The 64,864-nt window shown below is 37.2% G+C and overlaps 2 protein-coding genes across 2 annotated transcripts; one reads left to right on the top strand and one right to left on the bottom strand.

Annotated features, from left to right (window-relative positions):
- Window positions 1-4,572: 4,572 nt before the first annotated feature.
- Window positions 4,573-28,938, bottom strand: LOC140166380 (1-acyl-sn-glycerol-3-phosphate acyltransferase epsilon-like). The gene is made up of 7 exons (XM_072189830.1): window positions 28,580-28,938; window positions 22,259-22,450; window positions 18,789-18,887; window positions 15,377-15,467; window positions 14,508-14,681; window positions 6,452-6,575; window positions 4,573-5,029 (listed from the first exon to the last, which is right to left on the bottom strand). Exons 1-7 carry the CDS (start codon window positions 28,793-28,795, stop codon window positions 4,807-4,809), a joined length of 1,119 nt encoding a protein of 372 aa, XP_072045931.1. The 5' UTR covers window positions 28,796-28,938; the 3' UTR covers window positions 4,573-4,806.
- Window positions 28,939-43,335: 14,397 nt separating this feature from the next.
- LOC140166899 (uncharacterized) lies at window positions 43,336-44,781 on the top strand. The gene has a single exon (XM_072190385.1). The coding sequence runs from the start codon at window positions 43,336-43,338 to the stop codon at window positions 44,779-44,781; it is 1,446 nt and encodes a 481-aa protein (XP_072046486.1).
- Window positions 44,782-64,864: the final 20,083 nt, after the last annotated feature.

The following is a 64,864-nucleotide window of genomic DNA, read 5'->3' as shown; positions in this document are numbered from 1 at the left end:
TTTTGGAAATGATTTCTTGTTTATGGTTAAAATTGCTTGAATATATCACTACTGTTTTAATCAGTTAATTTAAGTTCAGAACAGTGTTTCAATGATTTCTATAGGTTAAGTAATTTAGAAGTTGTGAATTTATTATTTTGTGAATCACATAGGCCTGTATTGGTGATGGACAATTATTATTATTTTATATACGAAAGGTCATTAGTTCAAAACTGCCTCCAGAAGATATGATGCGTGCATAAATCACAAAAGAAATCCCCATATTTATATTTTAGCCCGGTAGGCTTATTTTGATCCACCTAAAGAGTATTATATCAGAGGAGCTGATCTAACACTCCCGACACACCCCTAAACAGGCAAAAATTGTACTGAAATCAGTCTTTTTGAAGGAAACAAACACACTATCTGTGGTCATCTTATGACTCCTACATTTTGGTCAACAAAGATTTTATGACCCCCCCCATTTTTTCTTTCCAAACATTTATGACCCCTCCCCCTCCCGTATATTTGGGACACCTCCCCTCCCCCCCCCCCCTTCTGAAGAAAATGATAGCCTAAAATGGTCCAAAATGGGGTTGATTTTGGGTCTAAAATAGACCAAAATGAAGATTTTGTAACAACATTTCTGAAGACTGAGCAGGAGAGGAGAATGACTTGCCACCCTGCTCCATGGCTAATCTCCATTGGTGCTGATGACGGACGCGGTGCCGAGGGGTAATGGGATTCGCATATATTTTGTCGATCTTGCAAATTCATTAGTTCTTCTTGCACATCACCTCAACGAGCCTGGCCAACATCATTGTAGGCCCAATATACCGCCTAATGGCCTAGGGCCTATATTACTTAACTTCGTGTAGTTTTATCCCCCCTTCTCTCTCTCATGTGATTTGAGAGACACATCTCATACTCTCACCCCTTTTCCACCTCTCCCCATCCTCCATCTCCCTGTTCCTCTCCCCTCTCTCTTCCCCTTCTTTCTCCCTTTCTGTCTTGTTTTTTTCTCTCTTTTCCCTTTCTTAGTGTGTTACCCTTGCGTTTTAAAACATGCAGAATTTCGTGATCGCGATTATCCCCTCGGAAATAAAACATGTCACGATGTAAAATAATTAGAAATAAATAGACCAGGTCTCTGCTTATATTTTATCAAAATAAAATGCTAAAAGTAGCTATATTGATTGAGAAGAACTCCGAGAAGGAAAATCGATTTTTCCTATTGTACTAAATTTGAAAAGAAACCACTTGAAATCACTCCACTCATTCACTCGATGATACCAACCGCCATATGAGCCAGGGTGTGACGACTGACCTCATTACTGTCTATAATTTACAACCGGACGGAACCGCCCGGAACCGGCGGTCGAGCTTTGATTTGATCCCTTATCTCCCACACAGGGGGTGTAAATTTCAAATGGAGTCACCCATTCAGGTAACTCCATTTGAAATTCACACTCCCTGTGTGGAAGATTAAGGTCATGTCTACCATAGGGGTGTATGGATTTCAAATGGAATAGCGCAATTTTGTTATCATGAATTTGATCAGGCAAGCTCAGTTATTTGGCACATAGAATAATTAAACATGTAATACAATTTGCAACATTGAATTAAAGTAACTTGAATTCGCTGTAGAAGTGACTTCATATTAAAGCAGATTAACTACCATAGCAATAGATGAATACAATTTTTGACTATATCGCCATGCACTACAAGCAGGTTGCACTCATCACCTGTGTATGTCTGCAATCATAGATTGAATACAATACCACTCTTTTCAAAAAAGATACTAATCTTACAGGTGCGAGTTATCAGCATGATATGGTTCAATGGATATGTTATCATAGGTACCGCATGAACATTGTAGTGCAGGGTGATATAGTCAAAAATTGTATTCATCTACGTCACTTCTACAGCGTATAGTACTCTTATTACAATTTTATCAAACATTTTCCACTCTATTGCATTTCAGGAAATGGCTGATCCGATACAACACAAGAAACACATGTGTAAGTGTTAATTTTGTAAACCTTTGCTCCAGTCCACCATGTTTAATTCACCTCTCTTTTTTCATCAACATTTCTCGGTCCAATAAAATACAAGGTGTAATTTTTATATCTGAAGGTCATATTTCTCTTCAGTACTACAAATTAGCTCATTGTTACCTGGAGAGATTTGATCATGTCTCACCTCCTTTTTCAACCAAATCAACGGTAATAACTCTTGTAGTTAGGGATCAAAATTAAACCATAAATTGCCTCAGGCAAAACTCACTTCCTGGGAACCAAATACCACATGTCATTTTTATGTAACTCATTGACCCATTTGAGTTATATACTGCCTCTAGCTATAATGACATCCTTGTGATCTGGTCAACTCATTGACATAACCTCAGGAGGGAATTCAATTTTTGATCAATTCTCTCCAGATAGTGAAACGTAATGCCACCTTTGACACTTTGGGCAACCAATCATGAATATGTGGAACCTTGGTTTCTCTATCGGAAGTCAGTTTGACCGAAATTTCTTCATAATCTTCAAGCAATGCAATTTGCGTGGTGTTAACAGCACCTCTGTTAGGACCCTACACATGCAATTAGCCGAGTGTACAGTATGTGTTCCCGTGCAACGTATGCTACAGGTTGTTCCAGGATATGCAATGACAGCAATTTCTGTCAAACTTACTTCCCGTAGGCAGAAACCCAAGACTCGCATATTATAATAATAAAGTTCTTCAAGGCCATATGGGTTGGCCTGCCCATTGATATATACACAGGGAGAATGATTTAAAACACAATTTTTACATTAATTCTGCACACACTTTATAGAGTAAGATACTAGAGAACAGTATATTTTACAGGTATTTATCCTATATTATTACAATATCACGCAAGCCAGATCAAGTTGTTCAGATTTTATAACCAATTTCTTGTTTTGGCCTGCATCATGTCCTAGGTTAATACTAATATTTTTGATAGAAGTGCATAAGAAGTTTAAATTGCATGATTTATGTATAGTATATAATATACCATGCAAAAAAGACAAAGTTGTAAGTCGTTCAAATTTGATATCTATCTAAATACTGTTTTGGCTAACATATCTTACATTGGTATATCTGATAAAATGCATATAAATTTAAAATTGCATGTAGATACTAATATAACATACAGTCTAATCACACCATAAATTGATTATTTAAGGTTGGTCTTAACCCTGAAATTATGGAAACTTTCGGGCCTCATAACCACTAAATTGTTGGTCTAAAGTTTATAAAAGTTACATACCTAGTACCTGTTTTTTGAATTTTTTCGAATTTTGACCAACTGAGAAATTTTCACCACAAATAGTTGAAAAATGCTAAATTTTGCTCAAAAATCATTAAAAAAATAGAAATTGATCAAAATTCAAAACATTACAAAAATGGGTCCAAGATATTTAAATCTAGTTTTTAAAAATTAATAAAAAAATTTTTACTCAAGAATTTTTTTTTACGTTTCCAGAAAAAATTAGGGTTCTCCAAAACTGAGCATTTTTGCCCAAATTTGACCTTACAGATGGATCTGTCAAGTCTTTCCCATTCTAAATATGTATACTTTTATATATTTTAGACCATCGATTTAGCAGTTATGAGGCTCAAAAGTTTCCATAATTCCAAGGTTAAGACCTTAATAGCAAGTAGACTATTAAAACATGTGGCACATATAACCGCATTACACAATCAGAAAAGGCAAAATTTGTGAAGATTGAACATAAAGTAACAAAATACATGAAGTAAAACTTCCAAATCCCCCTGTTATAACAAGTTTTTTAATCCTGAAAAAAAAATTGGGGGAAACAAAAACACCAAATACCCCTCTAAGAGGCTTTCATGGTTCGTAAAAAAAAATATAATAAAAAATTAACATATTTGTTACATGACCTCAAATGACCCATGATTTCCTGAATATCCATACTATTCAGCAAATGATAGTTCCAAGCTTTCGCATGACATACAAATTTTAGCATTTTGGTCACTTGGGAAAAAACATGGGGGAAGGGCATTTATTAGATGGGGCCACTATTATAGACAAAACGGTATACCGTAAACGTTCGCCTAATGGCGCTATGGGCTCCCTTGACATAACTGGAATTTTAGACTCAAGCTAAAAGTGCTCTCCCGTAAAACTTCCACCAGCAAATAAGGGCACATACCCTTAATTCTTGTTGGGATTTTTAGAGAAGGGAGCTCTCTATTTGTACATGAAATTTGCCCCAAGGCAAAGGAACGCAGGTGTGCCATTAGGCGAACGTTTACGGATGTGATCACTTCTCATCTTGTGAGCAGTGCACAAACAAATAAACATAAGGGCCCATACCTATTTACCAGCGTGCAGCCTTCCCCAGCCAAGCTGTAGCTTGCTGCAGCTTATTACTGCAGCCACAATGCTTAAGCTTCCAAATACTGAGGGATTCCCCATCCAAGCTGGGGAAAGCTGCACGCTGGTGTTTCCGTATGGGCCCAACCCTAAACAATTTGGAAATTAACATCACACTTGTATGTTTGGCACGGGACCCATATACCAGTATAGGCCTATATAAAATAAAAACACTGGGAGAAAGGACTTCAAGGATTATCGCCTAAACAACAAATGGCCAGAATTGCACCTATAATAATATTACTATAATAACTTCCACTGTTTGCTACTGTTGCATAAAAATCTTCATATGCCCCTCAAACAGCTCAGGAGAAAGGGTTTCAAGGATTATCGCCTAGACACCACAGCTCTCAAAGCCAGAATTGCACCTATAATAATGTTACTATAACTTGTCACCTCTGTTATGTAACAATCTTCATCCATAATGCCCCACCAACTGCTCCAAGGGCCCAAACCTTCCAGTATAAGCTTCTTCCTGTGCTTGTTAGCAGCCAAGGTGCCGCAAAACCCAATGAGAATAGCAGTGCTGGTACGGTGCTGTATAAGGGTAGTTTGGACCTACATCCTTCTCCTTCAAGACGTCCTTGTTTGTCGGGATCATTGGAATAGAAATCAACTAGCATTCTGGAAATGAAAATATTGAGAAAAACAAATACTATTATCATGGAGAATTTTTGCCACAGGGGTAAGTGCAATAGCTGCCATGTGTAGCTGCTATGTGTAGATGAATACAATATACTGTGTGTTAATTGCCAAATATTGACAGGGCAGCTATTGCACTTACCCACTCCTGGCACTGAGCAGACAACATTACATTACTCAGGGTTTTTGATGACATTGGTTGGTGAACTCGAAATGAGCCAGAGTCTTCAAATCTTCAAGGGCCCATATCAATTTTCATAGGCCCAAGCTCAATTGCATAATTTTAATGATACATTGGTCTATATTCGTGTGACACGCTGTAAGATTTCAGACTAGCAATTATCATCAGGTAATGTCATGGATTGATGATTAAGTCAGCATTGAGCCTGTCTTGCTGATTTTGGTGACACAAATTCATGGGCCGTATGGGCTCCCAGGCAAGCATATCAGTGGGCCTGTAGTGATTCACATAGGCTTTTGTACCAGGGGATTATGGCAAAGGTGTAATGACTTCATATGTAGGTTTTATCTTGCTTATTTGAAGATACTTTGAACAATAGTGACCAAGCTTCAAAATAAGCAGGCACCCAGGAGCCATAGATGACACAGTGGCTAAGTGGTTACGGCCTTGGACTCATAATCTGAGAGCTTGCTCGACGTGCGTGGGTTCGAGTCCCTGTCCCACCAACATGTTGCGCCCTTGGGCAAGGCGCTTTACCTCGCTTGCCTCACCCCACCCAGGTGCAATGGGAAGCTGTTAGGGTTAGTCACAGTCGTTGTACTGATGAACCCTGCGCCATTTGTAGGCTGCAAACGTGGTTCCGGCATAATCTAATGATGGTGGAATAAATATAAAGCGCTTTGAGGCTGTTTACGGCATAAAGCGCTATATAAATGTCTACATTTATTTATTTATTTATTTATTTACCCCATAGTCATAACATTTTGGCTCCTGGTCCACATCAAAATCATATGAACCAGGCTCTACATTTGTACCTTTTGTTAAAAAAATAAAGCCTGGTACTAGTTAAATTAGGTTTTGTATTTAATGTGTACAATTGAAATTTCAATGACTTTTAGCTCTTTGAAAATGGCTCCTGGTACAACAGATAATCACAGGACCAGGAGCTGCTTTTTCCAAATGTGTGGCTCCTGGTCCAGATCTGCTTATTTTGAGGTTTGATAGTGACCCATGTTTGCAGTACATTCCCGTATGGTCATTTGTTCTGAGTACAATATAATATGTTCTTGCAGTAACACAGTGGTATCAATCCTTCTTCCTCATCTTCAATGACTGCATTTTAAAGTAGGAGATCCCAACCAGTTGGTCATAATCCTCGTTACTTATTGGGTTGGGAAACAGAGTCGCAAGGTCAAAACATGACCTAAAAATAAACCATTTACCTTTCTTTTTCTTCAAATCTTTCATGAATCCATCTCTGGCATTCTGTTACATCTAATGGTATGCAGTCTAGTTGTATCCGTCTTAGATGAATGTGCACTTGAGGACAGATGCCTGTCAAGAACTCTGTCAAAAGAACAAATTGATAAGTTCTTCAGTTTAACTTAAAGGACAGTGTGAAGCGATCGATAGTGTCTTCCTCGTTTTATCCCATCAAAATGGAGATTTTAGCATCAGAAGAAAACTCATATTATGTTTCTCGTAGTCCCAGTGAAGTTTTCCGCCTGAAATAATTTCTGTTGTTATGAACTAAAAATAAAAAGTGACAGCCTCATCTCCCATGGTGTTTACCACCCATACTGTTCTCACTTTTAATATCAAAACCGCTGGGGCAATTTAACTTAAAACTTTGGAATCAGATAATTTTGGTACACGCCTATATCGCTCATTCTACAAAATCCGGTGCCAATCCACTAAAAAAATAGAAAAAATAAAAGTTGTTCAAAAAGACCTGCTTTTTGTGTTTTTTAAAAGTAAATGTATCACTACTTTCAGATGTAAAAAATTGCCAACACCACTTGCATATTTTTCTTTCAGGAAGTCATGATGTTTTTTAACACTAAAACTCAATGTAATGTGAGCTACGTTACCGACTATAAAATGGGCTGTTTTTACTCAATCCAAGGTCATAAAAAGCAAATTAAAGATCACTTGAGTGAAATGTAAAACAGATTTCACCATTTCATAGAAGTTTTGAAGATGCGTAAATGAGTGTGTAACGTAGCTCACAGTAACGTAGTTCACTAGTTTTTAATGTTTATAATGTGATTTGCGAGCGTTAGAACGTTATGTCGGTTAATTCTAATATAAATGGGGTTCGACCACTGGTAGCTTTCACATATTATTAGGAAGTACATGATACTATAGAATCCTGGTAACGTAGCTCACCAATCTTAACATGGTCGGTCGAAATTTCAATGTTTACAACATTTCTATGCCAAAAATGCTACAGCATCACGATTTTTACTGTGATTTTTAAAACCTATGAGTGTTTCCTTTCAAAACCGCAAATTACATTGATACCTCTGTTTTACTTCTTTCCAATAACGTGTGTTAAAAAGGGTAACGTAGCTCACAGCGTTTTGGTGGAAAGTGCAATTTATTTTAGAATTACACAAAGACATTTTAATCACTAAAAATAATGTTGATAAAACAATATGATGGTGCGTTATCTAATTAAAAAACAACAAATATGTAAAGAAATCGCATTTATTCAAAGAAAATATTTAGGGTTAGATGTGACACTTGAGCTGTGGAAACGCATTTTTAGCGATTTTTGAGCCTTTGCAAGGGTTAATCAGGCTGAAGAAAGCATTTAAAGTATGGAAAACTATATATGTCCGTGTAGATCTCGTTGAGTTCTACCAGAAAAACAACATATTTGATGCCCTAAATGCTCGACAAAGTTTTTGTGGACCAAAGAATGGAAAAAAGGCTATTGGCACCGGATTTTGTAGAATGAGCGATATGTGAGATACAAAACACAAGGCAAAGAAAAATGACCACCTAACTCTGTACAGTTTTTCTAAGTGTCTGGGGTCCCTCAGGCCTTCATTCCACCACTTTTGACTAACCCAATCCCAAAACTCTACACCAACAGATATGACAGCATCCTTCAAACTCCCTTCACAGAGTCAAACTTGCTTTCAATTTTACAGTACAAACACTGTTATCTATGCCCGTGCAACGGGGCATAGATATTGTATTTGTTGTGTTATCTATGCCCGTGCAACGGGGCATAGATATTGTATTCGTTGCGTTTAGTTTTCTCCTTCTTCTCCTTCTCCTTAAGACCAGTCCTTTGCACCCCTCTAGCTTAAGAACTAAAGTAGCCTCGGGGCCCGTGCTTGGTATAATGATGGCCCATGACCCTAGAAATTTCCTGGGGTAGCCTCGACCCCAGAGGTCAAAGGTCATGGGCTACAGGGGGCAATATGTGTAAAATTTGAAGCATCTCTAGCTCAAGAACTGTAGCGCCCTCAGGGTTCATACTTAGTATAATGATGGCCCATGACCCCTAGAAATTTCCTGGGGTAGCCTCGACCCCAGAGGTCAAAGGTCATGGGCTACAGGGGGCAATATGTGTAAAATTTGAAGCATCTCTAGCTCAAGAACTGTAGCGCCCTCAGGGTTCATACTTGGTACAACGATGGTCCATGACCCTTAGATATTTTCTGCAGTAACATCGACCCCAGAGGTCAAAGGTCATGAGCTACAGGGGGCAATATGTGTAAAATTTCAAATAGCTCTAGCTCTGGAACTACAGCGCCCTCAGGGTTCGTGACTTGGTACAATGATGACCCATGACCCTATATATATTCTATGTTAGCCGCATCCCCAGAGGTCAAAGTCTAAAGGCTTTAAAAAGCAAACTAGGTACGACATATTAACACAGTGTAGCGCAATAGGTAGTATTTTGATAGCTACCTGTGTTTGCAATGATAAAGTTCTGAATCGTACGTCAAGGAAACTCATCACTTGACAAAAACTCAAAGGGAATGTGTAGGCATTTTGATTTTGGTTCCTTGGACCACCTCAAAAGGTTGTCATGATGGGACAAGGGGTGTGGTTGGTTAAGGGGTGGTGGGGTATTAGAGAGAGTGTGGTCCAGGCTGGTGGTGTTTTAGAGAGAGGGTCTGATGGGGTATAAGAGAGAGTGAAGGTTTGGTAGGGTATAAGAGAGAGTTTGTGCTAGTCTGGTGGTGTTTGAGAGAGATTGATGGTCTGATGGGGTACAAGAGAGAGTGAAGGCTTGGTAGGGTATTAGAGAGAGTGTGGGCCAGTCTGGTGGTGTTCTAGAGAGAGAGTGAGTGTATAGTGAGTATAAGAGAGAGTGAAGGCTTGGTGGGGTATTAGAGAGTGTATGGGTCAGCCTGTTGGTGTTTTAGAGCGAGTGAGTGTCTGGTGGAGTATAAGAGAGAGTGATGGCTGGGTGGGGTATTAGAGAGAGTTTGGGTCAGCCTGGTGGTGTTTTAGAGCGAGTGAGTGTCTGGTGGCGTATATGAGAGAGTGAGGGTCTGGTGGGGTATTAGAAAGAGTGTGTGCCAATCTGGTGGTGTTTTAGAGCTATAGTGTCTGGTGGAGTATAAGAGAGAGTGATGGCTTGGTGGGGTATTAGAGAGAGTATGGGTCAGCCTGTTGGTGTTTTAGAGCGTGTGAGTGTCTGGTGGAGTATAAGAGAGAGTGGGAGTCTGGTGGGGCATTAGAGAGAGTATGGGTCAGCCTGATGGTGTTTTAGAGCGAGTGATGTCTGGTGGAGTATAAGAGAGAGTGAGGGTCTGGTGGGGTATTAGAGAGTGTGTGGTCCAGTCTGGTGGTGTTTTAGAGCGAGTGAGTGTCTGGTGGAGTATAAGAGAGTGATGGTCTGGTGGGGTGTTAGAGAGAGTGTGGGCCACGGGCATAGATATTCGTGTTTGGTCAAACACAACTGTAGTTTCTAGTTATCTATGCCCGTGCAACGGGCATAGATATTGTATTTGTTGTGTTTAGTCTTCGGACTCTTCTCCTTCTCCTTCATCTTCTTAAGACCAATTCTTTGCACTCCTCTAACTCAAGAACTAAAGTAGCATCGGGGCCCATACTTTGTACAATGATGGCCCACAAACTCTCAAAATTTCCTTGGGTACCCTCGACCCCAGAGGTCAAAGGTCATGGGCTACAGGGGGCAATATGTGTAAAATTTGAAGCATCTCTAGCCCAAGAACTATAGCGCCCTCAGGGTTCATACTTAGTATAATGATGGCCCATGACTCCTAGAAGTAACTTATGGTAGCCACGACCCCAGAGGTCAAAGGTCACAGGCTACAGGGGGCAATATGTGTAAATTTTTTTAACCACTTTAGCTCAAGAACTATAGCGCCCTCAGGGTTCTTGCTTGGTACAATGATGACCCATGACCCTTAGATATTTCCTGCAGTAACATCGACCCCAGAGGTCAAAGGTCATGGGCTACAGTGAGCAATATGTGTAACATTTCAAACAGCTCTAGCTCAAGAACTACAGCGCCCTCGGGGTTCATAATTGGTACAATGATGACCCATGACCCTTGATGTATTCTATATTAGCAGCATCCCCAGAACTCAAAGTCTAAAGGCTTTAAAAAGCAAAATAGGTAAGACCTATTAACAAAGTGTAGCGCAATAGGTAGTATTTTGTTAGCTCCCTGTGTTTGCAATGATAAAGGTCTGAATCGTACGTCAAGGAAACTAATCACTTGACTTAAAAGGGAATGTGTAGGCATTTTGATTTTTGATTTAGACCACCTCAAAAGGTTGTCATGATGGGACAAGGGGTGTGGTTGGTTAAGGGGTGGGATATTAGAGAGAGTGTGGTCCAGTCTGGTGGTGTTTTAGAGAGAGTGTGTGTATAGTGGAGTATAAGAGAGAGTGAAGGCTTGGTGGGGTATTAGAGAGAGTATGGGTCAGTCTGGTGATGTTTTAGAGCGAGTGAGTGTCTGATGGAGTATAAGAGAAAGTGAAGGCTTGGTGGGGTATTAGAGAGAGTATGGGTCAGTCTGGTGATGTTTTAGAGCGAGTGAATGTCTGATGGAGTATAAGAGAGAGTGAGGGTCTGGTAGAGAGTAAAGGTCTGGTGGGGTATTAGAGAGAGTGTGGTCCAGTCTTGTGGTGCTTCAGATAGAGTGATTTTCTGGTGGAGTATAAGAGAGAGTGAGGGTCTGATGGGGTATAAGAGAGAGTGTGTTCCAGTCTGGTGGTGTTTTAGAGAGTGTGATGGTCTGATGGGGGTATAAAAGAGAGTGAAGGCTTGGTAGGGTATTAGAGAGAGTGTGGGCCAGTCCAGTGTAATGAGCATTACATGTATATCAAATGAAGGCTTAAAACAAGTGCTTTCACATGGTGCTCATCACCAAGTTTTCGTTTGTGAATAGGGGAAGGGGGTTAGGTGTGGTCACGGGCATAGATATTCGTGTTTGGTAAAACACATTACTGTGGCATCTAGTTATCTATGCCCGTGTAACGGGGCATAGATATTGTATTTGTTGTGTTTAGTCTTCTCCTTCGTTTTCGCCTTCTTCTCCTTCTCCTTAAGACCACTTCTTTGCACTCCTCTAGCTCAAGAACTAAAGTAGCCTCGGGGCCCATACTTGGTATAATGATGGCCCATGGCCCCTAGAAATTTCCTGGCGTAGCCTCGACCCCAGAGGTCAAAGGTCATGGGCTACAGGAGGCAATATGTGTAAAATTTGAAGCACCTCTAGCTCAAGAACTATAGCGCCCTCGGGGTTCATACTTAGTATAATGATGGCCCATGACCCCTAAAAGTAACTTATGGTAGCCACGACCCCAGAGGTCAAAGGTCACAGGCTACAGGGAGCAATATGTGTAAATTTTTAAAACCGCTTTAGCTCAAGAACTAAAGCGCCCTCAGGGTTCATGCTTGGTACAATGATGGCCCATGACCCTTAGATATTTTCTGCAGTAACATCGACCCCAGAGGTCAAAGGTCACGGGCTACAGTGAGCAATATGTGTAAAATTTCAAACAGCTCTAGCTAAAGAACTACAGCGCCCTCAGGGTTCATACTTGGTACAATGATGGCCCATGACCCTAGATGTATTCTGTGGTAGCCACAACCCCAGAGGTCAAAGTTCAAAGGCTTTAAAAAGCAAACTAGATACAACCTATTAACACAGTGTAGCGCAATAGGTAGCGTTGTGTTAACTACATGTGTTTTCAATGATAACGGCCCGAATCGTACGTCAAGGAAATTGATCACTTGACAAAGATTCCCTTAAAAGGGAATGTGTAGGCATTTTGATATTGGTGCCTTGGACCGCCTCAAAAGGCTGTCAATGTGGGACATGGCGTGTGGTTGGTTAATGGGTGTGACCAAGGGGGGTGGTCACCAGTTTTTTTATAGATTTGGCGCTCAATTGGGCGCTTTTTTATTTTAAGTGCTATGAGGATGATAGGCCTACTTATATCAATTAAAGCTTATAAAAAGGGCTTCCACATAATGGTCACCAACTTTTGGATTTGGCGCCCAATTGGGCGCTTTTTTATTTAAGGTGCTATGAGGATAATACTTATATCAATTAAAGTTTATAACAAGGGCTTCCACATGGTGGTCACCAACTTTTGGATTTGGCGCCTAATTGGGCGCTTTTTTATTTTAGGTGCTATGAGGATGATACTTATATCAATTAAAGTTTATAACAAGGGCTTTCACATGATGGTCACTAACTTTTGCATTTGGCGCCCAATTGGGTGTTTTATTATTTTAAGTGGTATGATAATGACACTTATATCATTTAAAGCTTATACCACGGGCATAGATATTCGTGTTTGGTCAAACACAACTGTGGTTTCTAGTCTTCGACTTCTCCTTCTCCTTCTTCTTCTCACGCTTTCTTTGCACCCCTCTAGCTCAAGAACCAAAGTAGCCTCGGGGCCCAAACTTGGTATAGTGATGGTCCGTGACCCTAAAAATTTCCTGGGGTAGCCATGACCCCAGAGGTCAAAGGTCATGGGCTACAGGGGCAATATGTGAAAAATTTCAAACAGCTCTAGCTCAGGATATATAGTGCCCTCAGGGTTCATACTTAGTATAATGATGACCCATGACCCCTAAAAGTACCCTATGATAGCCACGACCCCAGAGGTCAAAGGTCATAGGCTACAGGGAGCAATATGTGCAAACTTTTAAAACAGCTTTAGCTCAAGAACTATAGCGCCCTCAGGGTTCATACTTAGTACAATGATGGCCCATGACCTTTAGATATTTACTGCAGCAACATCGACCCCAGAGGTCAAATGTCTTGGGCTACAGTGATTAATATGTGTAAAATTTCAAACAGCTCGAGCGTAAAAACTAGAGCGCCCTCAGGGTTCATACTTGGTACAATGATGGCCCATGACCCTAGATGTATTCTGTGGTAGCCGCAACCCCAGAGGTCAAAGTTCAAAGGCGTTAAAAGCAAAGTAGGTACGACCTATTAACGCAATAGGTAATATTTTGTTAGCTACCTGTTTTTCCAATGATAACGGCCCGAATCGTACGTCAAGGAAACTGATCACTTGACAAAAACTGCCTTAAAAGGGAATAGGGGAAGGGGGTTAGGTGTGGTCACGGGCATAGATATTCGTGTTTGGGCAAACACAACTGTGGTTTCTAGTTTAGTCTTCTCCTTCGTCTTCGCCTTCTTCTCCGTAAGACCACTTCTTTGCACTCCTCTAGCTCAAGAACTAAAGTAGCCTCGGGGCCCATACTTGGTATAATGATGGTCCATGTCCCCTAAAAATTTCCTAGGGTACCCCCGATCCCAGAGGTCAAAGGTCATGGGCTACAGGGGGCAATATGTGTAAAATTTCAAACAGCTCTAGCCCAAGAACTATAGCGCCCTCAGGGTTCATACCTAATATAATGATGACCCATGACCCCTAAATGTAACCTATGGTAGCCACGACCCCAGAGGTCAAAGGTCATAGGCTACAGGGAGCAATGTGTGTAAACTTTTAAAACAGCTTTAGCCCAAGAACTATAGCGCCCTCAGGGTTCATACTTGGTACAACGATGGCCCATGACCCTTAGATATTTTCTGCAGTAACATAGACCCCAGAGGTCAAAGGTCATAGGCTACAGGGGGCAATATGTGTAAAATTTCAAACAGCTCTAGCTCAGGAACTACAAGTGCTTTCACATGGTGCTCACCAAGTTTTCGTTTGTGAATAGGGGAAGGGGGTTAGGTGTGGTCACGGGCATAGATATTCGTGTTTGGTAAAACACATTACTGTGGCATCTAGTTTGTTTTCTATTTCTCTTTTATTTTTACACAGTTTTGCATCCTCTCCTTCCCTTTGAAGAGAATTTTGACTTTTCAAAATTTATTTCTGATATTTATTTCCATGACAATACGCAAAATTCCATAACTTTTGACCATCCTTTGGAATTCCTATTACCAAATCAAATTCCAGGACTATTCCCTGATATTGCCAAATGTTAAATTCCACAACTTTTCCATAAATCCAATTCACTTACCTGGTAGGCTTGGTGCCGAGGTCCTTTGTATTGTGTCTTCATCTGATTTTTCACCAGTATTAGAGTAAGCGATTGTTACATCATAAACTGCATTGACATGGTCTTGGAGACCGACTAAGCACATGTGAAAGGCTCGTATCCTTGGTGTTAGGACTTGGTGTAAAACAGTAAGATCTGCACGTAAGAAGTATAATAAACCAGAAATAACAGTGATTGTATCCAGAGTTAGCAATTTGAGAGTTCTTGACTTTGGATTGGATGGGAATGTGCAACTAGGATTCCGAAAACTTTCCTCAAAAATATATCAACTTTCATAAAAAGAAAATATTGCCAAAACTTGAAATGATTTCTGTTCAAACTTAATTTGCCAAATTCTTGATTTTTTATTATAATTTTGTTTGCAACTTGTGCTATAATAGTGAAATTTTACACTTTGTCCAAGATTTTTATAGAAAATGTAGAAAAAGCCCCCATCTTTCCACTAAGAACACACATCCTTGATTAAAATGCAGAGATTTCGTTCAATATAAGAGTTTACCTACAGTGACAGCAACAGATTATTTTCTGGAGGGCAATATAATTTTATGTGGGGAACAAAAATAAGAAATTTTTTATCATAATTTTTTTGCAAATTGTGCTAAAACAGTGAAATTTTACACTTTTTTCAAGATTTTTATAGAAAATGTTGAAAAAAAACCCACCTTTCCACTAAGAACATACATCCTTGATTATACTGCTGAGATTTCACATCTTTGGCCTTGTGTTCTAATTTTGACTGGGGCGGGGGAAAGTGGGAGAAACTTGGGGGGGTAACTGCATGGTGCATATATTCATTCATTCATATGCATCAGCCTGATCAACCTACTTACTTTGTTGATATGCATATCCTTGGCTATGTTTAATCATTCCTTCCCTATTTGGGTCAAATCGTGTACCTTCTGGAAACACTACCATCCACACCTAGAAATAAAAAAAAAATGTCAAAGGAATCAGTATGATGCACAGATTTCAAGACAGCTATGGAAGACATAAACCTTTGAAAAGCCTTTGTAGGTTCAGGACACCACCCACAAAACACTCTAATAGCATTTGGGCTTTTATTTGCTTTTATTTGAATCAAATCGGACGTTTGGTTCAGCGCTATGAGTAATCAGAGGGAACAAAGTGGCGCTAATTGGATTTTGTCCTATACTGATACACATGTTTTTCATATTGTATTGATTTCTAGGGGTGATATTTCAGGCTAAAATAATAAAATGTATAATGTTTATTGCATATAAAAAGTGTGAAGTGACACAGAGATGCATGCAGCATAAATGTAAATTCAGCTGTTATCATTCATCACTGCTCACACTTTCACTCAGGGTTCTACATTTGTAGAAATTTGGCACTGGCCAAAACAAAAAGTTTCCTGACACATAAAAAAATGGGATCTTTTGGTGAAACAAATTCTTCCGAGTAACATTTGATTTAAACTATGACTTCTCAACATGTACTTTACTCTATACAATGTTTACCCATGCAAACTACTAGTCATGTACCACACAATTACAGTTATTCTATGTCGCTGCATACATGGGCATCAATCCCGAGGGGACAGGGGGGATGTTCGACAAATTTTTTCTTCTTTTCAACCACTTTTTGACAATTCAGGCCAATTATCCTCCCCACATTTCAAGCCGGATTGGCCCTAATGGCTGCATATCCCTTTTTATTTTTCTTAATCTAAAGAGATTAGCCCTAAAGAGAACCTAAAAATGTTTAGCGAGCCCCTCATATTAAGGAGGTCAAAATAGTGACACCCTTTCACTTCGCCTTGCCCTTGGCAAACTTTGATTTATTAGAATGCCCTATTCCCTGGTGACAGTAAGTGAAACAAAGAGAATCATTGACCCAAATAGACAAGGACAGAAAAATGCTCAGTGGATTGAAACAACCGACTCAGCATTTTTTGATTTAAGAATCATTCTTGAATAAAAAATGATCCAATATTGATTGATCATTTGCCTTAAATGTTTGGCATGTACTTTTACGCTATAATTTGCATTATGTAAACAAGCACATTGTACATAAATATATAGGGCTAATAGGGCTAATAGGCCTAATTGTCTTTGACAATTCTCATTTTCCATGGTAATTGAGTGAAGGCTACAGGTGCTAGCATGATACACAATTTGTTCAACTTTGTCTATCTATACACAAAAGACTAAATTGCTTGGCTAATTTGGGAAGATTTTGTGCTGCTTTTAGAATTGTCTGTTATTTCATAGCGGGCAATTCAGAGTTTGATTTATAACAAACCGGCAACAAGCAACCTTGAGCAGACGAATCATCGGTTCGGCGAGCAGGGCGCTCTATCCTTATCTACCTCAATGGCGTGTCCCTCATACAGGGGTCGTATTTAAGGAGTTTGCGCATCCAGGGTCTCCTTATTTTTTGATTTTGGCCATTTTGGACTTCTTAAATCACAAGTTGAAAGTGACAAAAGGGTCCGATAAAAACTGTATGGACTCCTTAGTTTTATGATGCACGGAGGCAGGTGGTGTATGACGTGCAGTCCCTAAATTCAGTAAATTTTCATCGTCAAGCGTGTAATTGAATGGGATTATTTTGAAATTTTAAAAGCGCTTGAAATATCACAAACAAATAGGCCTATGTTGATAAATAATATAAATACAAGCTAAAACCGTTGGGGTTCGATAATGAACCCCACAAAACTAACTGAGTGTATGGAAAATGCCATACGGCCGGGCGGTTTCACGAGTTGCCGGCGCGATCATGTCATCCGCCGCCTGCACGGAGGCGTAAATCAGTATAAGAATCGTTGATCAAAAGTAAACAAATAAAAAGATCAGTATATCTTTTAAATCACCATAGGCCAACGACACTAATAATTTCACTGGAATATTTGACAAGTTCCAAAGTTTAGAATTTCGGACAGGTCGACTCTCATTGGACTCCTTAAACGTTGGTTTTGCAGGTACCAAAGGGTCCAGAAAAAATAAATTGGACCGTTGATTATTTGTGCTTGCTCTACCCCAGCCCTCATATCATGGATGTCAAAATAGTGACCCCCTTAACTTCACCATGTGCTTAGCAAACTTTGAATTATTATAATGCCCCTTTCCAAACTTTGGCAGTGACAGTAAATGAAACAAAGAGAATTATTGTTCCAAATACATGTAGACAAGGTCAGAAGAGTACTCATTTATACAATTGAATTTACAAATTTGTCAGCATTTTTAAATAAAAAATAATCAAACATTGATTGATCATTTGCCTTTTACGCTCTACTTTGCATTGTGTAAACATGCATGCTGTACGTAAATATAGAGCTAGACCTAATTGTTTTTGTTCTTAAAATCACTAAGTCTTTGAAATTTCTCATTTTCCATGGCAAATGAGTGATGGCAACAGGTGCTAATTCTCACCCTTTGCATATCAGTGTTGTACAATGAGCGATTCTATTTGAAATCCACACTCCCTGTGGAAAATTTACCAAAAGTCTTCCACAGACAGGGGTGTGAAAGGCAACAGACCAAAAATGAGGACAATTACTAAAAATGCTGACAAACAGCGTAAAATCATTGTAAAAATGCCAAATATCGGCAGAAAACATGTAAATTTTGAAAACAAAAAAGGGAAAAATGCTGAAAACTGGAACTCTCACACCCCTGCACAGGGGGAGTATGAGTTTCAAATAGAATTGACAATTTGGATTGACAACTTCCATTCAAAATACTCACTGGAAGATAATAGGTAAAGCCCTCTATACCGGGGTAGTACTCTAGCCAATTCCAATTGAAAATCACACTCCCTCTGTGGAAGATTTTTCTTAAATCTTCCACAGGGGTATGACAGATATCAAATGGAACGTCCTAATTTAGCCTCCGGGATATTGTCTGAATAAACCTGAATCAATGTAGGTTGATGAACTAAATACGGTACTAAAAAAATAGGCCAAGTGGGGCCATTAAAAACCAGACAGATAATGACTCAATCAATCTACATAATTAAACCATTGTCTGCTCAGTCATTGAAAATATACAAGCTATAACCATGTCTATCACTAGGATCCACAACATGCTCATCTATTAAGGCATAGTTCTTTCACCCCCAATACATTTGCACATTCATTGAATGACCTTAAAAAATTTGGGTACAAAAACTCATACTCTAAAAATTAAGGTCAAATTTTGCACTATGATTGTTTAATTGAGGTTATTGAACTATGCCATTGGGAATGATGAGGCCATTGTGGTCCACAGTGTATGATCTTACTGGTATATTGTTCTTCTTGAACCTGGTCAATTTGTCCATAAACTGTCGTTGATTTCTTTCATCAAATTGCTTGTTCCTCTTCACAAAGACACTGCCATGCTGAAATCAAAGACAAAAGAAAAATGAACTTTGTGTTATGTTTTAATTATTTTACAGAACTTTACTGAAATAAATCAAGTATTGGGCTATACAAATCAATAGGCTATTCCAGTTGAAATCTATACTCCCCAGGGACAGACTTAGGTTTCAGTTTTCTAATCTACTGGCCCTGCAATACATTTACTGGCCCAACTTTTTCAATATGTTCTACGCCAAAAAGCGCAAATAAAGATATATAATATGTTCCCGTGCCCGTAAACAGGTGGTGAACACCCCCTCGCCAAATGCCCCCCAAAAAAGTCCCCTATTTTGACCCAAAAAGTCCCATTCACGAGCGTAGCAAGCGAAAAAATAGAGATTTTCAGTCCTTGTCGGTCAAAAACGGTCCTAATTTTGAACAAAAGTCCACTTTTTAAAAATCCTGGTTACGGACCTGCACGTTCCAATGCGACTTTTAAAGTTAGAGACTACCAGTTACTAAACTTGATACATGTTACAAGTTTTCCAGGATCTATGGTGCCACTTTAATTCAAGCAAACCTGAACATTTTTAATTGTTTTGTACTGAGCGTATTCAATATAGAGAGACTAGTCACTAACACAAGTTCAGTCAGTAGTCCTTCCTTAATTAATAAATCTATAGTTCCAAAAAGTTCACAAAAGAAAAGGTTCAAGTATGCGGTATTTGCGATATCGCTATCATCATCAGATAGAGCATGAAAGAGCTTGGAAATAGTAAGTATGTAGGCCTACATCGCTGTAAAAGCAGCCGTATATTTCCAACTTGCTTGCAACACAAGGATAAGAATAAATGGACAAAAAATCATTAAATAAAAATATAAATTACACACAGGTATGGAGCAGAAACTGTGTCCAATTGTGTCCATCGCTGATTATATCTTGCCTCATATGAGTTATATCAGGATCCAAAATCTAGTGGCCCGCCGGGCCAGTATTGTTGTAAGTTTACTGGCCCGAGGCAAAATCAACTGGCCCCGGGCCACTGCTTAAATCCATCCCTGATACTCCCTTATGGAAAATGTGACCTTAATCTTCCACACAGGGAGTGTGAATTTCAAATGGGATTACCTGAATGGGTGACTCCATTTGAAATCTTGTTTCCCAAATACCCCTTTAAGAGCAGGCATGACACTGCACAAAAACTGAAAATGTGTGTGAAATTGGGCAAAAAGTACCAAAACAGACTGAAATTAAGGGAACTGGAATGAGCGTTTTGAGCGTTTTTTAATTCACGATATAATACAAATTTTATGACAACTTATTAAAATGTGATATTTTTCACATTTTTGATATATAACAGTCCTCGAAGTAAATTTTTATAAATCTAATGACATATTCTTAAAGTGTATGTAGCTGGGATGAAAAGCCGACGATCAATTGAACATTTTGACCTTTCATATTGAAGATATGGATTTTTCCCCGAAAAAGACCCAATTTTGGTTGGTGTTTTGGGGGAAAAAAATCTGTATCTTCAATACGAAAGGTCAAAAGTTTCAATTGATTGTCGGCTTTTCATCCCACCTACATACACTTTAAGTATAAATCATCAGATTTATAAAGTTTACTTTCAGTACTGTTAAATATCAAAAATATCAATTTGTAATCATTTGCCATAAAATGTGTATTACATTGCGAATTTCAAAAAATCAACATTGTCGCCGTTGGAATGCATGCACATTATTTTCACATATTTTTTTTTTTTGGGGGGCTTTGGGGCACCAGCCCCGGGTAAAAGCAGAGGGCGGCCAAAGCGAAGGGGGGCGGAAGAAGAAGGCGGCAAAAAGAGGCGGCAGAAGAAGAAAGGCGACAAAAAGAGGGCGGCAGAAGAAGAAGGGCAGCAAAAAGAGGGGCGGCAGAAGAAGAAGGGGCAGCAAAAAGAGGGGCGGCAGAAGAAGAAGGGGCAGCAAAAAGAGGGGCGGCAGAAGAAGAAGGGCAGCAAAAAGAGGTGGCAGAAGAAGAAGGGCGGCAAAAGAGGGTGACAGAAGAAGAAGGGCGGCAAAAGAGGGCGGCAGAAGAAGAAGGGCAGCAAAAGAGGGGCGACAGAAGAAGAAGGGGCAGCAAAAAGAATTAGTAAAGATTGAAGGGCGGAAAAAATCTGAAAAAGCATAAAAAATTTTGAAAAAATGGTACTATACATCAAAATGTGTTGATTTTAGGGCACTAACGCTTAATTTATATCCTTTTGTGTGTTTTTTTTGTTTGTTTTTGCTCTTCACTTTTTCAAACCACCGTAAAAAAAATTAGGTCAATCTTTTCGGGGTAGGAGCGGCCACGGTACGCCACTGGAATTAATTGCAATTTTCTTTGTTATACCTTATTTATTTGGCTCGAAATTAAAAGGGGATAATGTGATCAGTGAAAACAAACATTTAAATAAGAATCTATTCTTTATGCAAATCACACATTATTGCTTTAAAAGTAGAATGTAATAGCTGCCATTTTCAATATTTCAATAAATGTACTTATTTGGATCAATAACACATGGAGAGCACATGTAAAGGTGATATCTTGGTTTAGCTTAGAGGCCATCAGGAAAGTATTACCATAGCTTACCATGAGGGGGTTGTGCTGTAAATAATAGGTGCTTTACACAAGGCAGCTATTACATTCTACTGCACTTTAGTGCTCTTACAATGGTTTTGCACTCTGCCCATGAATTAGGCTAATGAAAGTCGATTCAAAGTTTCCCATTACCCTACTCCGCTCAAAACAAATTGCTGGCCAAATATTTCATTATTTTGAATAAATGTTGATTTCTAACAAACTTTTTAATATACAAATAAATAATTGTGTTTTTAAATATATCATGAATCTCTTTCTGTTGATTTTCAGGGATTTTCTTTGCAGTAGGAGCATGGTACATGGCTAATAATGAATTAATAATGAATACCTACTCAATTTTCTGTCCCGCACTTTTTGATCTGCTCTGATCTCATCCCGTAAAAAATATTGTGAAGCTTTTGATAATAGTTGTACAATCACCTTCATGTGGTTGTATACTACATCTGTAAACTACAAACTGTGATTTATCACATGCATACATGGGCAGTTATTGGTTTATGCCTGTAACAGATGCAATAATGAAATGGTATAAAATAATGAATAATGAATAATGAAATGGTCACCTACACAGTCATGAAAAATTATGTAACGGGAAACTGGGAGTTGACTTTCATTAGCCTTATGGCCAGCATTTTCTTAGACAAATTTCACAAAATCATAAATGCACTCTCAATTGTCCCAACTATCAAACCAAAAAACATATACAGTAATTCCTTTGAACTCGAATATTCAAATTCCTTACTACAAAAAGAGTTTACAATGTACAAATGGTAAACTTTTCCCACTTACCACCCCAAAGTAGTATCCATATAAGGGCATATATTTGAGTCCATCTTTCAAGACATATCTCATGTAACCAAGGCAACCGGCCCTGACAGCCATCATGTCTGCTACCACCCAATCCAAGGTACTCTGGTGATTTGACATGTAGATGACATTCTCTCCTTTCTCCAAGTGGTCAACATCACCGTACAGAATGACCTGCAGTCAAAGTGACAAGATAAGAATTACCAAGCATCAATGGCCGATCAAGATGATAACTGCACAACATAACATAACATAACATAACATAATAGGCATTTATTGAGCGCCCCACAAAGAACGGAGCGCTTTACAAAAGTATATACAGCTACATGAACCATAAACTAATATAAACAATACAAAGCATAATATAAGCCAAGACAATAAGCCAAATCATTTTAAGCAATCATGTTTTATGAAACAAGTGAGTATGGATTAATACTTCCTGCATCCACCCCCTACTATTCAGTGGTGTAGCCACAACCTTTTCAGAGAGAGAGAGCAAATGGGGACAAGGCAACTTTGACAAGAATGGTAATTGGTAAACAAGAAGAGTCTTTCAAAAAGACACAGTTCACGGGCAGGTGTATAGTAATTTGTTCTTACTTTCCATTTTAATATCTAACCTTAACCTACTCTGCACTGATCTTACAATAAATTAGTGATTTGAGGCATAATGATACCTAATGTACATCCTGACTCTGGCTTATATAACTCTCCATCCAGCCAGAAACTCATTGAAATACAAACTTTCAAATCAATATCACACTATCATAGGCCTATTGAAATTCAATTAATATACCATGCAGATTATAACCTTGGCCCAATAATTATTAAGATTCCAATTACGTTAAGCAAACATTACTGGGTAGATAACAGGAACTAGATTTTGTCAGTTGGAGGTAATTGAGTAAATTGCCTGTATCAAAATAGCAGTGTATTTTTCATATATGCAGTAATATACTCAGCCTTATCACAAAATAAACAATAGCATTGACCTTACCCACCAATCAGTAATCATGTGATGACTCAATCCTATAGTAAACATGCTTAGAAAAATGGCAAAAAAAATAGTCCTGGCTGCCATTGTCTCAATACAAGATAAGATGTGCTAAAAAGTCCTTGTCATGTGGGACAGGATTAGATGAAGGGATACAAACCTGGGTATGAGACATTAGGAATTATTTCCTAGCCTCTTAACCACCGGGTTGATGGGCTACAATAGCTATTCAACAACACACAGTGTATGTAAGGGATAAACTGTGCATATGAGATAGGGGTTCAAGTGAGGGAAATGTTCACTCCGTGAACAAAAATGGGCTAATTTATAAAAATTACAACAAAGGCCAGGCCTAAAATCTTAATTATTAGCACGGCCAGCAACACCAAGCTTAATTCCCCCTTGCACCCCTGGCTGTGCAACTGCTACTATTTCGGATTTATACTGCTGCTGGGGCCTATATTTTTATTCACAACATTCAAAAGCCTTCGGTGAAAAATAAACATTGTTGGGTTGCGTCAAGTGAAACAAATCAGGATTCGGGAAGGGGTTATAAATTAGGTTGTTTAAAATTTGGATGGGTCCATCCATTAATGTGTGTCATTGGCTTTGTTCAGCGCACCCCTCAGGCACACACAGACATGAGTAGATTCTGCATTAGCAAGTTTGATGACATTTTTTATGTTTACTTTCATGATCACTCGCCAGGAGTAATATCATCACTTGACACGAGTTGTACTATTCAAATACAAAGAATATTTAATAGCAACAGTAAAACTAATCAATGATATAATGCAATCAGGCTTAAAACACATTAACCCTAACCTAACTGAGTCTCATTAAAGCGCACTATTAAAACCACTCTGCCTGCATGCATTCCATGTGACTTGATGACGCAATCAGCCTAAGTCATATATATACCCAGGGAATTGCTGCCCAGGGCAGCCAAACCTCAGTAGCTACATGTCGGTGACCTTGTGCATGGCATGCGAGCGGTCCCGGGTTCGAATCCCGGGGGTAACAAGCAACTTCTTTCTTCACCTTAACTCTCCTTTTTCGTTTCTTCTTTACCTTCCGATAGTAAAAAAACCACGGGGAGGGTTAGGGTTAATATGGATGTTTTTCCTAGATTTAGGCCTCCTTAACCCTAACCCAACTGAGTCTCTCTAAAGCTCACTATGAAAACCACTCTGCTTGCATGCATTCCATGTGACTTGATGACGCAATGAAATTGTGCAATTTTGGCCTCTGAGTGATGGGCTCCAGTGCTAAAATTACAGCTGAGTGGTGGACTCCAAAACTGAGTGGTGGGCTCTGCCGCCCACCACAGCTACATCTCTGCCGCTACCGTACCCATTTTTTTCCACAATTTTACAGAGCTTTTTGTACCTTAAGGGGGTACTACACCCCTGCCCAATTTTGTGCTTATTTTGCATTTTTCTCAAAAATTATAGCGCATTGGGGACAAGTAAGATGTATATTATAGGGGCAGGGACTACAACTACTGCACTGGAAATTTTATTTCAGCACAGACAACAGTTGTGGAGTTAGTCAAAAATGAGGGAAAACCAATATTTGATCAATAAATCAATAACTACTTGCCTTGAGTTGCTGAATTTTCAGAGCAGTATTTGTAGTCCTTGCCCCTATAATATACATATCTTACTTGTCACCAATGCGCTATAATTTTTGAGAAAAATGCAAAAATAGGCACACAATTGGCCAGGGGTGTAGTACCCCCTTAACATACAAAAATAAAAATATTGTGTTCAAGAGTCAATTTTTTTTCAAAATGCAAAAATTAAAGGTAGTCTATTTTGAGTAAATTGTTAATTTTGCCATGGCATTGACATGACAGATCTATATTTTTGGAAATGTACTACACATCTGTAGCTCTAAAGCGACTGATGTGTGAGGAGTTTCACTGTTTCAATTATTGGAACTGGGCACCCCCTGGTTGTTTTTCTTTGTTTATTACAGATATTGTACAAAATGTGAAAGGAAATTTGTCGAGTCCAACAAGCATGACAGATTGACAGGAGTCTGCTACAACATCTCCCGGGGGCACTCATAATTATACTTGTAAGCATCCGCGTGAAAGAAAACATGGATATAGGGTGGTTTTGAAAAGCAAAACGAGGGTCCACATGGATCTGCCAAATGAGGGTCTCAAAATACTAATTTTACTGCATGGGTAGTTTTTTTAAATTATCCTATTAACGGCCATTGAGTAGTGACATATTGATCGATCAAGTTATTCAGCACAAAAGAGCGGTTTCCATACCAAGCGATTTTACACACCAGATTTATAAAAAAATTCAGAGCAGATTTCAACAGCACAGCCTTGAATAGCCGATCATCATCACTGAATGACACTCATACCGACACACGCAATGTCTAGATCCTTGTTTAGGGGCATATTTCAAACCAATACCTCGCTTAGATGTTTTTATTTGAGTGATCCTCGTTTAGGGTTAGGTCGTGTTCTCACTACAGACAAGGGGTCTCGTACCTAGGTCCGAGTCCACATACAAGTGGACTCAGTCCACATTGATTTCACGTTCTCACTAACACCAAAATGCTGATGTAGGATCGACTCCACTTACCCGGATGTTATAATATCAATGCATGACGTCACAAATTCTTTTGCAATGCATGTTTTGAGCCGAACTCACAGCACAAATCAAACTTTACTAGACTATCAATTTTGAAAGATCATTTTTTATTTCCAGGCCCCCTGATATATTTCTGCAATCTATGGATATGTTATTTTGTGATCTGTATAATTTGGAAAGATCTGAAATAAAACGCTCTAAAACTATTATTTTATATTAGGCCTATACGTGTGAAATGAGAGACATAAATCGGGTTGTTATTTCTGCTTTTGGTCAAGGACGCCGATTTAGTTGCAACACACTCTCTAAATCACCATCAAAAATACTATTTTTTTGATTGGTAATTTTGACTCAGTCTAGCAAAATGTAGGCCTACACCTCAAAAACAAATATATTACACCTGAATAATATCCTTTTGTACTATCCTGTAAAGTTCAATGTCGTTTTGTTTAATTCTGAAACTGGATAAAATCTGTATCTTGCCGCGATGCCGTTGTTTTCACACTGCACGAGAAGCATGCTGCTCATCAAACTACGGCAAGCATCTCAAACAAACTACCGTGTATAGCCACTTTCCCCGAGCTTTTTTCACATAAAAAATAAATGTTGTAAATTACTACATGAAATAAAGCCTGTAGAAATGTGTTCTATAATATACCATACCAGCTATGAATTTTTAAAGCTAAAAATGCATATGTTTAAATTTTATGGAAAATTATATAATGTAGACTGTATATTGTATAGGCCTATAGTACAACGACAGCCTTCAAGGTCGTGCATAGAGCATTTCCGGTATAAGTGGATCGAGTCCACTTGTAAATGCGTTCTCACTAAGCTGTTTGATACCACGTCCTAGGTACGAGACTACCTCGATGAGGTGGTCTCGATGCTACATCCTGGATGTAGGATCGAGACCACTTATTTCGCGTTCTCACTATGCTTGGGTAGGATCGAGTCCACGTCCTGGTATCAAACAGGCATAGTGAGAACGCGCCCTTAGTTTGCCAAAATTTCGACATCCTTGCTAAGAGGTATTCTGAGTAAGACCCAACACTCGTGCTGACAGCCAATTCTCATTCACTATTCAAAATGTGACATCTACACCAATTACAGTCCCCGAAATGGTCAACTTTTTAGCCGACCTCAATCCGGAAACATTTAGTGATTAAAAATGCGATCCCCAACCCTTTGGTTACCTTTGGACGAATTTGTAGAAGTCTCTGTGTCAGAAACTCCCGTTACAAACATCGAAAATTGCGCATTTCTCAGTCCCGGTTAATGAATACTTGATCTGCATGGCTGTTTAGCCAGCAGCCATGAAACATGAATATGCATATTTTTGACCCCAGTAAGGTCAAGCACATTTCCAATAAAAACGCCCCTTTTGGAAAAATGTAACGCCTCCTCTAAATGAAATTGTAGAGGGATTTTGATAGCAGTTCCACATAGAAAAGAGCTCTGCTATTATCATGAGACTATCACTGTTTTAAGATCTAGAAACACCACCGAAATGCTGTTTTGTTAGCTGAATCTTTTTGATGAAAGTCAATCTTTGACATTGACATTGAAAGTCAATGATGCAACTTTGCTATGGAAAGTGCTATGACAAAACGGTATGCGGTTTTCAGTTTTGGCTTTCTTTACTCAAGAACTGAAGGGCTGTAATTTGATAAAATGATGTGGTTTGATGGCAAATTTGAATTCACCTTTCAGAATTGGTGTGCGCATGAACATCGCAATAATATTGCGCCATCATGGCCATAGCGCATGAACAGTGGCGGCGCCAGAATTTCAGGGGGGGGAATCAGCAAATTTGGGCAAAATTGCCACAAAAAGTGGACATTTTCGTAATTTTGGGTTTTTACTGGGGGAAACAGGGGGGGCACAAGTTCTGACTGGGGCATCCCCCCATACCGACATCGCCTGGCTAGTAATTACCGTACTTTGTCAGCAGAGATACTAAAATAAATACCCGGGATCGATACACGTGAATTTGCTATGCACGAGTTTGATATGAGAAGAAAATCTTTGGATACCGGGGTAGAAAATGATGAATATCTCCCGTAAATGATTTCGTATAAAGAAACCAGATGTGGTTCCTTGCACTTGAATATATATTTTGAACAGATATGATAGTCATTAGCTTGCGTCTTGAGAGAGTAGCTTGCGTCTTGAGTCAAAAACTGACAATAATTCTGATTTATATGTGCCGAATTATATAGCACAGTGTAGGCCTATAGGCCAATCGTGCTCGACTCGACACACAGCGAAGTCAGTCACCGAGCTAATCGGGGCTATTGTCAGTAGCCTTAGTCAGATATATGTCCTTCGGCCCATTATGCGACTCAAAACTAAACAGGTCAATACAAAATGGCCATGCGTGGCGGTGGATTCAACCTACCATGGCGATTTCTGCCATGAAGATATCGGGGCGATGACACTGTGCCCCGTGCCGTGGCACCGCCACTGTGGATGAAAAGATGCTTTGCTTCATTTTTAATACTAATTTTGGCATTCCTTTACTTTAGGTTTTTTTATTTATACATGTAAATAGCTGCCTTCTGGGTGGGTTAGGATTAATTAGGGTTTATTTAGGCCAGGGTTATAACTGTATTTCCACAAGGCAGCTATAACAGATTGTAAGAATAAAACTCCTAAAGTAAAGAAACGCCCACACTTTAGTGCATTAATTACCTCAACACCTGTATAATGTTCAAAGAAGAACTCAATCAATCTCTGATATGTTGACCATATCTTATCGTCAACAGCACGGTACCATCTTTCAGGCAACAGACATGACACCGAACGCCAGCCGACGACCAGACTGAAATACTGTGGTGCACAGCCCATCATTATCGCCGTTGGTACTGCATAACGCAGGGTATTAATATGAACCAGAACAGACAACATGATTCTAGATCACCTCAGCTTACAAATCGGAAAAATTTGGGTTGATTGGGTGGTTTTTTGAGGAGTAAAACCTGATCATTTTCCTAAACAATTCACGTGTTTCTGTGTTGTTTTTCTGGATGAGAGGTCAAAGGTCATGCTGGCTCATTGGACAATTTATAGCGCCCTCTCTCTCAACAGCATTTTGAGGAGTTGGCGCTATAACATCAGTCTGTGAGGGCCTGGTGAGGGCAGCTGAATGAAGGCAATAAGGCAGTCTTTGTGAAAGTGCGGACCGGGGGCATACATCCCATAGACATTAGCCTATTAGGCCTACACATTTCTTCAGGCAACACTTATTTACCACAAAACACACGTGAATTTTATCACTTGAATTCTCTTTTTCAAAAGTTCATTTTCTTTCAATTATCTAACACCCTATCTATTCCACAATTTACTACCATCTAATACTTTGCTATTTCATAGGCCTACTTTTAAAACTCGACTTAATATTATTATGATTCCACAGTAAAATTTGATCAATCTCTCTACACTGCCATAAATATCCAAATACTAATATAATACACAATTCTAATATTCTTGAAGATATTTAAACTCATTTTCAACATGACCAACTATCACATCAATATTATAGACTTAAAACTATAATACTACAACAACGCTCAAGCACACGATCACGAGTCTCTCTTTTTCTAAGTTTTGGTGGCTCTGAAAAGTATGAAAACTTCGTACTATAGGCCTACGCGGACCATATACACACATGATGCATACCATATACCAGCAAGAAAAAATCAAGGGACCAATCCTGCCTACACCTACGCTATACCAATCACTTGAGCATAACCACTCATAGTGCAATGCACTATACAACGCTCAAGCACACGTGTCAGTCTCTTTTCGAAGTCTGGTGGCTCCGAGAAGTAAACACTATGGCAAGCCACATCATTCATAAATGCGAGTTTTGCCCGCTATACTGGTCGAGCAGCCCGCTATACTGGTCGAGGAGCACGCTATACTGGTCGAGGAGCACGCTATACTGGTCGAGGAGCACGCTATACTGGTCGAGCAGCACGCTATACTGGTCGAGCAGCACGCTATACTGGTCGAGTTTCACCACGCCGAACGGCGAGTTTCACAACGCCGAACGGCGAGTTTTCACCACGCCGAACGGCGAGTTTTCACCACGCCGAACGGCGAGTTTCACAACGCCGAACGGCGAGTTTTTCTGACGTCGATCTAAAATACTTATAGTTCACAAAAAATACTACATGTAGGATTATAATAATGTTTAATAACAATTTTGGAAAACTTGTCTGCAATATTGTAACAACCCACTGTTTTTGGCGCCAAAGTTGGACTCCCTAGCTTACTGAAAATTAGTCGCTCTACTCTCTAAATTCCAGGGACTTATTAGAAGGACAAAACCTTGAAAAGACTTAAAATTCAAATCTAATGGATTTAAATTTTACTCTAATAAAGATTTGAATTTTAAGTCTCTGAAAGGTTTTTGTCATTCTAACAAGTCTCTTAGACTTATTTTTAAATCTTAGGAATTTAGAGAGTATACCGGTACGTAAACGGAAAAATGATAGGCCCTAAGGGTGGCGCCCGGGGCACACGTAGGCCTATTATTTGTATTGCTACTTGAACAATGTTCAGAATGTTGTATGAACGGGGTTCATTCATATATAATAGGATTTCGGGCATGGTCGTTGATTTATACGAGTGTTTAAGCGATCATGCCCGAAATCCTATGAATGAACCCCTAAATCAATGTTAGTTGCAAATTCAATCAGTCAGGTTATTTATGAATGTTATTTATTGAAGATCGGGTTAAGTGTCAACCGGTATGCTCTGAAATTTGTTCATTTTCGTGCGCACTCTTTTGCCCTTTAAACACCCCCCCTCGGGTACATGTATACGGGGATGTGCCGCCCATGGTTTTAGTCTCAATGGGTTTTAGTCTCATATATTTTCCTACTTTGTTTCACCGGATAGTACTGCAGCATTACAAGGAAAGCCGCATTCAAAGACCACAAAAAATGTTTGGTTGTAGGCTACTTGTAGGGCCTACTATTGTTATTTCACTCCAGAAAATTGATTTCAATTCTATTCAAATTCAATTCTTTCTATACCTGGAGTCTTCCTATTCAATTCCAATTCAATCCACCTTGCTTTAGAATTAATTCAATTCGATTCCAATTCAATTTGTCAATTTCAAAATCATTTCAATTCAATTCCAATCCAATGCAGTGAAATTAACAACTAACCCATTTCAATTCAATTCTGAGCATTCATTTCAATTCCAATTCAATTCCAATTCCAATACAGTTGCAGTTTGTGTTAATTGACCAAAGGCACACTGCAAAATTGTGTCTAGAGATTGAACACTTTTTTGTCCTCGATTATTTTGTAAACACATGTAAAATCTAAACACAAATGTCAAACTTCAAAACATTAAGTGTTTAATATCTAAACACAAGGCATCAAAATCAAATTACTAAACATATTTAGCAAATAGCAATGTTTACAAATCGAGGACAAGATGGTGTCTAGAATGGTGTTTAATATTTAGACGCTGTTTTTGCAGTGCATGTTTTAAATGTTATACCAATTATACTCACTTTTCACATTCAAACAATCCGAGTGATCCTATTTTTATTAAACTTTGGAACTTCTTAGTTCTTAGGTGACTGACTTCCTAATATTTGTCTTAACTTCTTGTCCACCATGCACATCATTTTCTCAACTTAAGGTGTGTGGTATGATTGATAATGGGACCCTGTCCCCACACTGACCTCAAAGATGTCAAAAATCAAGGTTTTGATACTATTACATAGCCCCTACTTGTTACACCCAAAATCCTTGTACTTTTGAAAAGTGTGAACAAAGATATAGGCCTAAGCATTTTCTTTAATGGTTTTCTCAAAATTTGTTCAAATGTACAATGACATTTGAGCATAAAAATTAGGAGCTTGAGAAAAATAAGGGCTTTATGATCAGTGCCAAAAGTTTGAGATCTTTGGCAAGTTGGGGGGGGGGGTCTCATACTCACATTATCGATCATATCAAGCAATTTAAAAGATTGGGAATGCTAAGAATCAATTTGCATCATGTTAGAAGATATTAGTGTCTTTAAGCCTTCTTTATGAACATAGAACCTATAATTTTAAACATGACAAGAGAGACAGTTGATATTCTTCAAAAGAAAGATTAAGAAGAACTCCAAAAAAGTCTCAAAAAGTTTAACTATACCTGTGTATGAGAAATGATATCATATACTTTTAATTTTCTTCAATATATTATGTGTATTTTATGCTATCATTTTTAAATGAAAGCTTTCCAGATTACTTAGTTGCAATATATTTGTAACACTTTATGTTTATGTTTTGTACCAGTTTATGGTGACCACTGTTTCTTTTTTATTTATCATGTTTAGGGAAAACAGTTTGCTTGTTTAAACAGAGCAGAACTTCATGGGGAAGGGTACTTTTTACAGGTGGAATGATCTGGAATCACAGACATCTGCTTGTGAATTGAAATGCTGAATTGAAATCAAAGCTGAATTTCATTTCAATTCCACTTCATTCTTCATCACTCAACTTGATTTCAATTCCAATCCAATTCAATTCTTCATTGCTCACGATGATTTCAATTCCAATCCAATTCAATTCATGCCCAAGCCCACTCATTTCGATTCCAATTCAATTCCAATGCATTGAAATGAAAATCGCCCAAATTTCATTTCAATTCAATTCGATTTCAATGCATTGAATTAACATTAGGGCCTACTCCACCGACCGATCCTAATGTGCAGGGCCTACCCATAATATGCCTATATGTAGGCCTATTAGGCCTACGCCTATTTCTTTTAATCCAAAAATTAAAAGAGTCTATTTTTCTTTTCAAAAAAGAAAAATCCAGTACTACTGGTCGAGCAGCACGCTATACTGGTCGAGTTTCACCACGCCGAACGGCGAGTTTCACAACGCCGAACGGCGGGTTTTCACCACGCCGAACGGCGAGTTTTCACCACGCCGAACGGCGAGTTTTTCTGACGTCGATCTAAAATATTCACGTAGTATAATAATAATAGGCCTACACGTAGTATAATAATGTTTAAAAACATTTTTGCAATATGAAGGCAATATCGTGTTTTACAACCCACTGTTTTTGGCTCCAAAGTTGGACTCGCTAGCTTACTGAAAATTGGTCGCTCTATGAAAAATGACAGGCCCTACATTTATATATCAGGTGTTGCCCTTTGAAAATGTGACTGTTCTGTTTAATGTGTAAAAATGGAAAATAAATTGGAAATATCACAAATGAAATTAAAAGAAAATTGTGCTGTGTTTTAATTTAAAGGTTCTTCTTTTCTTTTTCGTATTAGGCCTATAATTAACGTAAAAATGTTGCCGCTCTTTCATAGTTACCGGTATTCCTCTCATTCTTGACCAGATAGCTCGTGATTTTTTATTTATGTGGCCCTTTAAGTATTTCTTTATTTTGGTTTCAAGTGTAGGCCTATATAACATCATATAATATCATCATATACATTTCACTTTTTTATGATTTTTCATTATTTTATTTTTAATTCTTAATTGTGGGCATCCTCTCTGATGTGGTTTAAATGTTTATTACACAATAAAAAGTGCTTGTCAGGAATGTGCTTTGAATTATTGAAGGAAAACACATTTTTTGGGAAAACTGGATTTTTCTTTTTTGAAAAGAAAAATAGACTCTTTTAATTTTGGGATTAAAAGAAATAGGCGTAATAGGCCTACATATGGGCCTATTATGGGTAGGCCCTGCACATTAGGATCGGTCGGTGGGGTAGGCCCTACAAGTAGCCTACAACCAAATATTTTTTGTGGTCTTTGAATGCGGCTTTCCTTGTAATGCTGCAGTACTATCCGGGGAAACAAAGTAGGAAAATATATGAGACTAAAACCCATTGAGACTAAAACCATGGGCGGCACATCCCCGTATACATGTGAGTACCCGAGGGGGGGGGTGTTTAAAGGGCAAAAGAGTGCGCACGAAAATGAACAAATTTCAGAGCATACCGGTTGACACTTAACCCGATCTTCAATAAATAACATTAATAAATAACCTGACTGATTGAATTTGCAACTAACATTGATTTAGGGGTTCATTCATAGGATTTCGGGCATGATCGCTTAAACACTCGTAGCCTATAAATCAACGATCATGCCCGAAATCCTATGAATGAACCCCGTTCATACAACATTCTGAACATTCAAGTAGCAATACAAATAATACGTGTGCCCCGGGCGCCACCCTTAGGGCCTATCATTTTTCCGTTTACGTACCGGTATAGAGCGACCAATTTTCAGTAAGCTAGGGAGTCCAACTTTGGCGCCAAAAACAGTGGGTTGTTACAATATTTTTATAAGTTTTTCAAAATTGTTATTAAACATTATTATAATCCTACATGTAGTATTTTTCGTGAACTATAAGTATTTTAGATCGACGTCAGAAAAACTCGCCGTTCGGCGTGGTGAAAACTCGCCGTTCGGCGTGGTGAAAACTCGCCGTTCGGCGTTGTGAAACTCGCCGTTCGGCGTGGTGAAACTCGACCAGTATAGCGTGCTGCTCGACCAGTATAGCGTGCTGCTCGACCAGTATAGCGTGCTCCTCGACCAGTATAGCGTGCTCCTCGACCAGTATAGCGGGCTCCTCGACCAGTATAGCGGGCAAAACTCGCATTTATGAATGATGTGGCTTGCCATAACTTCGCATTATACGCGGCCCAAATACCTTCAAAATGCATCCCACCACGGTCAACATACGGGAAAAATCATGCCTACTAACTTTGGACCACTTGCTTGAGCATACAAGTTCATATTACCAGTCAACTCACACACACACACTATGATATTACATAACTACTCCACGCAGATCTCTATGCACTAAAACTGTAGTACATCTAACACAATGTACTGTATAAATAATATAAAATCTTCATTACCCTTCAATTTTCAACACTTTTCCACTATTTCAACACGAACAACTGGGATATTTACACTGTATAAATATACTTTATTCAACTTCTATAAGCACATAATATTAAAACTTTTTACTAACCGAATCAACTATTTACTATCATAAGCCTATTTGAAAATTCTAAATTCAAATACATTATATAGGGTAATCTTCTACAACATTTATCTTATATTCATAGCAGTTTTCAAACAAAATCATATTATTCTAACGCCACTTCCAAAACTCTCTACCTTATTATTTCGCTCTACACTCACACGTGCAAATTTATGCTAGCTCATTCCACCTGTTCAAAACATCCCGCGCTAGCACAGGAACCGAGCACAATCACGTCCGCATAGAGTGGCGCCAACTACAAACACTCTAATTCAGCAAATTTAGCAAACTTTGGTAGGATCCGGCAAAAACACTATAAATACAGCTCAAATTTCTGACTTCCATCATTTTCTACTGCCAACTCAACGATGCTAGACCAAAGCGAAGAAGATAGACTACTACAAGAAGACCACGATGATATACCATCGGGGCAGCCAGACCCAGCTTTAAGAGACAGAGAAAGAGAGAGAGAACAACCAACTGCTAGAACTTCAACTTCTAGACCAAGAAGAGAACCGACCAAACTTACTCCTGATAATTGGAATACTGTCAAAAGACTTTCCAATAAATCAAGAGATATCATCAGCATCAGAGAGAGAACTCGACATCTTTTAAGAAGATCTCATCTACAGGTTGACCAATCCATAAGACCAAACTGGTTAGCTTGCCGCCAAAATCCACCACTGCTACCAGGTACCGTTGCTTTCCCGGCTGAATTCCACGAGGAACTTGGTCAAAAACAACAGCAAAATACGAGAAAAGACTCATCAAGAAAGTCACCAAATTTCTCCCTCAGATCATCTCCAACTTAGATACCAGATTGGAAGACCATCGGCAGTCGGCACAAAACACTATCAGACGAGAAATCACGGACGGAGAACAAATTGAAAGAGCTATAGGGCTTTTTCTAAATTTCTCCAACAAAGCTTTATTATGACTCAGAATTGATGTGAAGATCCACTAACCAGTTATCTGATTACTAGAAAATAAACCAAATACATGGCCAGTAGATCTTCCATCTGAGACGGGCAAAGACTCAACAGAAACAAACGGAGAGCAAAATATAACTTCACAAATAAACTTTAATTTCTCATCAACAAAGTGATCACAATAATATAATAGATGAGCGAAACATTCTTAGTTCATTCTCCGGCTATGGCTGGCTGACAACTGCCCCGAATAATAGGCCGGGGTAATTGAGGAGACGGAGCCGCGGAGCGATATATATTTAAATTAGCTATGGAAAGCAAATAGCGTCATAACACACGCCCTGCCTTTCTTGAATTGGCGCCTGACAATTCTAAATTAATAATATAACTTTAAAATAGCAATTTGAATTGATCAACATATGATTTAAAAATATATATATCTTTTTAACACAAACTTTAACATCAGACATAACATTTCATCAAGTAACTGCATGACTAATAATTAACTGCATCTATTAATCTGAAACATTTAACTCCAAAACACGATTGGATGGGAAGAAAATTATTTTTAAAAACAACATCTTTTAAAACTCTGAAGCTCGTACAGCAGACAAGGAAAAAGGGGAAAAGGGGATGACAAACTAACACAATTCTGAAAGACATCGACCAAAACCTTGCACAATCCCCAAACTGGGCATTTACAATGTCAAGTTCCATGTATTTCAGAAAGTGCGAAGATCTTACTCTACACCTTAAACTACACCTTAAAATTAACCCTAGAGTTCATAATCTTGAATCGCTGAATCCATGGCCAGTAGATCCACCGCTGTCGACTTGAACCCATTCGCTGCACTGTACTTGACGCTGATCTTGACGTTGAACTTGACACTTGCGTGATGAACTTGACAATTTGTCGGTGTGATTCAGATCATGTTTTCCATAAAATTTTAAACATGACGTAATAAAATTGCTTTTGCAATTAGACGATAACTGATGACGGATGTCAATATAAATAACAGACGAATTAATTTCTTCATATAATTGCAGTTTTCAATGCACCAACATTGTAAAATAAGACACAGTTCCTCCCGTAGATACAGTACTTGACGAACACGACGAAACAATTCCACACGACGGAATTGCACTTAGACATTCAGCGCTGAAGACCAATACCTTGATAATATTTGATTCAGAATATAACGGGCTTACATGAAAATCGTATGCAAAGTTCCATATGGAAAAGGGTTTTAAAGTTGCGCACCATACTTTGCATAGAATGACGTCATGTATCAGGTCACAGTTAATTAACCCGTATAATATTTCTTTATTTCTGAATCAAATCTTATTCTGGAATCACACAAATATTGTACTGACGAAAATTCACAATCATTTCAGAATCACACATATTGCATACCAACTGGAACAAAATTCTTCTGTGTCAAGTTCAAATCCAAATGCACCTATTGTTCAGATGATTGACCACGAAAATGACCGAAGAACTCCATAATCCATTCAGCACGACTCGAATTCTCTGAAATATAAACTCAAGCAAAATACACAGTATAAGTATAACACATACATACTATCTAATTTAGCATATTTCTTAATTCCATAATCATAAGAATACCGTATACCATATACAATATAACATGAAATACAGTATTTCATCATAACATAACACACGCTGCCTTTCTTAAATTCTTCAAATTTTGAAAAATTAACAGCCAAAATTTCACAAACACGCAATTTTCAATTCAAAACTCATAATTGAAATTACAATCTGCTTTATTCTCCACATAATTTGGAAAATGAATACATCCAAAATTCCATAAACACACAATTTTCAAAATTCATAAATTACAATCTGCTCTATGCACAACATTAGTATTACAAAATTTAATTGCAACACATTCATCTGCTTTTGCCAGATATCTTCACAGGATTACTTTTCAAAAGTCCAAAGCAGCTGGGTTTAAATTATCAGCAGGCTCCCAAGTATTTCTGGAACTTGGGAAATCACGCCACTTGATAAGATACTGAAGCTTGTTGTCCCTGTACCTACCACGTAAAATCTTCTCTACTTCATACTCACTACTTGTGGTAACAGGAGTCAAAGGTAGACCTGGTATAAAAGATATGCGCTTATCCAATTCCTGGGATGCCATAAGTGGGGCAAACGAGTCATCTGGACAATCAGCATCTACAACATCTTCTAGAGGATCCCTTTGCACAAAATCTTTGGGCATGACATGATTTTCTGGTCTGGCATATCGATCATAGGCAAACTTCATTCGATTAACATGCACTGGGGCTGACATCAACTTATTGTTTGTCAGATTTCGAACACGGAAATTCACGGGCCCCGTTTGCTCTACGAGTAAGTATGGTCCTGACCAAAATTTCATGAGCTTCTTTGACAAGCCTGGTTGAGTGGCTGGAATATATAACCAAATTGTATCACCCACCTGAAACTGTACATCACTTGCATGTTCATCATAACGGTCTTTCATGCTAGCTTGATTAAGTTCAAGATGTTGCTTAGATATTGCACGGAACACTTCTAATTGAGATACCAAATGATTGATATGTTCTCTCACTGTCTTCTCTGGGTATTCACTCTTAGCCATCAATGTCACATCCAGGGGTAGTCTTGCTTCCCTGCCATATAATAAAAAGAAAGGGCTAAATCCTACAGAATTGTCTGCTGGTGTAGACCTATATGCAAATTGAATGGCTGGAATATACTCATCCCAGTTTGTCTGATACTCATTAGCATAGTGTGACAAGGTATCTAAGATAACAGAGTTAAAACGTTCCTGAATAGCATTACACTGTGGATGATAACTACTTGTATTCAACTTTGATGTACGCATAATCCTACACACTTCAAGCACCAGTTTACTGAGGAAATTTGTACCTCGATCACTAAGCAAATATTGCGGACAACCATGTTGACATATAATATAATCAAAGAATGCTCTAGCTACAGTGGCTGCATCAATAGTCTTAATTGGAACTAAGATAGGCCATCTGGTACAGTGATCTGTAAAACACAATACATACCGATTACCATTGGTTGTAATAGGTAGAGGACCCAAGATATCCACACTTACACGTTCAAATGCACTGGGGACCTTCATGGTCATCATGGGAGCTCTAACTTTGTGTCTATGTGTTTTCTCTGAGCACAAGATATACACGATCTTACCCAATTGTCAACATCTCTATACATACGTTTCCAGAAATATCTTTGGCGGATTTTGTGATATGTTCTCTGAAAACCAAAATGAGCTGCTAAAACATTATCATGACAGTTGTTAAGTATGATATCAATCATGGTTACAGGTACATAAAATTGCACAGTATTTCTTTCTGGCATGTGACGTTTGGCGGGTGTGTGCCATATATGATACAAAATACCTTCATGGACATAGTATTGATCTGACTGCAATAAAATATCACGTGCTTGTCTTTGATTATCAGGCAATATGTCTTCATCCAAAAATCTTATCATGGGACCAGCAAAAGGATCAGCTAATTGAGCATCTTTGAAATGATCCACATTAACATCAGTTGGTAAAGAAGGAACTTTTTGAATATCTACATACTTTGTGGCTCCATCCAGTCGTCTATTCCTCTGAAATCTCAGATTTCGAACAGTATTCACTTCTGGATCTGGCTTTGTCTCTGAAGCAGGAGAGTCATTGATGACATCATCAGTCATTGTCTCCAAGCCACATTCTGTCCAGTTTGAATCTGTTGCTGAGGAAGTAGGGGAGTCAACATGATATGAGTTACATGAATTACAAGATTCTGACACTTGAGTTGGTATTCTACTTAGTGCATCTGCATTACCATTCTTACATCCTCTTTTATGGACTACTTCATAAGTATATGATTGTAACTTCAGTACCCATCTTGCGAGGCGACCTGTTGTACGCTTTTGACCAAACAACCATTTCAATGCACAGTGATCAGTCTGAATTATGAACTTTACAGTATGTTGAAGGTATGGGGAATATTTCTTAATCCCTTCAACCACAGCCAAAGCTTCAAGTTCAGTAGTTGTATACGTCTTTTCGGAATCATGCAAAGCTCTACCTCCATAACAAATTACCTTCTCTTCACCATCTTGTACCTGTGCTAAAATGAAACCAAGACCTCTTATACTGGCGTCTGTTTGCAACATAAATTGAGTACCATCAAAACGAGGGTAGGCAAGAATTGGAGGTTCTACTAGCTTTTGTTTCAGGATTTCAAACGCTTCTGCACACTCTTTTGACCAAATAAATTGAACATCTTTACGAGTGAGATATGTTAAAGGTGCGGCTATTTTACTGTAATCTCTAATGTACTTCCTGTAATAGCCTACAAAACCTAGAAATGATCTTACTTCCGATACCTTCGTTGGAACTGGATACTCTTGGACTACTTTGGTTTTCTCTGGATCAGTAGCTATCCCATCTTTACTTACAATGTGTCCTAAATAACGTACCTGTTCTTGAGCAAAAGTACACTTTTTAGGCTTGAGCTTCAAATTGGCTTCTCTCAACCTCTGAAACACTTGTCTCAAATGATCTACATGTTCATTAAAAGAATTGGAAAACACTATTACATCATCAAGATATATTAATACAAATTTCCAATTTAAACCTCTGAACACTTCTTGCATAACTCTTTGAAACGTGGCTGGAGAATTTGTACACCCCATTGGCATTACATTAAACTCATACAAACCATCTTGTGTAATGAAAGCACTCTTTTGTTTTGAGCTTTCTTCAAGTCCAATTTGGTAATAACCTGACGCTAAATCTAGTGTGGAAAAATAATTTGGTGTTCCTGCGCCTAAGCTATCTAATGCATCATCTATGTGAGGTAGAGGAAAATTATTCTTTTCCACAATTTGGTTACATAATCTCATATCACAACAGAATCTTAGTGTACCATCAGGTTTAGGAATCATTACAACAGGAAAACTCCAACTACTGGTGGATTCTCTGATTAAACCATCTTCTAACATCTGATTGACTTGTTTACGTATTTCAGCTTGCACATGAGGAGGTTGTCTATAAGGACGACATTTGATTGGCGGATGATTACCAGTTCTTATGACATGCTCAATTTTCGTATATCTTCCTCTAGGACTATCTTTGGTTTGAAAAACGTCTACATACTCAGCTATAAGATCAGATAACATATCAGAATCGGTTTCAGTTAAATGAGAATCATTGAAATTGACCTGAGAAAGAACTTCACGTACCTTAGGATCTGGCGAATTCTGTGCCTTTACATGGACTGATGCTACAGGTACTTCATCTACTACAGAGTCATCTATATCGGTAAAATGAATGATTTCACTGTTATTTACAAGTGTAAATGTACCAAGTTTTGTTCTAGGATACAACACAATTGGTTCATTGCTAGTGTTTAACACAAGTAATTGAGTACTACAACTAGATTTGTTAGCAATAGGTTGAACACTTGATACTGTATTGGCAATCAATACTCCTAAAGCAGTGACTCTCCGTCCTCCCTGACATAATCCTATTGTGCCTTTTGGAAGATTATTCGATAACCTCGCACGCACCACTGATTGTGAATGAGGTGGAATTTCTTGCCTTTCAATTACACGCAAATTACTTTTCTTAAACAATCGCAATTTCTGTGTGTTAAAATCTAATCTGGCCTTATGCTGTTTTAGGAATCTTTTTCCCAACATGATTTCCTGACTAAGATTTCGAGCAATATACATTGGCACGAGAAATTTTGAACCTTCAATAAACAACGGAACAACAACAAAACCACTGATTTGCAACACAGATTTGTTTGCGGTACGGGCTTTTGTTAATCGCGGTCTTGACACTGCAATTTGGTGTGACAATTCCAAAGAATGCCAGTACTCATGATCGATTAGATTCATTGTACAACCAGTGTCAATTAAACAGTCAATGTTTTGGCTACCAATAGTGACAGAAATATAAACTTCTTCATCAAAATCTGTTTCAACGTTATCACTATCGCATTCAGACGCGGCAAAATTTGAATCAAATTTTCCATTGCGCGGAACTTCGGCTGAATTACACGGAGAATTATTGCCCTTTTGACGCATTTGCTCTGTCACACTGTTTACATTACAACTATTTGAAACAAATTTCTGTACAGTTTGTGCATGTATTACCTGTTCATCAGTTGGATAACAACAGTTACTACGACCCCGATTATACACATCTTCCTTTTCAGGACACTGTCTGTAGCTATGACCTAGTGTATTACATATGTAACATTTCATATTACGGTCATTAACCTCTCTACACGTATACGGACTCTGATCAATACAGCTATTACTGTTTACAGGTGCATGACATCGATCATTTACATTTTGTTCAATAGATTCAATGTACCTCTCATTGGACAATATCCTTTCATTGACCTCGCCAAAACAATTGTTTGTACGTCCTACGTTTTCGTGTACTACTCTCACTGTATTCACTATTGCCCTACTACTTGTATCCACTAATTTCACTATTTCATGACTGAGTCGGAGAAGATCATTATATTCTGTACTATGGATTACCTTCTCTGGCTGCTCTGAGTCAGCAATTGGTATGCCTCGGTGCATGCCTAGGGCAACTTGTATGCCTATAGGAGCCATAATCACATTTACTTTTCGCCATTAATATACATTGTATCAATACAAGAATATCACGCTGCAATATTATTCACAAAATGGCCGAAAACAGAAAACACGCAACAAAATTCTTCGCGCCATAAAACAACTTTGGCGGGAAATCACGAGAAGCGTATTTCACTTAATCTATCAAAAATATCACATAATATATATATACAATGAATCAATCCAATATTGCTATAAATAATAATACCAAATTAACTTACCTGGGGGTTGGTTTTTCCCACCAGGGGCAGCTGACAGCCAGTCACAGCTTGCTTGGTACCGGAAAAGATTGGATTCTGCACCATTTATTATGACTCAGAATTGATGTGAAGATCCACTAACCAGTTATCTGATTACTAGAAAATAAACCAAATACATGGCCAGTAGATCTTCCATCTGAGACGGGGAAAGACTCAACAGAAACAAACGGAGAGCAAAATATAACTTCACAAATAAACTTTAATTTCTCATCAACAAAGTGATCACAATAATATAATAGATGAGCGAAACATTCTTAGTTCATTCTCCGGCTATGGCTGGCTGACAACTGCCCCGAATAATAGGCCGGGGTAATTGAGGAGACGGAGCCGCGGAGCGATATATATTTAAATTAGCTATGGAAAGCAAATAGCGTCATAACACAAAGCAGAACAAGAAGCTCCTCTCCACAAACCAGCGTCTCAAAACAGACGAAACTAAAAGTCTATCCGACAAAACCCAACGGCTCTTTTCAGAGCCACCATACCTTCTAAAAAGAGATTGATACTTTGTGTCTATATAACACTTTATTACTTTAAACGATCTCATACTCATATAAAATGGCTAAACGAAGATTCAAAAGAAGTCAAACTACTAAGAAATCAAATAAAACTCTATCTATAATCAATCATAGAGACTATGTCAAAAAACTTAAAACATCTACTGATCATTCTGAACTAGCAAACACCTATAGACCCTTGATCTCAAACTATACTAATATAACTCTATCCGATGTACAAATCATAGCATTAGCCAAGGGTCTCAAATACATCCCTACCCCAAAACATCCTCATAGATCACAACTAGTAGAAGACTTTGACAATTTTGCAAGAAAAATGAGAGTATCCTATATCATGCACGATAAAGACAAAAAACTTGCTCCTTTCAGACCCAAATCAAAATGGGTACCACTAGACTCTGAAAACAATAAACTTGAAGAATATCTGGAGCAAACCAAAAATGAAATCTGCCATCTAAGATTCACACGACAAAAACCAAATCTCACAGGAAAGGAAAGAAACGCTCTTAATGAACTCTCCAAAAATCACGATATAGTCATCAAAAAACCAGACAAAACTAGAGGCATATGCATTATGTCAAGCTTTGAATACAGAAAAGTTGGACTTCAACACCTATCTAGCCACCACTACGAAAAAATACCATACGACAAAACGCATGAAACAGCTCAACATGTATATAACTCATTAGTAGATATGTACAACTCCAAATATATCAGCGAAGACACTTGTGACTTTCTTGACCCATTTAACTCTGAATCAGATATTAGAACTAACTACATGTATTTTTTACCAAAAGTCCATAAACCACCTCCAGAGAACTTACCATTTCATGCACGCCCTATTATAAGCGGAACAAATGGACCTACATCCAAAATCTCAACATTTTGCGACTATTTTTTGAAACCTATAGCCTCACAACAATCTACTTATGTGAAAGATACTACGGACATTATAAACAAAATAGAGGCTATCAAGTACCCCCCTAATATCTTACTAGCAACCATAGATGTCACAGCAATGTACTGTAACATTATTCAATCCGAAGCAATAGATATAGCATGCAACGAGTATGAAAACTCAAAGTTAATATATAATATTAACAAACCACCAACTGAACATTTTAGAAAGCTTCTAAGTCTCATTCTTGAACACAACACTTTCTGCTTTGATGACAACTTTTACAGGCAAAAAATTGGCCTGGCGATGGGTTCCCCTGTCAGTCCAACTTTAGCCAATCTAGCACTACACCCATTAGAACTTCAGTTTCTTAATACAACTAATAACATTCTCAACTACTGGAGATACTTAGATGACTGTCTCATCATATACCAAGGAACAGAAGAAGAACTAAAGACAGACATTAAATATCTTAACTCTATGCACCCAACTATTAAATTTACAGCCACTATCTCTAACACACAATGTCGACTACCTAGATATAACTATCTTCAAAGGAAACAGATTCAAAGAAAGTGGCACACTTGACATTAAAATGTATACCAAAAATTGTGAAACTTTCATGTACATTATGCCCACCTCTACACACCCACCTTCAACTTTCTCGGGTTTTATCAAAGGAGAATTTCTAAGAATTATTAGAAACTCCAGCAATATAGATGATGCAATTGAACGTTCAAATCTATTCACCGAAAAACTCATAATCCGAGGTTACAAAAGAGAATTCATCAACAAAATCAGAAATACAGTTTCACACTCAGAAAGACCTAACTACCTTAAAACAAAAGAAACAAAAGATACTAAATTTCCACTAGTCTTTAGCACTAAATTCACAGGACATCTCGATTCATACACTCTCAAACAAACTCTCTTGAAATATTGGAATCATATATAGAAAATGATAGGAAACTTTGCACAATTTTTCCAAAATGACCTATCATTGCTTTCAAAAGAGCCAACAATATTGAAGACAAACTAGTCAAAGCAATACTACCACCAGATGAGGACCTGCAAATTCTTATGGAACTTCAAAATGAATGAATTTAACAATCAAAATGACATAACACAAATCTTTAATTATGGAGATTCGGTATATAAACCTTGCACCTGAAGAGATCCAAGCTAACAGGATCGAAACCGGTAGTGCCTTTTTAATTATCAATTCTTATATCTCCTATTTCAATAATCTTTATACATCTTTTATATTTGATACTCTTTCAATTTTCCAATATCAAATTATTTACCTACCTATTCTAACAAAAAGCAATCTATGAATCACTTATGAACTTTTCATCTGCATCTATAATATACTTCTTTATCTTATTAATTCATATACTTTTAGCGTTTCTAAATGAAGGGACTGACTCCACCCCCATTACGGGCATACATCAGTGATTATTTTGATGAATTTTTGATGTGTTCTCAAAATTGGGCAAGTGGATGTAAGGGCTCCCAATCAGAGTGACCTTTTCATTCTCAGAGCTAGAGAACAGGGCCGGATTTACCATAGTGCCAGATGTTACTGTCATACTCATATGACCCCCATACAAATTGTATTGAAAATCCAATCTTTTAAATAATTTTGCATTAACCTTATGCGTAAACAGACCTATCCCATGTTATAAAGACATTTACATTTAGGCCTAGGCTACATGATGCGTAAATTTATTTTTCTATCACCAATGGTTTTTGAAGGATTATCTTTTTGATTTTCATTGATGAAATTTGCATTTTTGGGTTTAAAAAGTAGGCCTAAACATAATTATAGTCCGACGAGTATGACCTTTTTTCTAAGTTACCAGACTATACACATTTCACACTATGATCACTATCTCACATGGTGCAAGAAAGACGAATCGCGAAAGTCCAGTGACCGCGCCGCCCAAAATTTTCGGGAGGGGCGGTTAGTGGATTTTTGTGGTTAATCTTTCTTGAGCGATCAGAGTTAGAGTAGGCTATAGTTGGTAACTAAGAAAAAAACCAGGTCCTACTCGTCGAACTACATAATTATCCAATGAAATCTAAAGTCAACAACAATGGTCAGACTGCGCGCGTGATAGGCCTACTTCATAGCTCTTCATCACAATCCAATCTGCACCGTCCGGGTGGGGGCCGGGGCACAAAATTGGTGGGTGTTCCCCGGAATTTTGAGGTGGTGGATCTTTGGGAGCTGATGACGGCGTACCGATAAAGTGGCGACTTTTGGAGCTGCGAACAGTCAAAATCAAGGGTCTTTCTTGGCTTTTTGGTTGAAAATCGCCTAAAAAACCGAAATATGAGGAATAAGCAATTTTAGGGTTTTTTAGAGCTGAAATTATCAAAATCAAGGGTCTTTCGGAACTCTATTTTGGTCAAATATAGGGGATATTTCGGAGCTGCGAAATCCAAAAAGGGAGTCTTTCCGGGGGAACATACGGTACCAGTATGGTCATTTGTGTTCAGTACTTTTTTTTGATGATTTTTTGATGTGTTCTCAAAAATGGGCAAGTGGATGTAAGGGGTTTTGAAACAAAGCTCTTCATTTCTTAATATTAATAATGAGCTAAGGGTAGCCAGTTGACAGGAAGTTATAGGAGTTAATGTTTCGTTTGATGTTTCTGTGTGCATGTTCTCATCATTGATGGTTTGGTGGACTTGGATCCTAAAAAAGCGTGATCCTAAAACTGCCTTCCACCCAAACTAATTACAAGACCTCTTCTGCATTGAAGCTGGCTTTCCCTTTTAAAGGGGATTTTTATTTTTATTTTTTCCAAATTATAACCTGGCAATAAATAGGCCGAATGGTAAGCATTGGTAAAAAAAATGTTTTGAGTCGGCTCAAGGGACAACCAAAATTTCATTTTTTTGCTAGTTTCTTTTACAAATTTGAGAAAAATGGGAGATGAGGCTATCAATGGATCACGAAATGCCCCTTTAAAAGGTGAAGGGTTTTTTCTTTTCTTTTCTCATAGCAGCTGCCACGTGCATTTGAGTTCATTTGATTTGCTAGATTTTAATTCACAAAAAGAAATAATAGGCCTATAAGGCTAACAATGTAATAAAATGGAACATGAACAAACGAACATTAACAAACATAATTACTTAAAAACACGCGTTCCATGTCAGGATGACAGTAAATAATTCATTTATAACACGACCTACTTATTTTGGTTCGCAATGGGGACAAAGATCATAAAATCCCGATTTCACACTTATTAAAAGAAAGGGAAGAGCACTGGCTGATAGATTTGGTGTTGTGAATGATGATCGACATGCATGATTTCATTTTCAATGTAAAGTTTAAAAATAGACCGTGGCCTAATGATAACAATGAAACTTTTTTTAGATAGGCCTAAGTCTACTAACATTATTTAAAAAAGATTAGCTTCATGATTCATTTGACGGTTGGGGCGTGCAATTCATCCCTCAATGCCATCCAATATTATATAATTATTTTTAATAAACATAAAATAAATAGGTGTCCATAACCAGAATTAATTTGATCGATTGTTATGCCGCCCGGGGCAGAGTCGAGGGCACAAACAACGATAATCCTCAATTCTATGACACCGTTCATGCATTCGATCCCCAACATTCGGTGACATACAGGGTGTCCCAATAAAAACAGAACCCTCATTGCGCCCTCTTTTTCTCCTATTTCTGAAAACTTGATCAAATGTTTTTTGGTATGTAAAGAAACCTTAAATCGTTATCTTTAATAAACCAAAACAATTATTTCAATCGGCTCACAGTTTTTGAAGATATGCCCTCTTTAAGAAATGTACCCGTTTTTCACTCTGTCCACGGATGAGGTTTGGCTACATCAAAGATTAAAATGAAACACACGATTAATGACATGCAAAGATAATAGCATTATCGCAACCGTATGCAAGTATATACGGCACACATGGAGGGTACGCAATGCAATTGATGCAATGAGGACGAGGTATTGTTGGTCGAAGCAACCCCCCCAAATATATTATTTAGATTAATATGCTATTGGAAAAATAGGCCTAACACCTTGATGTTTTGCAAAAAGTTCATTCTACAAGTCATATACTTTGAACACTTGCTTGATTTATTGTTGTTAATGAGTTAAGTACGTGTTTAAGCCATCTTTACAACATAATTCAAGAACCACAGGACCTACAAAAGTATATCTGTGATATTTGAATTCTTCTGCACACTTGCTATGAAATGAGCAATGCAGTTTTTGCCAAAGCTCACTACCATTCTAAAGATGCCGTGAACTACCAAATCGCAGCAATAGTAACTAATCTTAAAATTGTCAGAACTGTTACGTTATACTCTACTGCCCTACCGGTATATTGACAGATTAAAAAATCTTTCTCAATAGATTTATATCCTTTGATAATATCCCTCAAAAATAGATGGGATAGACTATTTTAATAGCTACATGTCTTTGTGTATTGGGTCAAGTGGGCTGGCTATTATATCGCACAGATTGCACTGTTTTGATGTACTTTTTTTTGTAATTTTGAGTATTGTTTTCTCATATAACCGAACATTAATCAAATGCCAAGCGATATATCCAAAGATGTTTAAACGGGAAAATAATGATAGTGCACAGTGCGTGTTTACGTTGGGGGCGTGTGTATACTCTGCTCAGTGGAAACATTTTGTGTGGGCCTCCGGGCACTTGTAAGCGTACTTTACTACCAGACTTGTATGTGCAGGCATTCACCATGCATGTTTACTAGCGGCAAGTTATAAGTAGGGGTGCGTGTATAGGAAAGTTGGGTGATGTGAGGTGGGGTGGGTGGTTGGGTTCTTGTGGGTGGGGTGTGACGCGATGTAAACTAAAACACTATTTGTGGAGACTGCCAGACTGGCTTTATTTGGACATGGGGTACTTATATGTCATAGTTTTTCATTTGCGCACGTTGACAATTCGAGGCTAGGTTTATAGTTTTCTCAAAATGCTAATTCAAACAGAAAAACCTTGGCGTGATGAGTAAAAGAACATAAAATGAACATTGACGAGCAACCACGGATTTACTAAAATACCACCCGTTTCTTGTACGTAGGGCCGATCCGGCTAAGTATGACAGGCGCAGGTTCACCCCAATGTTTGAATCGTCCAGAGTCACATCCCTGATTAAACAAACTTTACATAATGCTAACGAATTACGAATAGCACACAGCATTTCCAATGATAATGATGATTAGTGATAAGATGCAGCCTGAATATCCATGTTTAATGGTAAGTATTTAACGAAAAGCTCCAAACTAAAAATGTATTGAGTTGGTTCAAGAAGTAGGGTGGGTTCGGGGGTGGGTTGGTCAAGGACAACCAAAAAGTCTTTCTTTATTTTGTTGCTATTTTCGTTGACAAATTTATCCGATGGTATAAAAATCTCAACATTTTTGAGAAAAATGGGAGATGAGGCTATCAATGGATCACGAAATGCCCCTTTAAAAGGTGAAGGGGTTTTTCTTTCTTTTCTTATAGCAGCTGCCACGTGCATTTGAGTTCATTTTAATTGGCTAGATTTTAATTCACAAAAAGAAATATATATATATATACATTATAAGAAAATAGAACATGAACAAACGAACATTATCAAACATACAAAAAACACACGTTCCGTGTCATGATGACAGACAATTCATTAATGACATGACCTACTTACCATGCTTACATTGCATCACAATGAGGACAAAGATCATAAAGTCCAGAGTTCACTCTTCATTTTTCATTTTCAATGCAAAGTTTTGAAATAGACCATGGCCCAATGATAACAATGAGTTTTGAAATAGACCATGGCCCAATGATAACAATGAGTTTTGAAATAGACCATGGCCCAATGATAACAATGAGTTTTGAAATAGACCATGGCCCAATGATAACAATGAGTTTTGAAATATACCATGGCCCAATGATAACAATCATACTTTTTTTAGATATAAATTGACTTTATATTATTAAAAAAAACACCAAAAATATAAACATCATGATTCATTTGACGCTTTTTAATGCTCATCTTAAACTAGGGGTTCATCAATAGAATAAACTTTGATCGATTGTTTATTTATTTATTTATTTCATCATATTTACCCAGGGTGGCCCGATCAGTTAAAATGCTGTTCTTACAGATACATGAGTATTATAATAAAGCATAAACATACAAAGCACAATTTAAATAGAGTATGCCAATTTACAAGTTCTTAAACTAATACAATGTTAAGAACAAATCATTACAAAGTAGTACTAATATTGGAAACTCAACATGGCACAATAAGCAAATATATTGCACAAATCCGAATCAAAAGCAAACTCATATTGAACTCATATTCTCATATCACCCTCAAATATCCACCACTACACTACTCCTCTTTGGGCTTGATTTTGGCTAAAATATTTCATTAGAGAATTTTATAAAGTGTGCTATCCCAACTTTTGGCAACTTTTCTTGATTTTGGCTACAATGTTTGATTTGTAAACTTTATAATACACTGGGTAAAGTGAGCTCTCCCACATTTTGTCAACTTTTCTTGATTTTGGGTACAATATCGTGAGAATTTGTTGAAATCTAAGTCATACACAGACAAAAAACAAGTTTTCCCAGCAAACACAAAACGTTTTCGACATCATTCGCAAAAGGTTAAAAAAGGTTATAGTATACAAAGGACATATGTAGTGTGTTTTCATACAAAACATTTTAAAACATTTCAATGATCTTTATATAACCCGACATTTAATGGTATTAAAACGTTTTATCTAAATCCAAACCCTAAAATCTAACGCGTTTAAAACGTTTTAAAAACATTTTTGTGTTTGCTGGGATTCTTCCCCTGTAGAGGTTATGATGATATTTTTAAATGATCCAACTTTAAAAATCATTTTCTCTAAATTGTAATTTTGTGGGATAGCCCGGTCGCCTCTATAACTCGGTTCGGTTAACATTATTGTACCAAGTAGTAATTACTATAAACTATAAGAATACTCCATGCAGTTGTGTTATTATTTAAGTTGTAATTACTCAATTAAGCAATTATAGCAAGTCGGAGTGGTGCCTGAGCTATCGGTGTTTGTGTTCAAATATATTGAGAAAAATGAAGCGTACACTTATGGTATGAGTTCAATACTTGAGACATCAACGTGCTCAAGGGTCATTGTAATGAGTTTTATATGATTAATATGTGTTTTGATGTACTTTTGTTTTTGTAATTTTGAGTACTGTTTTCTCTAATAACCGAACATTAATCAAATGTTAATATCCAAAAAATTTTTGAACGGGAAAATAATGATAGTGCACAGTGCGTGTTACGTTGGGGGCGTGTGTATACCCTCAGTGCAAACATTTTGTGTGGGCCTCCGGGTACTTGTAAGCGTACTTTACTACCAGACTTGTATGTGTATAGGCATTCACCCGGCATTCACCATGTTTACTATCGGCAAGTACGCAATTATGCGTGTATAGGAGGAGTTGGTGATGGGTTGTGGTGATGGGGGTGGTATGGGGCTCTTGTGGGTGGGGTGTATGTACGCACATAGCTATCGCATATAATTTGAGCCCCTTGTAAAGAAGTTGTAATCACCTCATATTGCTATAATATCAACCTTAACACTGACCGCGATGTAAACGAAAATACTATTTGTGGAGACTGACAGACTGGCTTTATTTGGATATGGGGTACCTATAATGCCATAGCTTTTCATTTGCGCACTTTGACAATTCGAGGTAATATAGTTTTCTCAAAACGTAATCTAGACAGAAAAACCTTTGCGTGAGTAAAAGAACATAAAATGAACATTGACGAGCAACCAGGGATTTACCACCCGTTTCTTGTACGTAGGGCCGATCCGGCGAAGTATGACAGGCGCATTAGGTTGAGCTCATGCTCATGTCCAGCTCATGTGAGAGACATATCCCTGATATGATGCAAACGAATTACGAATCGCACACAGCATTTCCAATGATAATGATGATTAGTGATATGATGCAGCCTGAATTGAATTTATCCATGTTTAATGGTAAGTATTTATGTAAAAGAAAATCTCTAAACTAAAAATGTATTGAGTCGGTTCAAGAAGTAGGGTGGGTTGGTCAAGGACAACCAAAAATTCTTTCTTTTTTTTGCTATTTTCATTGACAAATTTATCCGATGGTATAAAAATCTCAACTTTTTTGAGAAAAATGGGAGATGAGGCTATTCAAATGGATCACGAAATGCCCCTTTAAAAGGTGAAGTTTTTTTTTTCTTTTCTCATAGCAGCTGCCACGTGCATTTGAGCTAATTTTAATTGGCTTGATTTTAATTCACAAAAAGAAATATATAGGCTAACATTATAATAAAATAAAACATTAACAAACGAACATTATCAAACATACAAAAAACACACGTTCCGTGTCAGGATGACAGACAATTCATTGATGACATGACCTACTTACCATGCTTACATTGCATCGCAATGAGGACAAAGATCATAAAGTCCCGAGTTCACACTTATTAAAAGAAAAGGATTTGTCCTTTTCCTTTAGTACTGTAGGCTAATAGGCCTGATCGACATGCATGATTTCATTTTCAATGTAAAGTTTTAAAATAGATGGCCCAATTATAACAATGACAGTTTTTTAGATAAGTCTATCCTAATATCATTATAAGAAAAGATAAACATCATGATTCATTTGACGCTTCAAGATGATATATTATTTTTGATAAATATAAAATGAATATGGGCGTTCATTAATAGAATTACCTTTGATCGATTGTTTATGGGGCCCGGGGCAGAGCCATAAGGCATAAACACCAATAATGTCCTCAATTCTATGACCCCGCCGTTCAGGCCACCGTTCATGCATTCCCCAACATTCGGTGATTGTATTCTAATTTCATCAAATGTGATTTTCCTGAGTTAAATCTTAAATAGCGTGGCGGCCAGTATCCCATAGGGGCAAAGGGGCCACTGGGTGTGACCAGCACTTCGGACTGTTATGGGCCATTGTCCTGGGCCATTGTCTCAAGATCCATAAGGATTTCTATAACCAATACATGGTTTGCCCAGATTCCAGATTTACGCCTCACATCGATCACGCACCCACCCCATTAAGAAACGCATACGCCACACACTTTACACTAATAAAAACCCAATTTGGTGCATTTCCTTAATTAAATTGTTGCCTCAACTTATCACTCGTGTTCATTGCACTAATTATTTAAAATAACTTGCGATAAAAATCATTCAACAATGTGTCATTTTTGTGCTGATTACGAAGGCTGACTTTAAAATTGTCAGAACTATATTACTTTACTGCCCTATGTTGACAAATTAAAAATTCTTGCTCAATAGATTTAGATATTCTTTGAGAATATCCTTCAAAAATAGATGGGATAGACTACGGTATTTAGCTACATGTCTATTATATCGTGTCAAGTGGACTGGTTATCCCACCTTTTGCCCTTTTGGGCTTGATTTTGGCTAAAATATTTCATTAGAGAATTTTATAAAGTGTGCTACCCCAACTTTTGGCATTTTTTCTTGATTTTGGCTACAATATTTGATTTGTAAACTTTACAATACACTGGGTAAAATGAGCTATCCCACATTTTGTCAACTTTTCTTAATTTTGGGTACAAATATCGTGAGAATTTGTCAAAATCTAAGTCATGCACAGACAAAACAAGTTTTCCCAGCAAACACAAAACATTATCGACATCATTCGCAAAAGGTTAAACATTTAAATGTCGTGTTATATAAAGGGCATAAAGGGTATAAAAGTTTTCATAACATTAAAAAACATTTGTTGATAAGCTACTGCAAATAATCTAACATAAAAAGTGTTGACAAATATTTGGCAAAAAATGTTTGTAAAAAATATTTTACAATAACATTTTGAAAACATTTTTTTAAATATTGTTTTAGTGTGTTTTCATACAAAACATTTTAAAACGTTTCCATGATCTTTGTATTAACTCGAAATGGTAACATTGTGGGATAGCCCGGTCGCCTCTATAACTCGGTTCGGTTAACATTACTGTGATACCAAGTAGTAATTACTATAAACTATAAGAATACTCCATGCAGTTGTATTATTATTTAAGTTGTAATTACTCAATTAAGCAATTAAAGCAAGTCGGAGTGGTGCCTGTGCTATCGGTGTTTGTGTTCAAATATATTCAGAAAAATGAAGCCACACTCATATGGAATGGGTTCAATACTTGAGACTTCCAAGGTTCATTGTAATGAGTTTTATATGATAAATGTGTTTTGATGTACTTTTTTTGTTGTAATTTTGAGTATTGTTTTATCGAATAACCGAAAATTAATCAAATGCTAAGCAATATCCAAAAAGGATCAAATGGGAAATAATGATAGTGCGCAGTGCGTGTTACGTTGGGGGCGTGTGTATACTCTCGGTGCAAACATTTTGTGCGGGTATCCTGGCACTTGTAAGCGTACTTTACTACCATACTTGTATAATATGTGCAGGCATTCACCATGTTTAATATCGGCAAGTACGCAATTATGCGTGTATATGAGGAGTGGGGTGATGAGGGTGTGGCGATGTGGGGGTGGATGGTTCTTGAGGGTGGGTGTATGTATGCACATAAGTATATCGCATATAATTTGAGCCCCTTGTAAAGAAGTTGTAATCACCTCAAATTGCTATAATACCAACCTTAACACTGACCGCGATGTAAACGAAAACACTATTTGTGGAGACTGCCAGACTGGCTTTATTTGCACACGTTGACAATTCGAGGTTTATAGTTTTCTCAAAATGTAAATCCAAACAGAGAAACCTTTGCGTGAGTAAAAGAACATAAAATGAACATTGACGAGCAACTACGGATTTACTAAAATACCATCCGTTTCTTGTACGTAGGGCCGATTCGGCGAAATATGACAGGCGCATTAGTTTGAGACCAATGTTTGAATCGTCCAACTCCTGTAAAGTCATATCCCTGATTAAACAAACTTTACATAATGCTAACTAATTACGAATCGCACACAGCATTTCCAATGATATATGATGATTAGTGATAAGATGCAGCCTGAATTGAATTTATCCATGTTTAATGGTAAGTATTTAAGTAAAAGAAAATCTCCAAATTAAAAATGTTTTGAGTCGGTTCAAGAAGTAGGGTGGGTTGGTCAAGGACAACCAAAAATTCATTTATTTTGCTAATTTCATTTACAAATTTATCTATATTTTTACCAAGTAACTTTTTTGCACACATACATGTAGTCAGTGGTTTCCGGTTGGATAAAAATCTCAACTTTTTCTGAGAAAAATGGGAGATGAGGCTATTAATGGATCACGAAATGCCCCTTTAAAAGGTGAAGGGTTTTTTTTTCTTTTCTCCAAAACTAAAATGTTTTGAGTCGGTTCAAGAAGTAGGGTGGGTTGGTCAAGGACAACCAAAAAGTTTCGTTGACAAATGTATCGATATTTTTACAAAGCATTTTTTTGCACACAAACATTATGTAGTCAGAGGTTTCCGATGGTATAGAAATTTCAACATTTTGAGAAAAATGGGAGATGAGGCTATTATCAATGGATCACGAAATGTTCTTTTTTTTTTTTTTTTTATAGCAGCTGCCACGTGCATTTGAGCTCATTTTAAGGGGGTACTACACCCATTGCACTTTTTTTGGCTTTTTTTTTGCTTTTTTTTTTTTTAATGAGAAAAAAATTGGACAAAGTGGTATGCAAAATGAAGGGGCAAACCTTCTCGTTCTATTGGTGGCATCGGTTTCCATGTAGCTTACATGCTTTTAAAGGTAGAAGCCAAAAAGAGGTACATAGATTTTAATTCACAAAAAGAAATATATAGGCTAACATTATAATAAAATAGAACATGAACAATCGAACATTATCAAACATAGAGAAAACACACGTTGCGTGTCAGGATGACAGATATTTTATTGATGACATGACCTACTTACCATGCTTACATTGCATCACAATGAGGACAAAGATCATAACGTCCAGAGTTCACTCTTCATTTTTCATTTTCAATGCAAAGTTTTGAAATAGACCATGGCCCAATGATAACAATGAGTTTTGAAATAGACCATGGCCCAATGATAACAATGAGTTTTGAAATAGACCATGGCCCAATGATAACAAATTAACAATCATACTTTTTTTAGATATAAATTGACTTTATATTATTAAAAAAAACACCAAAAATATAAACATCATGATTCATTTGACGCTTTTTAATGCTCATCTTAAACTAGGGGTTCGTCAATAGAATAAACTTTGATCGATTGTTTATTTATTTATTTATTTCATCATATTTACCCAGGGTGGCCCGATCGTTAAAATGCTGTTCTTACAGATACATGAGTATTATAATAAAGCATAAACATATACAAAGCACAATTTAAATAGAGTATGCCAATTTCCAAGTTCTTAAACTAATACAATGTTAAGAACAAATCATTACAAAGTAGTACTAATATTGGAAACTCAACATGGCACAAAATTATAAGCAAATATATTGCACAAATCCGAATCAAAAGCAAACTCATATTGAACTCATATTCTCATATCACCCTCAAATATCCACCAATACACTACTCCCCTTTGGGGTTGATTTTGGCTAAAATATTTCATTAGAGAATTTTATAAAGTGTGCTATCCCAACTTTTGGCAACTTTTCTTGATTTTGGCTACAATGTTTGATTTGTAAACTTTATAATACACTGGGTAAAGTGAGCTATCCCACATTTGGTCAACTTTTCTTGATTTTGGGTACAATATCGTGAGAATTTGTCAACATCTAAGTCATGCACAGACAAAAACAAGTTTTCCCAGCAAACACAAAACGTTTTCGACATCATTCGCAAAAGGTTAAAAAAGGTTATAGTATACAAAGGACATATGTAGTGTGTTTTCATACAAAACATCTTAAAACATTTCCATGATCTTTATATAACCCGACATTTAATGGTATTAAAACGTTTTATCTAAATCCAAACCCTAAAATCTAACGCGTTTAAAACGTTTTAAAAACATTTTTGTGTTTGCTGGGATTCTTCCCCTGTAGAGGTTATGATGATATTTTTAAATGATCCAACTTTAAAAATCATTTTCTCGAAATTGTAATTTTGTGGGATAGCCCGGTCGCCTCTATAACTCGGTTCGGTTAACATTACTGTACCAAGTAGTAATTACTATAAACTATAAGAATACTCCATGCAGTTGTATAATTATTTAAGTTGTAATTTATACTCAATTAAGCAATTAAAGCAAGTCGGGGTGGTGCCTGTGCTATCGGTGTTTGTGTTCAAATATATTGAGAAAAATGAAGCCACACTCATATGGTATGGGTTCAATACTTGAGACATCAACGTGCTCAAGGGTCATTGTAATGAGTTTTATATGATAAATATGTGTTTTGATGTACTTTTGTTTTTGTAATTTTGAGTATTGTTTTCTCTAATAACCGAACATTAATCAAATGTTAATATCCAAAAAATGTTTGAACGGGAAAATAATGATAGTACACAGTGCGTGTTACGTTGGGGGCGTGTGTATACTCTCGGTGCAAACATTTTGTGTGGGTATCCTGGCACTTGTAAGCGTACTTTACTACCACACTTGTATAATATGTGCAGGCATTCACCATGTTTAATATCGGCAAGTACGCAATTATGCGTGTATATGAGGAGTGGGGTGATGAGGGTGTGGCGATGTGGGGGTGGATGGTTCTTGAGGGTGGGTGTATGTATGCACATAAGTATATCGCATATAATTTGAGCCCCTTGTAAAGAAGTTGTAATCACCTCAAATTGCTATAATACCAACCTTAACACTGACCGCGATGTAAACGAAAACACTATTTGTGGAGACTGCCAGACTGGCTTTATTTGCACACGTTGACAATTCGAGGTTTATAGTTTTCTCAAAATGTAAATCCAAACAGAAAAACCTTTGCGTGAGTAAAAGAACATAAAATGAACATTGACGAGCAACTACGGATTTACTAAAATACCATCCGTTTCTTGTACGTAGGGCCGATTCGGCGAAATATGACAGGCGCATTAGTTTGAGACCAATGTTTGAATCGTCCAACTCCTGTAAAGTCATATCCCTGATTAAACAAACTTTACATAATGCTATAACTAATTACGAATCGCACACATCATTTCCAATGATAATGATGATTAGTGATAAGATGCAACCTGAATTGAATTTATCCATGTTTAATGGTAAGTATTTAAGTAAAAGAAAATCTCCAAATTAAAAATGTTTTGAGTCGGTTCAAGAAGTAGGGTGGGTTGGTCAAGGACAACCAAAAAGTTTCGTTGACAAATTTATCGATATTTTTACAAAGCATTTTTTTGCACACAAACATTATGTAGTCAGAGGTTTCCGATGGTATAAAAATTTCAACTTTTTGAGAAAAATGGGAGATGAGGCTATTATCAATGGATCACGAAATGGCCCTTTAAAGGTGAGGTTTTTTTTCTTTCTTTTCTCATAGCAGCTGCCACGTGCATTTGAGCTCATTTTAAGGGGGTACTACACCCATTGCACTTTTTTTTTGCTTTTTTTTTGCTTTTTTTTTAATGAGAAAAAAATTGGACAAAGTGGTATGCAAAATGAAGGGGCAAACCTTCTCGTTCTATTGGTGGCATCGGTTTCCATGTAGCTTACATGCTTTTAAAGGTAGAAGCCAAAAAGAGGTACATAGATTTTAATTCACAAAAAGAAATATATAGGCTAACATTATAATAAAATAGAACATGAACAATCGAACATTATCAAACATAGAGAAAACACACGTTGCGTGTCAGGATGACAGATATTTTATTGATGACATGACCTACTTACCATGCTTACATTGCATCATAATGAGGACAAAGATCATAAAGTCCAGAGTTCACTCTTCATTTTTCATTTTCAATGCAAAGTTTTGAAATAGACCATGGCCCAATGATAACAATGAGTTTTGAAATAGACCATGGCCCAATGATAACAATGAGTTTTGAAATAGACCATGGCCCAATGATAACAAATTAACAATCATACTTTTTTAAGATATAAATTGACTTTATATTATTAAAAAAAACACCAAAAATATAAACATCATGATTCATTTGACGCTTTTTAATGCTCATCTTAAACTAGGGGTTCGTCAATAGAATAAACTTTGATCGATTGTTTATTTATTTATTTATTTCATCATATTTACCCAGGGTGGCCCGATCAGTTAAAATGCTGTTCTTACAGATACATGAGTATTATAATAAAGCATAAACATACAAAGCACAATTTAAATAGAGTATGCCAATTTCCAAGTACAATGTTAAGAACAAATCATTACAAAGTAGTACTAATATTGGAAACTCAACATGGCACAAAATTATAAGCAAATATATTGCACAAATCCGAATCAAAAGCAAACTCATATTGAACTCATATTCTCATATCACCCTCAAATATCCACCAATACACTACTCCCCTTTGGGCTTGATTTTGGCTAAAATATTTCATTAGAGAATTTTATAAAGTGTGCTATCCCAACTTTTGGCAACTTTTCTTGATTTTGGCTACAATGTTTGATTTGTAAACTTTATAATACACTGGGTAAAGTGAGCTCTCCCACATTTTGTCAACTTTTCTTGATTTTGGGTACAATATCGTGAGAATTTGTCAAAAGTCATACACAGACAAAAACAAGTTTTCCCAGCAAACACAAAACGTGTTCGACATCATTCGCAAAAGGTTAAAAAAGGTTATAGTATACAAAGGACATATGTAGTGTGTTTTCATACAAAACATTTTTAAACATTTCCATGATCTTTATATAACCCGACATTTAATGGTATTAAAACGTTTTATCTAAATCCAAACCCTAAAATCTAACGCGTTTAAAACGTTTTAAAAACATTTTTGTGTTTGCTGGGATTCTTCCCCTGTAGAGGTTATGATGATATTTTTAAATGATCCAACTTTAAAAATCATTTTCTCGAAATTGTAATTTTGTGGGATAGCCCGGTCGCCTCTATAACTCGGTTCGGTTAACATTACTGTACCAAGTAGTAATTACTATAAATTATAAGAATACTCAATGCAGTTGTATTATTATTTAAGTTGTAATTACTCAATTAAGCAATTAAACAAGTCGGAGTGGTGCCTGTGCTATCGGTGTTTGTGTTCAAATATATTGAAAAAAATGAAGCGTACACTTATGGTATGAGTTCAATACTTGAGACATCAACGTGCTCAAGGGTCATTGTAATGAGTTTTATATGATAAATATGTGTTTTGATGTACTTTTGTTTTTGTAATTTTGAGTATTGTTTTCTCTAATAACCGAACATTAATCAAATGTTAATATCCAAAAAATGTTTGAACGGGAAAATAATGATAGTGCACAGTGCGTGTTACGTTGGGGGCGTGTGTATACCCTCAGTGCAAACATTTTGTGTGGGCCTCCGGGTACTTGTAAGCGTACTTTACTACCAGACTTGTATGTGTATAGGCATTCACCCGGCATTCACCATGTTTACTATCGGCAAGTACGCAATTATGCGTGTATAGGAGGAGTTGGTGATGGGTTGTGGTGATGCGGGTGGTATGGGGCTCTTGTGGGTGGGGTGTATGTACGCACATAGCTATCGCATATAATTTGAGCCCCTTGTAAAGAAGTTGTAATCACCTCATATTGCTATAATATCAACCTTAACACTGACCGCGATGTAAACGAAAATACTATTTGTGGAAACTGCCAGACTGGCTTTATTTGGACATGGGGTACCTATATGTCATAGTTTTTCATTTGTGCAGTTTGAGGTTTATATATAGTTTTCTCAAAATGCTAATTCAAACAGAAAACCGTTTGTGTGAGTAAAAGAACGTAAAACGAACATTGACGAGCATCCATGGATTTATTAAAATACCATTTCTTGTACTAGGGCCGATCCGGCGAAATATGACTGGCGCATTAGGTTGAGACCAATGTTTGAATAATTCAGCCCATGTGAGAGTCACATCCCTGATTAAACATACTTTACTAATACAAACGAATTACGAATCGCACACAGCATTTCCAATGATAATGATGATTAGTGATAAGATGCAACCTGAATTGAATTTATCCATGTTTAATGGTAAGTATTTAAGTAAAAGAAAATCTCCGAACTAAAACTGTATTGAGTCGGTTCAAGAAGTAGGGTGGGTTGGTCAAGGACAACCAAAAAGTTTCGTTGACAAATTTATCGATATTTTTACAAAGCATTTTTGCACACAAACATTATGTAGTCAGAGGTTTCCGATGGTATAAAAATTTCAACTTTTTTGAGAAAAATGGGAGATGAGGCTATTATCAATGGATCACGAAATGCCCCTTTAAAAGGTGAGGGTTTTTTCTTTCTTTTCTCATAGCAGCTGCCACGTGCATTTGAGCTCATTTTAATTGGCTAGATTTTAATTCACAAAAAGAAATATATATATATATATATTATTTAATGAAATAGAACATTAACAAACGAACATTATCAAACATAGAGAAAACACACGTTCCGTGTCATGATGACAGACAATTCATTAATGACATGACCTACTTACCATGCTTACATTGCATCACAATGAGGACAAAGATCATAAAGTCCAGAGTTCACTCTTCATTTGTCATTTTCAATGCAAAGTTTTGAAATAGACCATGGTCCAATGATAACAATGAGTTTTGAAAGTACCATGGCCCAATGATAACAATGAGTTTTTAAATAGACCATGGCCCAATGATAACAATGAGTTTTAAAATAGACCATGGCCCAATGATAACAATGAGTTTTGAAATAGACCATGGCCCAATGATAACAATGATACTTTTTTTAGATATAAATTGACTTTATATTATTAAAAACACACCAAAAATATAAACATCATGATTCATTTGACGCTTTTTAATGCTCACCTTAAACTAGGGGTTCATCAATAGAATAAACTTTGATCGATTGTTTATTTATTTATTTATTTCATCATATTTACCCAGGGTGGCCCGATCAGCTAAAATGCTGTTCTTACACGGGGCCCTGCATAACATTAAAAAACATACAGATACATGAGTATTATAATAAAGCATAAACATATAAAGCACAATTTAAATAGAGTATACCAATTTACAAGTACTTAAAATAATACAATGTTAAGAACAAATCATTACAAAGTAGTACTAATATTGGAAACTCAACATGGCACAATAAGCAAATATATTGCACAAATCCGAATCAAAAGCAAATTCATATTGAACTCATATTATCATATCACCCCCAAATATCCAAAAACAAGTTTTCCCAGCAAACACAAAACGTTTTCGACAATCGCAAAAGGTTAGAAAAGGTTGCCAGAAAATATTTAAATGTCGGGTTATATAAAGGGCATATAAAGAGTATAAAACGTTTTCATAACATTCAAAAACATTTGTCGATAACCTATACTGCAAATAATCTAACATATAATGTTATTTAAGTGTTGACAAATATTCGGCAACATTTAAAAAAATATTGTTGTAGTGTGTTTTCATACAAAACATTTTAAAACGTTTCCATGATCTTTATATAACCCGACATTTAATGGTATCAAAATGTTTTTATCTAAACCAAAACCCAAAATATATATAACATGGTTAAAACTTTTTAAAAACATTTTTGTGTCTGCTGGGATTCTTCCTCTGTATTGATTATGATGACATTTTTAAATGATCCAACTTTAAACCTCATTTTCTCGAAATTGTAATTTTATGGGATAGCCCGGTCGCCTCTATAACTCGGTTCGGTTAACATTACTGTACCAAGTAGTAATTACTATAAATTATAAGAATACTCAATGCAGTTGTATTATTATTTAAGTTGTAATTACTCAATTAAGCAATTAAAGCAAGTCGGAGTGGTGCCTGAGCTATCGATGTTTGTGTTCAAATATATTGAGAAAAATGAAGCCCACACTTATATGGTATGGTTTCAATACTTGAGACCACAAGGCTCATTATAATGAGTTTTACATGATATAAATATGTGTATATCTGTTGTTTGTAATTGTGAGTTTTGTTTTCTCGAATAACCGAATATTAATCAAATGTTAATATCCAAAAAATGTTTGAACGGGAAAATAATGATAGTGCACAGTGCGTGTTACGTTGGGGGCGTGTGTATACCCTCAGTGCAAACATTTTGTGTGGGCCTCCGGGTACTTGTAAGCGTACTTTAGTACCAGACTTGTATGTGTATAGGCATTCACCCGGCATTCACCATGTTTACTATCGGCAAGTGGGGTAGGGTGGGTTCTTGGGGGGGGTGTATGTACGCACATACCTATATCGCATATAATTCGAGCCCTATGTAAAGAAGTTGTAATCACCTCAAATTGCTATAATACCAAACTTAACACGACTGACCGCGATGTAAACGAAAACACTATTTGTGGAAACTGCCAGACTGGCTTTATTTGCACATGGGGTACCTACATGTCATAGTTTTTCATTTGCGCACGTTGACAATTCGAGGTTTATAATTTTCTCAAAATGCTAATTCAAACAGAAAACCTTGGCGTGAGTAAAAGAACATAAAATGAACATTGACGAGCAACCACGGATTTACTAAAATACCACCCGTTTCTTGTACGTAGGGCCGATCCGGCGAAGTATGACAGGCGCATTAGGTTCAGACCAATGTTTGAATCGTCCAAAGTCACATCCCTGATTAAACAAACTTTACATAATGCTAACGAATTATGAATCGCACACAGCATTTCCAATGATAATGATGATTAGTGATAAGATGCAGCCTGAATTGAATTTATCCATGTTAAAGTACTACACCCTCGATAAATTTGTGCCTATTTTTGCATTTTTCTAGAAATCTAATAAAGCAGTGGTATCACTAGTTATGTATATTATAGGGGCAAGGAATCCAATTACTGCACTGAAATTTCAGTGACCCAAGACAAGTGCTTTGTTATTTATGATAAGAAATAAGGTACAGCTAGCATGTACCTCGTTTCCTATCATATATACTAAACCGCTTGTCTTGTGTCACTGAAATTTCAGTGTAGTAATTGGATTCCTTGCCCCAATAATATACATAATTTTGATTACCAGTGTGTTATTATTTTTGAGAAAAATGCAAAAATAGTCACAAATTTACCACAGGGGTGTAGTACCCCCCTTAAATGGTAAGTACCAGTACCGTATTTAAGTAAAAGAAAATCTCCAAACTAAAAATATTTTGAGTCGGTTCAAGAAGTAGGGTGAGTTGGTCAAGGACAACCAAAATTTTTTGTTGTTGCTAAGTTTCGTTGACAAATTTATCGATATTTTTACAAAGCATTTTTTTGCACACAAACATTATGTAGTCAGTGGTTTCCGATGGTATAAAAATTTCAACTTTTTTGAGACAAATGGGAGATGAGGCTATTCAAATGGATCACGAAATGCTCCTTTAAAAGGTGAGGATTTTTTCTTTTCCCATAGCAGCTGCCACGTGCATTTGAGCTAATTATAATTGGCTAGATTTTAATTCACAAAAAGAAATATATAGGCTAACATTATAATAAAATAGAACACGAACATTATCAAACATAGAGAAAACACACGTTGCGTGTCAGGATGACAGACAATTCATTGATGACATGACCTACTTACCATG

This window comes from Amphiura filiformis, chromosome 12 (genome assembly GCF_039555335.1).
Source record: "Amphiura filiformis chromosome 12, Afil_fr2py, whole genome shotgun sequence".
Taxonomy (NCBI): Eukaryota; Metazoa; Echinodermata; class Ophiuroidea; order Amphilepidida; family Amphiuridae; genus Amphiura; species Amphiura filiformis.
Note: the sequence above shows the minus strand (reverse complement) of the source record. Positions and strands in the feature narration are given on the sequence as shown.

Excerpts from the sequence above, each read along its gene's own strand:
- LOC140166899 (XM_072190385.1), top strand. The coding sequence starts at position 43,336 with ATGGCTAAACGAAGATTCAAAAGAAGTCAAACTACTAAGAAATCAAAT.
- LOC140166380 (XM_072189830.1), bottom strand. The coding sequence starts at position 28,795 with ATGTTGTCTGTTCTGGTTCATATTAATACCCTGCGTTATGCAGTACCA. Across the intron at positions 22,451-28,579 it reads AACATTATACAGGTGTTGAG|GTCATTCTGTACGGTGATGT; the intron begins GTAATTAATGCA and ends CTTTGACTGCAG. Across the intron at positions 15,468-18,788 it reads TCAAGAAGAACAATATACCA|GTGTGGATGGTAGTGTTTCC; the intron begins GTAAGATCATAC and ends TTTTATTTCTAG.